The sequence below is a fragment of the Centroberyx affinis genome, unplaced genomic scaffold, assembly GCF_046629955.1.
Source record: "Centroberyx affinis isolate AG114_WGS23_722 - 3 ecotype Tasmania unplaced genomic scaffold, CSIRO-AGI_Caff_v1 ptg006424l_1, whole genome shotgun sequence".
In the NCBI taxonomy this organism is placed as follows: Eukaryota; Metazoa; Chordata; class Actinopteri; order Beryciformes; family Berycidae; genus Centroberyx; species Centroberyx affinis.
This window is the reverse complement of record NW_027283258.1, coordinates 5,852-77,940: the sequence shown is the minus strand read 5'-3', so window position 1 is coordinate 77,940 and position 72,089 is coordinate 5,852. Positions and strand designations below refer to the sequence as shown.

Here is a 72,089-nt window from a genome sequence, read left to right as displayed (position 1 = left end):
AGTACAAAGGGTTGTTTTACTATAAATCGATTTCTGAGAGTAGTTCTGACAAAGGTTTTAATTTACTACACCGGAGTGTAGCACATCAGGAGAGGTCTGATGTGTAAACTGTCAACAACAGAAAAGTACTTATTACTAAATACTAATTTGACTCTCAAAGAGTTACCTAGTATTGCCTAAAGTCTCTGGCACTTGGTTCATACATATCCTACCTAATATTTGAGAATGAATACTCTATCATTGACCAGTGAATAACACATTTTTAAATAACTGTTCAAACTGTACCGTCCCGACCCCGACCACCAGCAGCCCAACACTCCAACCTGTTGTTGGAGAGGCTCCATTATTATTATTGTTAGATCTAGTGTTTCTCCACATTAAGACTACATTTCCCATCAGCCCCGTTGCTTCCTGCCCCCCTCCCCCTCCCTGAAGAGGATCAACATGTTGAAAGTGATTTCTCCATCTTCCTTTCCCTCCTTCCACCATCTGCTGCCAGAAACTCTTTCAGCTTTAGCTCCGTTTGCTCTGGAAGAACAGAACCTCTTCCTGTTTTGTGCCGTAAAGCGATCCAGCAGATTTCCCTCCAGATCCACCAGGTGGAGAAACTATGGAGGATGCAGAGTAGAGGCTGAGAGAGGCTGACGGGCTTCTGTTTACTGTAATTATACCAATGTCTCAACATTAATGTGCTTGATACATGATACATGGAGCACACTTAATCTCATTGGTTTGAAAAGGAGAGATGAGACAGAAAGAGAAGAGTTATTGAGACAGATAGGTGGAGAAAAATACCAAAAAGAAAAAGCAGAGAAAGAGAGAGAGAGAGGTAATGAGTGACATCTGGTGAGAGAGAGATGAGGGAAACTGGAGAGGATAAACGAGAGAGAGAGAGAGAGAGAGAGAGAGAGTCACATTTATACTCAGTAATTAGTAAATGAGAAACCGAGAGAGGGAGGCAAGTGGAGGAGAGAGGGAAGAGAGGAGCAGATTAACAGACGGAGATTGTGAGTCAAATTGGGAGAGCGGGAGGAAGGGAGGGAGGGAGGGAGGGAGGGAGGGAGGGAGGGAGGGAGGGAGGGGAGTCCTGAGGCTCAACGTGGGGTCGGTGGTTTTTGGCAACGATGGAAGCAGTGTGAAAACAGAGAGAGAGAGGGGGGGGGGGGGGGGGGTATGTTGAATATCACCTCCAGGGCTGCGGCTGGCTCGTAAAGCCCCATTTCCTCCAGCCGGGAGGAGGAGGAGGAGGAGGAGGAGGAGGGTAAACAGAGAGCGAGGAGAGGAGATCCCCTTCTAATCAAACTCTCATTATCCCGCCGCCTCGAGCCTGAGGAGCCGCTTTGATCCCAGAGAGGCAGGAGGCTCACGCTGACGAGCTTCACCGAGCGCTAATTTGTCTTAGAGTCGGCTAATTCCCGTAGATTTTTCGGGGGAGTCTTTTGACGGAGGCGTCCCGTCGCTCGCCCCCTCATTCATTTGGTAACGAGAGAGGAAGTGCAGGGCCGTGGCGAGGCGAGGCGCGGGCCCCGAGGCGTCCCGACCAGGCGGAGAGGTCCTGTGAGGTTACGCTGCGCCGGAGCAGCTGGGAGATCTGGCAGCCCGACATCCAACCAGTATGAAAATAACTCTGCCTCTCGAATATGATTCCAGGTTTTTGTACGCCAGACAAAACAAACGCTTAGCAACGGGACAGTCAGTTGGAGTTTTCTTCCAAAATGTGGTGAGCGTTACCGACTGTTTTTTTTCTTCCACGCAGCTTAATCCTGTCTCTGGAAGCCAAGCTCAACCTCCTGCACAGCTACATGAATGTAACGTGGATTCGAATACCATCAGAAACAAGGGTGAGCACTTTTCCTATCGGGGTTTATAAGAATACAGCATCTTGTCAGGGAGAAAGGGGAGTGGGGAGAAAGGGAGGAGGGAGGGAGAGCGAAAGAGTAAAATAAAATGAACTGACATTAGCAAGACGATGCTCATCTCGTCTTAACCCTCCTTTCTTTTTTCCTCTTCTCCCTCCTCCATCTTCCTCCTTTCTTTACTCTCCTTCCTCACACTCTTCTCTTTCCCATCCTCTCTCCTTTCCTCTCCTCCCGAAGGCTCCCCTGGCCATGCCGGAGTCTCCCACGGCCTCGGCGGGAGAGGACGTCCAGTCTCTGGCCGACTCCATGGACTCCGACCGCGAATCCGTGTGCAGCAACTCCAACGTCAACAACGGCAAAGCTGCTGCGGCCTCCTCCTCCTCCTCCGCCACCGCTGCCGCCGCCTCCTCCTCCTCCTCCTCCTCCAAGGACAAGACCCAGGAGCCCAAGGAGAAGACGGACCGGCAGCAGCAGAGGAAGGACAAGGACAAAACCAGGACGGACTCGGTGGCCAACAAACTGGGCAGCTTCAGCAAGACTCTGGGCATCAAACTGAAGAAGAACATGGGCGGTCTGGGCGGGCTGGTGCACGGCAAGATCAACCGCTCCAACTCGGGCGGGAACGGGCGGAGCGCGGAGAACGGAGAGAGCAAGACGAAGACCAAGAAGGAGGGGAAGTCGAGGAAGGAGGCGGGAGCGGGAGGAGGGAAGGAGGAGTCGGGACAGTCGGCCGGCGCCTCCTCCTCCTCCTCCGAGAAGACCGCCAGCCCCTCGCCGACGGAGCGGCCGCCGGGGATGCCGTCCCCCCTGCTGGAGCGGGACAGGGGCAGCCTGCTGGCCCGGCTGGTGGGGGACAAGGCCCTGACGGAGCACTGGAGGTACAGCACCGACGTCAAGCTGAGCCTCAACATCCTGCGGGCCGCCATGCAGGGGGAGCGCAAGTTCATCTTCGCCGGGCTTCTCCTGACCAGCCACCGCCACCAGTTCCACGAGGAGATGATCAGCTTCTACCTGAGCAACGCCCAGGAGCGCTTCAGCCAGGAGCAGGAGCAGAAGAGGAAGGAGGCGGAGAAGAAGCCGATACAGACGGCGGCGGCGGCGGCGGTCACCGCCAACGGGCCGACGAACATGACGTCCAGCAAGAAACCCGACCAAGAGAGCACTACCAACAGGGAGAGGGAGCGAGACAGGGAGAGAGACAGAGAGAGAGACAGGGAGAGGGAGAGAGAGCGTTTGATGGACAGGACCTCCACCCCCACCCCTCCTCCCGCCCCCCCTCCCCTCACCTCCCTGCCACAGGAAGTCTGTTCTCCTGCCAAGCAGCTCCACCCGAGTCAAGCCGCGCTCCTCCCTCCCCACCTGGCCCTGAAGACGCCGGGCCGCCGCAGCCCGTCCCCCCACGGCTCGCCCTGCGGCAGGAGGCCCCCCCTCGGCCCCCAGCCCTCCGCCCCCGTGCCGGTGTCGGCCCACTACAGCCACACCCCCCCCGTCCAGCGCTCCAGCGTCATCCACCTGCGGGAGGTCAGCGTCGGCTCTCCCCCGGCCTCCTCCCGCGAGGAGCCGTACCGGCCGGCGGTCGGCACCCTGAAGACGTGCGCCACGTACCCGCAGCAGAACCGCTCGCTGTCCTCCCAGAGCTACTCCCCGGCCCGCATGTCCGGCGTCCGCACCGCCATGAGCGGCGGCGGCGGCGGCGGCGGCGGCGGCGGCGGGGCCGAGCCGTACAGCATGCCGGGAGAACACAAGTCCCACACCTACACCAACGGCTTCAACGCCAACGACGTCCGAGACTGCCTGGAGTTCGCCGACGCCGACTCGCCTCCCGCCTGGAGCAACGGCACGAGCGGCGCCAACAACGCGGACAAAACCAAAGGGAGGGGCGGCGTGTACTGCCTCCAGCAGAGGAGGTGCAGGAGGGAGAACTGCTCCTTCTACGGCCGGCCGGAGACCGAGAACTACTGCTCCTACTGCTACAAGGAGGAGCTGAAACGCAGGGAGAGGGAGGGCAAGGTGCACAGACCGGCGTAGCCCGGGTCTCCAGGCGGCACGACCCTCCTGACGGGAGAGAACCAGGACTATGACATGAAGAAACACTGTTGTGCACATGGGGGGGGGTGGGGGGGGGGCGGGGTTACAGGGCAGAATGGTTACCGGCCATAACTGATCCTACTTCAGATTCAAGTCTTGACTCTGTCACTCCTGTCTAAGCTACACAACTATCTGATCTGAAATGTCTCTCTTTGGTTTGCTAACAACTTTGGCCAGGACTGTCCTCCTGTTTTCCATCTGTGTGGCGTTTACAGTCAACCAGACACCTTTACTTGAACTAGTGTTATGAATATTAATATTGATAACCTATTAGATTAAAAAAATATCTCAATGATCATAAAAGTCGCGATCAGTTAGGGACTAGAATAGTTTTCTTTGAGCAATAATTGCCCCCCAATCCGAATTAAATCCCCCCCCCCCCCCCCAATGCTCACACACGTGCAGCTGGTTGGCAGTGTGTGAGCTGTATATGCATTTTAACTCAGTCCCATTGTAAATCCCAGCATAGAAATGCACTTTTTGATTTATTAGTAATAACAGCAAAAATGACTACAGGGTTAAATGAGACTAGTCTGGGTTTCACTTCATTTTTTTTTTATCATATGAATGTTTTAATCAGCAAAGTGATTGTGTAGTAATGTGGTTATATTACAGGCAAACCGGTTAACTCACTTTTGAGCGTTACAGTCGTACGAAACAAACGCACCCCTGGCCAAGGATGTTACCTGCAAAGACAGCGACCAAACACTCAAGCGTTGCAGTCTGTGACCCTTTTATGTGACTGGCTCATAGACTCGTACATCTAAGTGTAAAATATGATTTTGTATTCATTTTAGAGTTTTACACAACTTAAATTATTGATTTGCACATTAGATACCGATGTATATAGCAGAAACTGAGGAGAAAACGGTTAGTGTGTCGTTCAAATGAAAGAGTTTGTGTGTTTTTTTGTCTATGGACTAGAGAATGTGACGTCATTGGGAATTTACAAGCCAAGGCTAAAATATACGTGTAAAATATAGAAAACAATATTTTTATATGATTTTCACAAAATGCCATGAAGCAATATTTTGCGCTTATTTCTTATGGACACCATTTTCACTTTGGTAGGTTACTTGGTAAGTTACTTTAAGTGCACGGCCATGGAGGGATGGGGGGGTGGGGTGGGGGGGGGTTAAATCTCTGCAAAAAAACACGTCAAATTATTGGTTAATTAATGGTTGACTAACTGACATGTCAGCCATAGGATCAGACAATAACTCGTATCAGTCTACAGTAATATCAAGAGGCTTGTGGGTTTCAACAGGTTTTAGAGCTAATCGTGAGGAAGACTCCGTGCCGCTCCGCCCGGCCGAGCTTCACCGAGCGTTTTGGATCCGACCGGAGAGGAAATTTGCGTTAGCAGCGGTCACATCAACTGTCTCTGTTATCTAAAGCACATCGTCCCGTACGCTGATGTGCTTCCGCCGGTCTACTAATAATTTACCTTTCATGAAACGATCAGTCATGGGGGAAAAACCACGTAACGGCAAAAAGCTTTTTTAGCGATGAAGAGGAGAATACTTATTTCTTCACTGACCCCCGTGTGTTTTTGAGATTATATAGATTATATACTGGGGGGGTTAAACGGGTCGTGAAACTCACTCAACACATTAACAACCGTGGAAACGTTCAATACAAGGAAGAAAAAGGGAAAACACCAAAATTGCGGCTCGGCGGCTCCTCTGCGGCCTCCCGGTCCGGAGCGAAGGTGGAGCGACGGGTAGGAAGCTCTCAGCTGACTCACCTAACTGTTAGTGATCCTCAGCTCCTTCGACTTCAAGTGAAAAATTGTAAGCATTAAACATTATGCAGTACTGGTGCTGAAACCTGTGTATCCAGACGGCAAGAGGTGTGTGTGTGTGTGTGTGTGTGTGTTTTAGCCTTTTCTGAACATGCATGCAACCTTCTCCTTTACACATGTTCACATGTTCATGAGCGGCTCAGTCAAACCACACTGAGCAGCAGAGTGCGTTGCTCAGCGGCACGGCGGCAGGTGGCACGTCACTTCCCCCGGCCAGGTGTCACCTGTCTGCTCATTAAAGGACGACACTGACTTTGTGGAGTTTTGTACTTCAGTATGTTAAGTAATTGTAGGCGATTAGCATGATCCAAAGTATGAAGACGAACCTTTTAGTAATCCAAAGTTGGTGTTGGGTTTTATTCTCTGTCCTGTAGATTCATAACTTCTGAAAACAAAATGTTAGCGATGTCTTTAGCTGTGTGGCTAACTTCGCTCACTTACTGTTTCACTCAAAGTCTCACAGGAAGAGAGATCTTCAGCCATTGAAAGTGTTTTCTTTTTGTCTGACAAGACAAGCCTGGCAGGTTTAGATGTGTCATTAAAATGAAGTAACCATCAGCCTCAGAGCGGCTACAACTTCTCATTTTCTCACTTGTAGGAAAATGCTAGTCGCTTATGATCAGGCTGCTTAACACACTGTGTGCTGAAGTGTAAAGTGTTAGCTTTCACACCGGACACAGAGATGATTTTGGTGCCAATTTTCTCATCACATATAAAGTGACTAATGGAGTTCTTCAAGAGAAGTCGCCATTTTGCGTCATTTTGTCTGCAACAGATTAGCGTCGTCACCATTTGGTGCGTAGAAGAAATATGAATGGGCTTTTTAAACAATGCCAAAAATAAAGACTATGTTGATACCCAAAATATACTATGTTTTGTTCCAGGGGGTTAAAATACATCCACTAGCATCACCTATGTGAATTACTGATCGTTACTTTCAGTATTGATTTTTGCTAACGAAATGCTAATCTACAACACTGATGAGCGACTTCTTTTCCCTCTCGACTCATTACATTGAAATAAAGATTTTCATAGCGTTGCATTGACTAGTTATAGTAGTTGTTATTTTTTTAGTTATAGTTGCCTTGTTCTCGTTAGCTGTGTTTTCCAGTTGTTGCTAGCTACATGCTAACGACTGTTGTTGCTGCCCCTTGTCCAAATAATTAGCATTTTGCTAGCAACAAAAAAAGTACGAAGGATGTAAATTCACAAACTTCATGTATTTTATTTCATGTAACAAAACATAGTATAGCTAGCTAAGCTAAGCCTCTGTGTAGCACAGAGTTTAAATTTTTTGGTGTTTCTTGCAAAGTCCATTCATATTTTCCATAGGGATTTGAACTACACACCAAATGGCAAAAATGCTAACCACAAAATTTCATCAGAGTTTTCTTCTATTGACCAAAGTCCCAAAAAATCAGTGTAGTCCTTAAGTTACCATCACTCCCTGTGTGTGTGTGTGTGTGTGTGTGTGTGTGTGTTGATCTGAAATACCTCAGATAGTCCTGCAGGGTGAGGAAGGGTTTCACCCCTCAGTCGATTTGCCCGAGGTTCGGCATCAACCTTCAGGTCTTTGATTTGCAATAAACTGTCCTGTATGACGTCGGTAGCTCAACCACGCGTTCTCTTCTAATTAGCTGTGTTTCAGTACAGTGTCTATAGGGGTTACATGTGAAAAAAAAAAAAAAAAAAGCCAAATTCAACTTTAAAGTGTCCTAGTTTTTCCCTCCATTGCAATAATAAAGATAGAAACCTTTGAAAATTAGAATATCTAACCCTTTATTCAAAGAGAGCACTGTTGTGATAAATCAAAAGAACAAAGCTTTAGCGTCATATCAGTGAGTGTGTGAGGTGAACTGCTGACTTGTTTTGTTTCGGGTTTTTTTCGTCTTCTGTGGTGAGAGATAGTGTGTGGTTCATATAACCCATGAGCAGTGGGATTGTATGTGTTCATATCTGAAAATAAAAAAGTCATCATTTATACCCGTGTCACGCCTCTGTCCTTCTTATTGATACCTGACAGCATTAAACATCGTCACAAATAACAAATCAAATCAAATAACAGGCTTCAAGAGCATAGAGGAGACCATTATATTACATTATATTACAGATAAGATCAGACTAATTTATGGGGCCTATATTGTCCTTTTATTAACAATGGAATCTGGTCCAGTCTGATATGATGGATTTAATACAGTTTGATTGATTACATATTTATTGTAGAATTGATCAATACTACACTGGTTGTCTGTTGGAAGACCTGAACTGATTCTAATGAGACATTTTGATTCTACACAAGTACGCATGAATATTTTTCTAGTAATAATAGTAGCAGTAGTAGTAATAGTTGTATTGCCCTCAGTTTCAGTGAGTTTTTAAGTGTCACATGATAGTTTCAGAGGCTTTTCAGATTTAGATTATTTTCAGGTTCAGGTTCTCGTTCTTCTTCATTCTGGGGGAAACGCTGAATAGTCATTTAACATTATTTGGCATGAAAATGATCAAATTTAAAGTAAAGAGTATCACCAGGTATTAGCTAGTGGCAGCTTCAGTCCAAGTAATATCAGTATCGGCCTTGAAAACCCCATATCAGTCAAACTCTAATTACAGTGAGGAAAATGGGGGGTTGATCTACTAAAGCAGTGGTTCTCAACCTGGGGGTCGGGACCCCCCTGGGGATTGTAAGATAATTTTGGGGGGTTGCAAGATGATTTATGGGATAGGAAAAAAGCATATCTCTATTATACAAATGTATTATCATGACGTCTTTTTTTCTTGTGAAATACTGAATAGTTTTCAGCCTCTCTGCCTCCTCTGAAAATATGAATCAAATGAAACGACCAGAAAAGGGAAAATCATTCTTTAGTTGAACCCCACAGGCTTGTGACGGGGGTGGGGGGGTGATCGGACAACGCTTCGTCTTCAGGAGTCACGATTCAAAAAGGTTGAGACCCGCTGTGCTGCGGCAGCCGGTCTGTCCGGCTGGAGGACTGAAACAGAAAGGTCTGGTTCTTGATTTTTGGTTTTCATGTCGCTCCCTCTCGGCGGGTTTCTTCTTCTGCGGCTGGCTGTGTGGGAACTGAACTGTGTCTCTCGGCCCCCGGGGTCTGCTGACTCTAGCTCTGCTCTCCTGCAGAAAACACATCCAGTCCAGGAGTTTCTGCTTTCCTTTCAAAGCAGCGGAAGTGGGAATCTTCATCCTCGGCTCGGCCTGAGGCGGCGAAAACAAACGGCGCTAAGCCGGGATTTCACGCTTCGTCCGCTGTATGGGAACCGTGTTTTGTATCTGGGTAAAAATAAGACGCCGGCCTGCCAAGCTGCAGCCACCCACTCACTGTTCTGCTGGGAGTAAGGAGATATATTCCAGAACACTAGGTAATAAAATCATTACCTGAGATTTAGCGTATTAACAATTTACGCATCATTTTTTCCAAAGGTTGGAGATCTTAATCGTTTACTCTGTAGGATCAAATCTAACTTTCTTCACCAGAGAGACAGACCAGGAGAAGACCCGAATCAAATCCTTCCCTGTTAAAATACATAAAAAGCTTTACTTTCCGAATATTTATTAGGACCTAATGTATTATTATTAATCTTTAGCACAATTAATTTGCCACTTTCCACACTGTGGAATTAGGAATTTGGGTCTTGGTTCTATCGTCAGTGTGCATGTGAACACACTGCTCCAGGCTGGGATCGAACCTGTGACCTGCTGCTTCCTCTCTGACCTCAGAGCAGCAGAACAACTTCTTCTTCACAATGAGCTTCATTCTTCATGCACAAACTACCAGCATCATCATCATCATCATCATCATCATCACCACCAGCAGCAGCAGCTCGCTCCCTCCCACACACTGCTCACACAGTCTGCAGACTCAATATGAGTAACTGTAAGAAACAAAAAGAGAAGTTTGTGTGAGTGTGTGTGGGCGTGTGAGAGTGTGTCCCTGTGTGTGTGTGTGTGTGTGTGTGTGTGCGTGTGTGTGTGTTAGTGGGTGTCTCTGCGTCTAACTCTACAAGAGTGTGTGTACGTGCATGTCTGTGTTTCCATGCCTGTGCATATGCAGAAGGGTGTGCATGTGTGTGTATGTGTGTGTGTTTAGGCACATTTGCGTGTGTGTGTGTGTGTGTGTGTGTGTGTGTGTGTGTGTGTGTGTGTGTATACAGGAAGTTGAAGGGCGCAGGGGGGACTGACGTGGGTGAGTGTTGAGTGTTGCGAGCTGAACTTGTTGTTTTGACTCATCCGTCTCTCGCTGGCTGCTCTGCCATTTAAACAGTCAGAGCTTCTCACCCACAGACTGCACCGACTTCCAAATGTCACAATTCATGAAGGAAGCTCTGTCAGCCTGCTGCTGCACACACTGCCAGACCTCCTCCATACATGTGCTGTTATCACCACTTCACATCGATCACACCACACCTGTTTTAGCCTCTTTACATCGGCTCCCTGTTTGTTTTTGGATTGATTTTAAGATCTTATTGATTACCTTTAAGGCTCTTCGTGACCTGGCTCCAGGTTATATTTTAGACCTTTTAATCCCTTATGAACCTTTGCGTAGTCTGAGATCCTCGGGTGGAGGTCTTCTGTCCCTTCCAGTGTCCAGGCTGAAAACTAAAGAGGGCAGAGCCTTTGCCATCAGGGGCCCCGAGGCTCTGGAGCGACCTGCCCGAGGAAATCAGGCTGAGTCAGCGTCTTCTTTCAAGTCTCTTCTTAAAATGTACTTTTATCGGAAAGCATTTCCTGATTTTACCTGAGCTGCCTCCTTATTTTAATTGATTTTTATTTGTTTTTAATTTCATGTTTATTATTTAAATTTTTTTTATTTTGTGTTTTTACTCCCTTTGTGTTTAGTTGGTTTGTCCAGGTGAACAATGACCTTTGACCTCTGGTGGCACCAAATAACGGCAGCGAGAGTCTCAGTCCTCTAACAAGAGAACTGACTCTCCAACTACAGGAAACCGCCCCGAAACACAAGGGATTCTGGGTAGAAGGAGACGGAAAGCCTAGCAGAACAAAATGAAGTGTGGACTGATGCTCATATTCAGCTGTTTCTTCTTCATGTGTTCTTATTAACACCACAGAAGAAGAGACAGACAAGTCCATCATGTTAGATAAAGTGACAGGAGGTCTAGTCTCTAACCTGCAGGATGACCGGTGACCAAAGCCACCAGGAGACCAAGACTCTTTCATTCTTTCAGTTATTGTGTGACTTTATGCAGATGATCATGCTCTTCTTCTGTGGAAACACTGAACATCGGCTGTTTAATCGCAACTTCGTGGTTCTTGATTTTCTGCACATGGAAACTTCTACAGACAAACTTCTGCTTATGGAGTAAAGGACAAACATCTGGCACTGAAAGACCTCAGAACTCCAAGTGATTGAATGTTTAGATCGATAGAAGAGTTTATTATCCACACCTGGAGAACTGACCTGCAGGTCTAGTTAAAAAAAATATGCATGTTGAACTAATTTTTGCACATTTTGCACATTTTCTATGATGCAGAGGTGTTTATTTATGAATTGTATGTTTTGAATTGTATGTGTTTTATGCCTGTTATTAAGCGTTTTTATATGCCAGGTTTCTGTTGTCATTATGTAGAACCTGAACCAGTCTCCTGAAGCCAGAGAGCATGGAACTCTTTCAAAAACCTGGATATTACTTCAAAAATGGATGGTGGTCAGTCTAAAAATAAACCAGTGTTTCTAATTTGCTCTCTTAGTAATACATGAGCTGATCTGAATTTTCATGAAATGAGCACGAAAGGTGAGAGAATCCTGTTTCCCAGCAGAAAGGATCAAGAGGAGACAGGACAGGAAACAGGAAGTAGTTTAATGGTGGACAGTCAGGGTGTGGAGGTCAGAGGTCAGGGGGCGGATGGTTCAACTCCCAACTCATGACAACAAGTTTTCATTTATTGAACCGCGAGCAAAACCTGAAGCTAACCTGAAGCTAACTGTTTCAGCTGCTAAACTGAAGCGTTAGCTAACCTTCTCATGACCAACAGGTGGAAATGTCCACAACAATTCCTGCTGCTGGACCAGAATCCTTTACTGGAGGAGGAACCTGGTCTGAACTGGATTCTGTCACAAACATGGAGGCTGAGCTTCACAGTTCAGGCTCATTTAAGGAATTTTTATGAAACTGTGCTGAAAATGACTGGCTGTCAATCTGAAAATGAGGCTGTTTCTAAACTGCTTTGAAGTTCAACCTGACATTAGTGATATATTCATGTTCATTCTGTTCATGCAGCTGACAGACAGGAGGATGATGAAGTGCAGCTGCAGGTTTTGTCTGAGAGAGAGAAGCTCCTTTCATCGTGAGCGTCGTGTGAAAGCAGCCGGGGCTCGGCGCGACAAACCGCTGATGAAATCCTGCCGCTCCTGCAGTCGGTTCCTACCTGAGCGGACTGCGGCGCTTTCAGCAGAGCACACGCTGTAAAACACGCCAATTTGCCATGACAGCAGAAAGATTTCCGCCTCCCGGCACAGAGAGTTCTTTCAGTGACATTGGCAGGTTGCCTCGCCCCGTTCCCCGTTGAGATAATATATTCCGTCTCTCTGGCGGCGGCGAGGATCTGCCAGCGGCCGGCACCGCTGCAACAGAGGAGACAGTCAGCTGTGTGGCTGTGTGGCCGGTCCAAAGGTTAAACCGAGTGTTGATGTGACAGAGTTTCGCTGCAGCGGACCACACCTAAACACAGCTGAACACAGCTGAATGTGAACTGGGTTTATATTCAGGACAAAACGCTGCGTTACCTGATGTTTATTGTGAAATACCAGCTGGTTCTGTCTGTAATCTAAATTATTAACGTTTTGTAAGAAACAGTGCAGTGGGAGCAACAGTGTGGAGGTTTCTTTACCTCCACTGAAGATGGACTGAGGTTATGTTTACAGCTGTGTGTCTGTCTGTCTGCCTGTCTGTCTGTCTGTCTGTCTGTCTGTCTGCCTGCAAAATTTCTCAAAACATTCCGAACCGATTTGTCTGAAATCTAGTGACAGATTTCTCTCAGTCCAAGGATCAGCTGATTAGATTTTGGTGTCAATCTAGATCTGGGATTTTCACCATTACACAATTTTCATTTTTTAGCCATAGCTGTTATGCTGCATTCATGTTCTGGTGGGAAAGTCCGACATCTGGGACTTCCCAGTCAGCTGGTAAACAGCGTTGCTTTCATGTGTTATTTAGTGGGAAAATCAAACCTGGAAGACAAACGATAAACAAACAGAAACCGGAGGCTGCAGCTTTGAAGTTGCAAGTTGAGAAATGTTCAGCGAACATTCAGAGTGAAAAGCTTCATACCAACTAAGGAGATAAGTTTGTTTGCTAATGAGTTGCAGAGCCTGGAATGATATTTATTGCATGCTGCACACCATGTTGTAAAATGTTGTATATCAATAACCAAGGCCTTTATCAGGCCACTGATGGAATAATCGTTTGTTCTATTAAACTAGGGAGAGGGTTTCTACGTGGAAACCTGGCTTGGATTGAATTAGACTCATGACAACTCTGCAAAGAGACAAAAACAAATAAACAACAATTTTACTTACAAATTTATTTTCCAAATGTAAACTTCACTAATTCATGCATACAAGTTAAAACATCATTACAGTAATGTACAATCTGATTAATTTTTGTTTTTGCATAGGACATCCTCACAAAATATTGTCTAGAGTAAAAAATAATGTAAAAAGATACAGCAGAGCAACAAGAGACCAGCACATGAATTAATATCTTTATATTTCTGTATATATAGAATTTGTGGAACTGTACAGCTGTAACACCAAAGTGACGGAGGATCTGAAGACTTCATGGCAGCTGAGATGTGACTCATGAAAATACAACATGGCTGGATATTATTTCTGATGTTGATGCAATCTAAAGCACTGCAGGCATCTAATGGTGTTAAGGAAATAGAGACTTTTATTTTGAAGGCTTCTTGAAGGGGAACCTATACCAGGAGAACCAGGAGACAGTTCAGTCTCTCTGTATAACACAATCAAATGAAGATATCATACTGACGAATACACCTAAGAATAATATGAACACAGTGATCCAGACTGGCACCGTCACAGAAGGCAACTTTTTAGGCAACTCTGATGGGAAACGTGTCCAAGAAGCTGCCTCAGGATTGTTGCTTTAATCACATTGGAAAATCTTATTACATTGATGACTAGATTTTGAACCCTGCGTTCACACTGTGAGCGACACGATCACCAAGTCAGCACAAGTCCATCTCCTCCAGACCCGAGCGACCAGGAGACTCAGCTGACCTGCGGACGCTCTGCAGGCCTGTTGGACGAGAAAAGTCGTCCGTGGCTGAATTTGTTCGCGGTCATCGGCCGTCGACAGCCAATCAGATTTCTGTGCTTCCTTGTTTTCCTACTGATGTGATTTAGTTTGAAGAACAGTTCAAAATGGAGAAGTTGATTCCAGCCTTTCAAAGCTTTTATTTGAAAGACGACAGGAAGAAATGTCTCAGAAACAACAGCTGATCCATCTTTTGTTTCTGCACTGACTTTTTTCTGTTTAGTTTTGAGTAAAGCTACCTAATTAGCGCTTGCTAGCTGTCTGTGTTAACTCATCAAAGGAGTGTAACGTTATGAAAGGCAACGCCAAAGAAGTGATGTGACTGTTCTGCAGGCTGCTAGTCAGTCAGAGCTGAGCGACTCGTCGACCAAGTCGCTCTCAGTGTGAACTCAGGGTGCCGCTCGCCTGTTGCCCCAAGTCTCTCCTGGTGCCCCCCCCCCCCCCACCCGGCCCCCCTCCCAGCAGGCTGCGGGGCGTCGCTCTGACTGGAGGGACGGGACACGTTCCATTACTGCTGACTCCACTGAAAGCAGCACTGTATTTCTGCTGGCGCTCCTGACTGTTTGTACATCTGTGTGATTCGAAGGGCTTCAAGACAACCAAACTAACAAGGTATTAAACCACAAATTCCTCCATATTTTCCCGGCGGAGGGGCTTAAAGCGGCCTGTGACCTCACAGACTGTGGGGTCTTTATTAAAGACGATGAACTGAGTCCAGTGTGCGGCAGCCGGAGCGCCGGCTTCACCTTTATCACTCTGATGGAGGCAGAGGGACATTTTGATTTCACCGCACAGCGGCTGAACTTTGTGCTCAGCGGTGTTGAGGGTTCGGTGTTCAGCGGGAACCTCTTCACCGGTGTTGAGGGTTCGGTGTTCAGCGGGAACCTCTTCACCGGTGTTGAGGGTTCGGTGTTCAGCGGGAACCTCTTCACCGGTGTTGAGGGTTCGGTGTTCAGCGGGAACCTCTTCACCGGTGTTGAGGGTTCGGTGCTCAGCGGGAACCTCTTCACCGGTGTTGAGGGTTCGGTGTTCAGCGGGAACCTCTTCACCGGTGTTGAGGGTTCGGTGTTCAGCAGGAACCTCTTCACCGGTGTTGAGGGTTCGGTGTTCAGCAGGAACCTCTTCACCATGCTGGCTTCTGTTTCCTTTACTTTCAGAGGAAAGGAGATCTGCTGCAGGTTCCCAACGCCGCTGAGATGTTAATGTGCTTTCAGAGCTGAACACTGCAATTTAAAACATTTTAGCTTTTAGCGGATAAGTGCCACACTGTCAGTAGGAGCTCAGCAGCAGGTGAACAGCACACAAAGTGCCTCTTGAACACAGCTGTAAAATTTGATATCATTCTGTCCGCTCTCATCAGTTCCTCCTGAGAAAAAGTTTCCAGCCGCTCTTCAGTCACAAACACTGAACATTTTCAAACCAGCCTACTGAGAGGCAGACGGAGGCAGCTGAACATCCACCTGGTTCAGCTGCTGAACACCTGAACCTCTTCACACTGGGATCAGATCAGACAGTTCTGTTAGAGACGGCCTGTGTTCATGGTGTCATGAGGCTGTGGATGGATCCTGCATTGTCCGGACACAATCTGTCCAGTGATTTTATCTTGTTTCCATCATCTTCTTTCATGATATTTTCAGTCAAATTCTCTCACTGCACTGGCAGATAATCTGCTGGTTACCTCTGCCAAGGAGGTTATGTTTTCAGTGCCGTTTGTTTGTTTGTTTGTTTGTTTGTTTGTTTGTCAGCAGGATTACGGAAAAACTACTGGGCCGATTTTCATGAAACTTCGTGGAAGGGTGTAGCATGGGCCAAGGAAGAACCCATTAAATTTTGGAGCGGATCGGATCCGACTCACGAAATTTGCATATCATAGCAGACTGGACCATTGGCCTTGGTGGAGGTCTGCGCTCTCCGAGTGCCCTTCTAGTTTCAATAAATTTCACTTGATTCATGCCAATATGACTTCTGTCAATAAATCATCAAAAAACAATGAAGAAAATCTGGAAACAAGAAACTTTCTCCAAGACAATTTAACTTTTACCAAATAAATGTCCTGAAACAAGTTACATTCTCCTGGAAAGGAAAGTCTAATTTGGTGAAACCGGTAAAATTATAAGATTATAAGATTATAAAATGACTTCATTTGATAAATCTGGAGACAAGGTAAAATAATAAAACAAGTCAATTTTTGCAGTGAACTAATCTAGTATAATCTAACAGAGTGATTAAAGGAGGAGTTTGTATGGACAATCTGTAGCTGAAGACTTTGGTAATGATGACATCATGAAGGACGAGGAGAGACAGTGAAAACCTGTCAGCTGTGGTTCTGACTCTTCTCTTAGATGAGAAAACAAGACGATGTTTTCTCTGCTACTTTTTGTCAAAACATTTTGGCGGAGCGACTCGGGGAGCGAGCAGGAAACTCCGAGTCGCTCACGGACATTTCCTCAGCCGGGTGTCGACGGACACGCCGGCTGCTGCAGGGGATCTGACCTCTGACCTCTGACCTTTGGGTTACAGAGGTGTGTTTCTGACAGTGAGATCCATGTATGTGCAGCTCAGTGGAGGAAAGAGTAATAAAATCATATCAGAGTTCAAGAAATGAGAACAGAATGAGCGGTCTGTTGTAGCTCATAAATCATTTTCACATCGTTCGTTAATTCTGGTAAAAAATGAATACAGAAAATGTGAAGAAGTCCTGCTTTCGCTGATTTTTTTAATGGGCAAAATAACATGAAATGTATGTTTGAGAGATGTACACACCGCCTGGCCCCGCCTACATGCAGGGGGTTGTGGGTAATACCAGGGGGGAGTTTGGTCAGTTTGGTCATGGCAGAAGATGAAGCATTAAATATGACAAGGTGGTCCAAAACACTGGCTCCTATCCCTGGTGAGGTCATATTTGGGAAAAGATATAAATTGAATTCTAGATACATATATGTATGTCATCCCAGTATAGATAAATTAACAAAATATTCTGAATATTACCTTGAAAATGTAAGAACTTACACACACCCAGCAGTGAGCAGGAGGAGGTGTGTACATGCCTCAGTATCATGGCTAGTATCATATTTCTCATTTCTCATAAGTGGCATATGAACTTATCCTAGCAAATGGGATGTGAACTGTAAATGTCATGTGATGTTTACATGGACCGACACTTACAGTATCCTGACAAATATCAGAATGAATGAATGCGCATGAAAACACACTGATTTCTGTTGTTTTCATACGAGGATCGGGTCTTTTTAGGATGATAAATCTTAATGACAGAAGTAGTAAAAAGTATACATGAATAAAACAAAGCAAACTAAGGGCAGTTGATACATCTATTACTCAAGAAATCAAATAAATCACAGTGAAAAATATAACACAACGTTCCAAAAAATAAATATATTACATAATGAACGAAGGTCAGGTACATTGGTTTGATGCTGAGCAGTGAACACGCATCAGTGAAGTACAATGCGAAAAAAATTCCATCTTAACGAGTCATCTAGTCTCATATTGAGCCTTCAGATCTTATTGTTCTTAAACCAAGAGAAACATTCTGCAGTGAGGAGAGATCACTCCACTGGTCTCCACTGCAGCTTCACTTGTGTCAGTCTGTTGAAACCAGTCAGAATAAGACAGATCCTGCACTGCAGTCCAGAAAATGACTCTTGATTCTACTAAATTCTTCAAACAAGTTGATTTGCATTGGAAACAAGTGAAATTATCTAACACCACTGGCAGATTTGTTCACTTGTTTTAAGAAAATTCTAATTTTAGGACTCAATCGACTAAATGACTTGTTAAGATGGAGGTTTCTTGCAGTGTGTGTATGAAACCTTTGGGAGAGGCGTTCACTGTCACATCATGTTCTGCTACAAATGACGCTCTTCAGCTGCTACACAACACAGACAAGTCAAATGTCAAAATGGAGACAAAGTTGTGAAATAACAGGAGACACTGAACTGGAACTGTCCCTTTTCATTCATGTAAGAAAAAAAAAGTGAAATCAATTTAAACACAAGATGCTCCGCCTGTTTGTTTCAGCTGGGCTGACTGTAAAATACACTTTACCAAGAAGAATAAGAAACACTTGATGTTCATGCTTTACCATACAATTACTGCAGAATGCTGATAGTTTCTTTAAGGAATGATTTCTTTTTTTTTTTTTGCCTTTGGCACACATTATTCCATATGACATCATATCTATAATAACCTGATAATCGTAATCCAGTCTTGCATAATGACACTTCCTGCAAAAAAGCACTCAGTTTCCATAAAGGGGGAAGAGAGGATAAAAACCCTGTTTCTGTTTCTGTTGGTTTCCTCTCTCATTCATAACTTCCTGATTATAAATTCCCTGCTGTGTTACCTGTTTATCTTTGTGCAGACAATTAGACATTAATCTGACAAATAACAAAGTTATGATGCTCATAATGTTACATGAGAATCATTAAATAATATCACCAATTTAAAACATGATATGGACACACAGGTGATGACAAAATGTACAAAACATCATACATCAGTTACAAGGAGAACAGAAACACAAACAAGAGAGAAAATCTTTCAAACAAAATCTGTCTAGTTATCAATCTATATTAAAACAAAAAAACAAATCAAATCTGGCTTCTCGTTTCAAATTGTATGCAACCTGCAGTTTCTGAGGTTGAGTTTAAATACAGAAATTTAAAAAAGTTATTTTGCATTCAGCTTCATTCATTCAAAGGGGAAACCGACTCAAAAATAATCTGTACAACGTCACGACTTCCTCATGACTCAGATGCTCTAACGGCAGTCCTTAATATACACCGGCTGCATTTCATCTCTACAAAAGACTTCAAGAATAGAATAATATTACAAATTGTAAAATCTGTTTATCCGACCCTTTATAACAACACTTTGAACATCTGAACACAACCTAGATCTACATACTGGACCACATGGAACTGCAGTGTGGTTAGATGATGAGTTAGGAGCAGCAGCTTGACATGTTGCTCATATTGCAAGAGACAAACAAATAAAAGTGACTTTTCTCTGAGGCCAAACAATCTGCAGACATTTGCTTTGTAATACACACAGGCACGTGACTGGTGACAAGCTGCAGCCAGATTGGTGCAGTTTCCTTATTATGACCAGTGGAGGCCTAAAGTCGGCCTGAATTCATCACTAATGAGGATGATCATGAATCGGCCTAATCAATGATCTGTTATTTAGGCCTGTTATCAAACTAAAAAATTGATTTTGGTGTGGGAGTAACTTGCAGAATGCAAATATTCTGTGCTTGCTGAGTTCAAGAACTCAGCAGGAAAGTACCAAGTCCATCATGAAATGCCTCAGAAACTTCTATGTATTGTATCTCTGTTTCCTGTGGTTCTATATGTGCCCTGGGCAATTTTTGGGACCGGCAGACCGACCCCACCAAGCGACCGAAAAAACCTAAAAAAAAAACCTGTTTCTATGTTATCAAAACGGTGACAGAGCTCTCTTGACGCAGAGAAAAGAAACTCACCACAGAATTCTAATTTTCTGCCAATTTGCAACAAAAACTGAAAGAAATGTCTGCAGATTTGTTTCGGGCCTGATAGTTACTGTATGTGAAAGTGTTGAACAGAAACAGAGGTATATGGAATGTTCCGGCTGAACGGACGAACAGATGAACAGATGAACAGATGAACACCTGTCTCGACACACTGAGGTAAAAGGAAACGGTCGGTTTCTGGCTTTGTATAGTGAAGGCTGGAAATTACATGAAATATGTGAAATATATGAAATAATGTCCCTCACTCCGAAATCGACCCTGGGCATTTCTGTCAAGAAGACCGTGTCCTGTAAGAGGAGACGCTACACACACACACAAACACACACATTTTCAGAAAATATGTGTCTGTTCTGAGTGAGTTGTGTGTGTTTTGCTAAAGGGAACACGGCAGGGACGCCCCGCCCCCCCTCTCTGATTCACAGCTAGTCTGAGGTTATCGAGGACAGAGTCTGCGGCTGGTGATGCAGTGTGTTTTCTAAAGGGTGTTTTCTTCATGGGAGGCTGGGAGGAGCGGGGGGGGGGAGGCGTGTGTGTGTGTGTGTGTATGTGTGTGGGGGGTGGGGGGGTGGAGGTTTGGGTCTGATTATGGCTCTTTCTGGATGGAGGCTGGTGAAGCGGGCCGGGGGAGCGGAGCACGGGACAAGGCCGGCCATTCAGCGCCTGACACCTGCTTCCTTCCCCCTGCAGGAACATTCCTAACCCCTCCAGCTGGACAGTTCCTCTGCTCTTCCTGTGTGTGTGTGTGTGTGTGTGTGTGTGTGTGTGTGTGTGTGTGTCTGTGTGTGTGTGTGTGTGTGGACAGCATGCGTCAGTGCGTGCATGCCAGCCTTGCCAGAGTTTATTATTTTCTACTGAAAACCAACGCTGCAGCGCAAAAAACCAGAAAGAGTGGAGAAAGCAAACCCTCCAGCCTGCAGAGGGAGAGGAGAAGTCCTGCAGGAACTATTTTTATTTTTGGCCGCGGGGCGGAGACCCGGCTGTCATCTACAGTGTGTCTGTAATACTCTGTGCTGAAAGACGTGAGCGCCGCTGCGATGAAAGCCAGCTCCGACTTCTAATTCCTAGATGGCTTTTCCTGAAAGTTTCACTCAGTGGAGCCGGAGGGGAAACTGAGCCGACAAATCCACCGGACAACTGCAGGGCTTTCCCTCTTTAAAAATAACTTTAAGAAGAAACCGGTAATGTATTCAAGAGGTTTCTCAGCCTGTTAGCTTACAGAGAGCCTCAAGTCAAAAAAGACAAAACGCTGAGATGATACAGTGAAGGGAAATCAGTCAGAACAGCAGGCGGCGTCTGGAGGAACGTGGCGTCGGAAAAGTCTGGCCGGCCGGTTTTCAGACCGAAGCCGGGAAGCTGTGAGGAGACGCAGCGGACCGCCCGCATAACCACAGAGGAAAGAATTCACACGCAACAGGAGAGGAACCTGCACCACCTCACAGCCCTCGGAACCCGTCATTATCTTTAATTAGAGTTCTGCTCATCTCGTTTTCTCTCAGCTGCGGCGGCCGCGGCGTGCAGAGCGTTAGCGGTGAGGTGAGGTGAGGCCGGGGACACGCCTGCCTGCCTGCCTGTCTGCCTGCCTGTCTGCCTGTCTGCCTGTCTGCCTGCCTGCCTGCCTGCCTGCCTGTCTGTCTGTCTGCCTGCCTGCCTGCCTGCCTGTCTGTCTGCCTGTCTGTCTGTCTGTCTGTCTGCCTGTCTGCCTGTCTGTCTGTCTGCCTGCCTGCCTGCCTGTCTGTCTGTCTGTCTGTCTGTCTGCCTGCCTGTCTGTCTGCCTGCCTGCCTGTCTGCAGTACAACTGGTTCCAAGTCGGTCACAAACAGGTTTTAAAGCAGCACCTCATGCTTTAGCACATATACACTCACCAGCCACTTTATTAGGTGGATGCTCGTTAACAGCCTGCTCCTCCAAACAGCCAATCATGTGGCTGCAGCTCAATATATAAAGTATGCGGACATGGTGAAGTGGTTTCGTTTTTTTTAAGTTATGTTTCATTGTTCTCTGTTTTCTAACATTTTAACATGAAATAGCCACGAATAATAAAGGCTTTTTAACTTAACAGAAGAGAGGGGCTTGGATTTTTTCTTCTTCTTTCCTCTACATATGGTTTAGTTTTTTTGTTTCGACCAAACATCGGAACGGGCGAGATGCTTGATCTAAGAGACTCTGAGCGGTCTGACTGTTGGTTCAGCAGCTCAGAAGCAGCTGACCTCCAGGGATTTTCACACTACAGTCTGTAGAGTTTACAGAGAAAACAGCTTGTTAATGAGAGGTCAGAGGTCAGAGGTCAGAGGAGAACAGGCAGACTGGGTCAAGCTAACAGAAACGCTCCAATAACAGCTCAGCACAACAGCGGAGTGCAGAAGTGCACACTGTTGATCCCACACTCCAAAAGTGGCCGGTGAGTGTGGTGTGAGCTCATGAACAGTCAGCCTCCAGTCCTGCTGTCTGCTGGTTTCTGTAGTGATGATACAGATAGATATGTAGGTCTATTTATCCCAGAGGGGAAACCATCCGGCACAGCAGCAACACACTTTGGACACAATAATGCTGCGTTCCATTTATATCGGAAGTCGGAAGTCGGAGCTGGGAATGTTGACCGCGTTCCAGTACAACAAGTCGGAAAACCAATTCGTTTTTTTTATTCACAGGGTGGGGGAAGTGGGGTTTGCTCTAGCCAGGTTAGCCATTGTTAGCAATACCAGTTGATAACAACGCATTACCCGTTTTTTTGCGAATACAAACACCGTAGCAACATGTCCACAGATAGAAGTTGGACAGTTCTGTGTGTACGACTGATTTAATGAGACACAAATAAGACAGAAGTGCTAATAAACAGTATATTACTACAGCTTGAGGCGCGGAGCAGCCATCTTTCTGACTGGAAACTCAGACTTCCCAGTTCAAGTGGAACGCACCATCAGCAACATGAACCGCTAAGAAAAACTGATGAAGGAAGCTGCAGTCCAGTCAGCTGACCTGCTGACTCCAGACTCCACGCTTCACTTCAGATTTACCAACTACAGTGATACAGCCTAGATAGCGTTTGTTTTCTGTGCCAAAGTGTTCAATAATAAAAAAAAGGAAGGTCGGTGATTGGCTGTTCATGAGCTGACATGAGGAATGCGTATTAAAATGTATTCTACTGGTATTTCACTTTCATGTTTAATCTTCCCGCCTGCTTGGCTGAGCAGAGTGAAGTCATCAGTGTGTTAAAGCAGAACAACAGTAGAAACTGTAGCGCTCTCTAACCCCAATGTCCCCACAGCTCCACTTCCCAGCATGCACTGCTGCTACCAGCTCGGCTCCCTTCAAGTCTCCACCTGTTTTACGGTCTGACAGCCTGTAATTTGGCTCTTCCTCTGCTTCAGCACTGCAGACAGACACTGTAATAATAATATATAATGATGATAATAATAATAATCGTCTGTCTTTCTCTCTCACACTTACAGATGATCGCTGTATGCCACGTGCAAAAGTGCAGCAAGAGACACAATTCTTTGGAAAAATGAAGTGTTGCTTGCTTTGTAAGTTACAGCAGCAGACTAATAACAATCTGACAGACAGTTTTGTTTTTGTAATTTACTCTTTTGGTTCAACTGTGTAACGCTCAGGAAAGAACTGTCTGCAGCACCAACACAGGAGAGATGCAGCAGAAATACATGAAGGGAGACTTCTGCTGTGGCTGCACACACACACACACACACACACATGCATCTGTGTGTGTGTGTGTGTGTGAGAGAGAGTGAGAGAGAGAATGTGTGTGTGTGTGTGTGTGTAGTCATACTACACTGTGTGGGAGGGAGAAGGTGAGAAGTGATTCTAGCACATGCGGCTGTATGTTTCAGAATGTGTCTCATCTCCATCGATTCCCATTCATAACAGATTTAGGTTTTGGGGTTTAACTATAGAAAAAAACAAACACGTTCCTCTCCCAGATGCCACGCTCCTTTTAAACCAAACCAAGCCTTCATACAGTTGAAACCTCTTTTGCATAATCCACATGTGTCAGTTTTCTGAAGCCGCCTCCTCCTCCTCCTCCTCCTCCTCCTCCGGGCCGTCTCCTCCCTTCATCTGTTTAGATCTAATAGGTGAGACTGAGTTTTCACCTGGACCCTCCTGTCAGTCAGCGGGACAGCAGGAGCAGGTCGGTCCGGTTCAAACCTCACTGTGTGTCAGATGAGTCAGAGCCACAGACATGCTGATCTGTTCTGGCAGCAGAAACAGATGAAACCGGTAAATTTGTTTGAAGGAGGCAGACGTCCCAGTTAGGCAGATTTCCCCAAATTTAGAAAACGATCCTGAAATGGATTGTGGTTTGTTCTTCACACCGAGCGATCAGCTGTTTGGAGAAACCGGCACTAACCCAACCAACCGACATTCAAACTCAGCTGGACCAATTTTCCAAAATCGTTCGCTCACTTATCTGACGACCTGTGAGAATGACTCATCACTGACTGTTTTAAAGGAGTGCAATTTGTGTGTGTGTGTGTGTGTGTGTGTGAGTGTGTGTGTGTGTGTGATGATGTGACATCATTTTGTTCCATTCTTTCAAGCTGCTGCAGCTTCCCTGAGCCGGACAGGAACTCCAGCCTGGCTGAAGTTCTCGGTAAAGTGAAGTGAAGTGAAGGTTTTGTGCGGTGAAGTGAAGTGTGGCGGTTTCGTCCTGAGGCGTCATGTGACCTCCACCCAGCTCCGCTCACTAGCATTAACTTCCTTTTTTTTTTTTTTTTTTTCTTCATCTTTTTCATTCTTGTCACACGTTTCCTATTCTGAATTCAGGAAGAGAAATGTAACTACAGCAATAGCAGGATTACAAAAGGAAAAAAAAAAAAAAAAAATACATATAGTTTTGTATTCTACGGAAATATTCTCACTGATAAAAGGCAATGTTTCTGTCTCTGAAGAGCTGAGATTGCACGACGAGAAGCGAGAAAGTACAACACAGTACAGCAAGCGGAGAATTGGCGAAGCTTCATAAGTAACTGTGCAATACGGGGGGGGGGGGGGGGGGAGGAGGAAGAGGAGGAAGAGGAGGAGAAGGAGGAGCGCTTCAGTCCCACAGGAATCCAGAAGGTTGAAGATCTTCTCTGCACAGGAGGAGAGTCCAGTTCATGCTGTGTTGGTGTGTGTTGGGAGCGCTCTGCCTCCAGGTGGTGATGTCATCGTCCTGCCGGCGTTTCCTACCTGAACCAATCAGAGTTTAAGGCGAGTGGGCGGGGCTTAGCGTGGGGCTGGAGGGGCTGAGCGTGGGGCTGGAGGGGCTGAGCGTGGGGCTGGAGGGGCTGAGCGTGGGGCTGGAGGGGCTGAGCGTGGGGCTGGAGGGGCTGAGCGTGGGGCTGGAGGGGCTGAGCGTGGGGCTGGAGGGGCTGAGCGTGGGGCTGGAGGGGCTGAGCGTGGGGCTGGAGGCGTCCGAGCGGCTGGAGTCACTGAGCGAGCCGGAGCGCCCGCCGCCCGCCGCCCCCCCGCCCCCCCCGCCGCCGTACGGCCGCTTCAGCATGGCGGGCTGGAAGTCGGAGTGGCGGCGGGCGTGCTTCATCAGGTGGTCGCTGCGCATGAAGCGCTTGTCGCACAGCGGGCAGCCGAACTTCTTCTCCCCGGTGTGCGTCCGGTAGTGACGGGCCAGCTCGTCCGACCGGGCGAACTTCTTGTTGCAGTCGGGCCACGTGCACGGGAACGGGCGCTCTCCTGCAACACACACACACACACACACACACACACACACACACACACACACACACACACACAGGTTAGAACACTGGAGAGAAGGGAACAGGCTTGTTTACTGTACATAGACACTTCTTCTTCTGTAGAACTGCTAATGTGAACACAACACACTTTACAACATCCTGTATACTTAAATCTATATTCTCTGAGGCAGCAGTAGCCTGTACTCATATTTTATTTATTTTTAATTTTATTTATTTGCACACTGAAACAGAAAAGAAGAACATTTCAGTAAATGAAATGTTGTGCAGGTAAGAAAAAAAAAACCAAGGAGCTCATGGTGTTTCCCAGCTAAATAAAGAATATACAACATTAGTAACAAAACAAAGAAATTACTTAGTTGTTAATGTTGAAAATTGAATATTATCTGTCTTGATATTTTTAGACTTTTCATTTTTCTCATTCCCCATATCTTTTCATATGTTTCCTATATCTTGAGACGGTACGAACTGTATATTTCATTTATTTTCTTCTTTCTTTCTTCTGCTCTCATTCTGCACATGCTGTGACTCAGATAGTTTCATAGTCTTCATTCACATATATCTTCATAATATATTGTGGTGTTGTAACTGTCAGTTTAATTATGTTTTACATGTTTTCTCTGTTCTCATTTCCATCCTACAGTATGTTGTCTTTATTATTTGCCCAGTTTCCCTGGGGGAACTTTAAACTTTCATCTAATTTCATCAAATCAAACGCACATGAGAAGCTAGTGAGGGGGGATTTTTTTTATGTTGCCATGTTTATTATAAATAACAAATAAACAATGTGGTAAAAAGATTTTTGTAGCTTGCGTCTCGTAAAATTGTTTATTGTCCATGTGGTTTCAGGAAAGGAGAATTAAATTTTCTGTCAACCGGCCGGAGTTTCTTTCCCTCAGAGATCCTCCTATGCTTTGTTAAACTTAGTGAGAAATGTAATGGTGACACGATCATCAAAGATATTATATGAAAGCTTATTCTCTCAGTTTGCTCAACACAATTATCAAACACGATATGCAACAGAAAGAAGGTTCATGCCACTTAAAGAGAAAACAAGTGTGATCCAGAAAACTGTCCTGTACAGAGCCAGGGTCAGGTGGAAGTCATTGCCAGTGCATATCGTTCAAGAGAAAACTAAAGATCGGTTCAAAATTTTGTTAAAACAGAATCTCCAAATACTTCAGGAACCATAACTGAATTGTGTGTGAGTAAACTAGGAAAAAATGGTGTAGGAAATAAAATGTATACCTGGGTGAAAGTAGAAATCCCCTTGGCAGAGAATGAGAAATGGATGGATAAATATATAATTTAAGAAGGTCATTCAGACAAGGATTTACAAGTTTGCTATTAATTCTTGAGGAATTGTGATTGATTTATAATTTTTGTGTTTGGCTTATGAAAGGATGACAATATTGTTTCTCTTCCGTATGTACTTGATTGTTAATTCAATGAGATGAGCTGTTTCGTTTGTTGTGTTTATGTGCTTATAGTGTGTGTATAAGTGTATATGACTGTATGTGTGGTGGACCCCAGGAAGAAGAGCCGATGCTTATTATGCTGGTGCTAATGGGGATCCTAATAAAGAAATAAAGAAAGAAAGAGAGTCATGATGGAGACTCAGACGGTCTGTTATCAGAAGGTCGCAGGTTTGAGCCCCGCAGCAGACACACTGTCCATCAGCAGCTGTCAAGTCCTCACAGAGTCCTGAGCCAAGACTCTCAATGTGTAATAATGTGGAATAAAAGTAAAAATGCTAAATGTGTGGTGGGAGAGTCAGCAGCTGTTTCCATGCAGCGTTTTGTTCCAGTCAGCACTTCACCCAGTCCTTCCTGCCTGCTGCTGTGTGACTTTTTAACACATTCTCTTTTACACACACACACACACACACACACACATTTGGGTAACATATGTAACATACATACACACACACACACACACTTGTGACATATGTAACAATTTGCACATACACTGTCCAACATGCTGCTTCACACATGTAGGCTACATTTGCACATATGTGTTGTTCATACAGTTTATTCTTGCATTGGTATTTATTCTTTTTTTTATTTTCTCCTAATTATGCGCCTGATTGGTGCTTTGTTCAGTCTGTGTGGTCTGAAGTGTCTGCTGCTGTAACTATTTGAATCTATCTATCTATCTATCTATCTAACCATCCAACTATCTATCCTCTATCATCCATCTATCTATCTATCTATCTATCTATCTATCTATCTATCCATCCAACTATCTATCCTCTATCATCCATCTATCTATCTATCTATCTATCTATCTGACTAGAAGCCCAGTCACATAAAATGCCTCATGTAAACACCTCAGAATAACCCGTCCTGTTCCTGATGAAATGTCACTGTGTTTGGGACGGCTGGTTTAGGTTTGGGTTCATAATAATCCGTCTGATGGATCAAACATGATGTCATGTGAACGCTCACTCTGATCACTTTCTTTGGTTGGAATATCTCGCCTCTCTCTGCACACGCTCGCCTGTTTGAGGTGAGCGGCGTCAGCGGCGAGTTTGAATCGTTGCGGCTGCAAAACAAAACGTCTGTTTCTGACACTTCTGATAAAACTGTTGTTTCATCAGAAAGTCACAGACGCAGGTCCGTCAGCTCATGTCAGACAGCTGGATTCAGTGTTTTGCACGTCAGAAACTTTTCCTCTGATTCCACACTGTGGAGCGTGTAAACAAACATCTTATGGCATCGTTTTATTTAGCGCTCATGTAAACACTTGCAAGGGAATCTTCCTGAGTGATCCTCATTTATTGGTGACACTTTACAATAAGGTTCACTAAGTTAAGGGTTAGTTAATGCTTAATAAGCATTAACTAACCCTTAATTAACAGTTAACTAATGTGTAATTTACTAATGGTGTTCATGTTAACTAAGGTATTAATTTATACATTATTTAATACTTTATAAAGATGACTATTAAATAATGTATAAATTAATACCTTAGTTAACATGAACACCATTAGTAAATGATTACCAGACACATTAGTTAACTGTTAATTAAGGGTTAGTTAAGCATTAACTAACCCTTATTAAGGATTAACTAACTCTTAATCAATGTACCCTTATTGTAAAGTGTTACCCATTTATTTTTTTCCATCTTCCCATGACCCCCCACCTGCCACCACGGCCCGTCAGAGGGCCGAGACCCGCCGTTTGAAACCCGTTTGAAAAGCTGTGCTCCCGGCAGCTCGGCAGCAGCAGACTGAACGTTAACGGTTTGTGAAAGTTCAGAGTTCCTCATTCCTCAGTCGTGTCCTCTGAGGCCCTTTGAGGAGCACTGACCCCTGTCTGACCTCTGACCCCTGCCTGACCTCTGACCCCTGCCTGACCCCCGCACAGCGTCAGCAGGTGTAAATCTCTCGGCCGGCCCGGTGTGAGAACCGGCCTGGGAACACAGAGGAAGAACAACTGAACTGAAATATGATCCGCTTGTTTTCACATTTTTCCAGAAGTGGTAGAAGAACACAAAGTCCCGACTCGAGCAAAAGTACAAATACTCATCTAAAAATACACTGTGGTACAAGCTGGAGTAACATTTCAAATCCTTTACTCAAGTCAAAGTATAAAAGTACATGGTCTTACATTGACTTAAAGTATAAAAGTAAAAGTATTTGTCTAAAAAAGTCATTTCTAATGTTCTAAACTCTGAATCCAGATTATAGAGTCTGCAGCTGAATTCACGAACGTTAAGTCTCTCTCTCTTGTTGCTTCTCTCTCTCTCTCTCTCTCTCTCTCTCTCTCTCTCTCTCTCTCTCTCTCTCTCTCTCTCTCTCTTCTCTCTGAGTGGAAGGAGTGAGTGTGCTGAGCGGTCGTGTGAGAGCGATTGTGAGTGTTTTTTCTATCTTTATCTTTATCTGTAAATGTTGTAAATAGCGCGTATAGTTCCTACGGTGTTGGTGTGTACATAGAGGGTTTTTTTTAGGGGTTTAGGGGTTTGTGTGTGTTGTTTGCGGTCGGCCAGCGTTTCTGCTGGTCGGCGTGCTGAGCGCCGGTATGGAGTTTGCCAAACTCACCAGGAAACATGGCTTTAAAATCTCGCCTGGTTTCCCTTGCTCAGTGGAGGATTGCAGCCTGGCTGTCGGAGAGGTTGTGGGTCACAGCAGCATTAAATCTGCTGCTAGGATGAACGGCGCTGTGGTGATTTTTGTGGATGATGTTGACAAAGCAAACAAAGTGGTTGAAGCTGGCGTTGTTATCAATGACAGTTTCGTGTCGGTATCGCCGCTCACCACACCGTCAAAAAGAGTCACGATTTCAAACATTCCGCCGTTTATTAGTGATGATTTTTTGATGAGAGAGCTGTCGAGATATGGGAAAATAGTTTCGCCGATCAGGAAACTGACGTCTGGCTGCAAGTCGCCGCTGTTGAAACACGTAGTTTCACACAGACGGCAGGTCTATATGATCTTGAATAAAAAAGACGATGAACTGAACATGGTGTTTAAGCTGAAGGTTGATGATTTTGATTATGCGATTTTTGTAAACTCTGGGACTTTGAAGTGTTTTGGCTGTGGAGGGGAGGGTCACTTGGTTCGGGCTTGTCCTGAGAAACTCTCTTCTGCTGACAGAGCGCAGAGTGAAGAAGTGAGAGGAAACATTCAGAGTAAAAACAGGCAGAGCAGTGAAGAGATAACAGAAAAGGGACAGAGTCCAGACAACACTGACAAAACTGAAACACCCAAACAGAGTGAAGAGTCTGAAAAGAAAAATATAAATGATGGAGAGCAGGCAGAAGGAGAACAGGCTGTGGCACCAAACAGTACAGGTAAAGCTGCTGAAGGTGTAGTGCTGAGCAGCGAGGAGGATTTGATGGAGGAAGAAAATACCTGTAAGGTTCCTGTACTGAAGAGAAAGCAGACAGCAAATACCAGTGGCTCTCAAGCCAAAAAAGGGGCAAAAATCAGGGGGAGAGGAAGACAGCAGGAGGAGCAGCTGTCAGAAGCTGAGTCAAGTATGGAGGAGGAAGAGGAGGAGGAGGAGGAGGAGGAGGACTGTGGTGTAGATAGCCAGGCTCACACTAGCTCCCAGTTGTCTGCTACACAGCAAGAGAAGAATTATGATATTCGACAGATCAAGAAATTCTTGCAACGGACAAAAAATATGAAAAATGTAAAAATTGAGGATTTTTTTGCACATAAAGAGCTGTTGCTACATTCTGTTAAATCCCAGATGAGCAACAAAGAAAAGGGGGGCTACACTGACCAAGAGATCTACAGGTTAAAGAAAATAGTTCTGAAAATCAAACAGGAACTACAGCATGGAGAGTCAGAAACAGTATAAGACAAATTATCTCCCGTTCTGGTTGATGATGTTTTTTTCTTGTGTGTTTTTTCTCACATCAATCTCGATGAGTGACTTCAAAGTCTCTACACTTAATTTAAATGGAGCGAGAGATGTGAGAAAGAGAGCATGTCTTTTTGAACTTGTAAGGCTAAAGTTTATTAACGTCATGTTTGTCCAGGAAACACATAGCGACAGCATGAATGAGACTGACTGGAAGAAGGAGTGGGATGGTGAAGTTATTTTAAGTCATTTAAGTAAAACTAGTGGAGGAGTGGCACTCCTCTTTTCTAAAAGCTTTCTACCACAGTCTTATGTGGTGGAAGAAATAGTGAAAGGTAGACTGATGGTAGTTAGAGCCAAGTATGAGTCTTTTACTTTGGTGTTTGTGAACATATATGCTCCAAATGTAGGGCCTGACAGAGTTCAGTTTTTAGCTGACCTCAGTGTGGTTTTACATCAGTGTGGGCCTGAAGAGGTTTTATTTCTGGGAGGGGATTTTAACTGCACAGGAAATGATAATGTAGACAGGAATCATATTGAACCCCATGCTGCCTCCAGACGTGCAATCAAGCAGCTGACAGAAACTCATAGTTTAGTCGATGTATGGAGAGAGATGCATAAGGAGGATAGACAGTACACATGGGTTCATAGTAGAGAAAATTCTTTGACTATGGCACGATTAGATCGTTTCTATTCTTTTAAGCATCATTTTAGTATTTTTAAAGAATGCAGGATTATGCCTGTAGGCTTCTCAGATCACTCCATGGTAACTTGCAATGTTTTTATTGCAAAAGTCAAGCAAAAGTCTGCTTACTGGCACTTTAACACTGCTCTGTTATTGGATGCACATTTTAAAGAAACTTTTATTTTTTTCTGGAAAATTTTTAAAACTAGGAAAAGTGAGTTTACATCGTTGAAACAGTGGTGGGATTGTGGGAAGGTACAGATTAAGCAGCTTTGTCAACAGTACACTCTCAATGTCTCTCGTGACATCACCAAATCTATGAGAGATCTAGAGATTGAAATAGTGGAGCTGCAGAGTTCTGCAGAGTCCACAGGAAATCGAGGCCGCTTTGAAGACCTCAAATCCAAAAAAGCCTTGCTGGCTGACCTGCTGGGCGCTAAAGCACAGGGGGCGCTGGTCCGGTCTCGCTTTCAGAGCGCCGCTCTGATGGACTCACCCTCAAAGTTTTTCTTCAGCCTGGAAAAGAAGAACGGGCAGAGCAGGTTCATCCACGCTCTGAGATCCACTACAGGACAGCTGCTGACGGAGGCCGGTGAGATCCGGCAGAGAGCTGCGGACTTCTACTCTCTTCTGTACAGCAGTGAGTACAATGAGGACGAAGAGGCGTTTGATTCTTTCTGCAGTGGGCTGCCCAGAGTCTCAGAGGAGACCAGCGAGGAGTTGGGGGGTCCTCTGACCACAGAGGAGCTGACTACAGCGCTGCAGAGCATGCGGGGGGGGAAGGCCCCTGGGATCGACGGACTCCCGCCGGAGTTCTACAAGACATTCTGGACCGAACTGTGTGATGACGTCACTGAAGTCTTCACTGAATGTCTTAATGACTCGTCTTTGCCCCGGAGCTGCAGGAGAGCAGTTCTGACGTTGTTACCAAAAAAAGGAGACCTACAAGATATAAAGAACTGGCGTCCGGTCTCTCTGCTGTGTGCGGATTACAAGATGCTCTCCAGAGCGCTGTCCAACAGACTGAAGAAGGTGATGGACCAGGTCATCCACCGGACCCAGACCTACTGTGTGCCCGGCAGGTCCATCGTTGACAATGTGTCACTAATTCGGGATGTTTTGGAAGTCTCTGGTTCATTGGGCTTTGATGCTGGTCTGGTTTCTTTAGACCAGGAAAAGGCTTTTGACCGGGTTGAGCACCAATACCTTTGGAAAGTGTTAGAAAGGTTTGGCCTCAGCCCTGGACTTATTGCCAAGATTAAGGTTCTGTACGAAGATATTGAGAGTGTACTGAAAATTAATGGTGTTTTGTGTAAACCTTTCAAAGCATCTAGAGGTGTAAGACAAGGCTGCTCAATGTCTGGTATGCTCTATGCACTTTCAATTGAACCCATGTTGCACAATGTTCGCTCTTACCTTGATGGTCTGTTTTTACCTGATTTTAACACACAAGTTGTTTTATCGGCGTACGCAGACGATATTGTTGTCATTGTTAAAAATCAAGATGATGTTAATGTGGTTGGGAAGATTGTAAAAAGATTTGGGGAACTTTCAGCCGCTAAAGTAAATTGGGCAAAAAGTGAAGCTTTGGCGGTTGGAAAGTGGTCTGCAGGTCTCCCTCAGCTGCCAGGAGGGCTAATTTGGAAGAGGAGCGGGTTCAAGTACCTAGGAGTGTTTTTAGGAGATGACCAGACTGTTGAGAAAAACTGGGAGGGAGTGGTGGAAAAGGTGGAGGGGAGATTAACAAAGTGGAGATGGCTGCTGCCACAAATATCTTACAGAGGAAGAGTTTTAATTATTAATAATTTGGCGGCCTCCACCCTCTGGCACAAGCTAGCATGTATGGAACCCCCTGCTGGATTGCTGAAAAAAGTGCAGTCTATTCTGGTGAACTTTTTTTGGGATAAACTACACTGGGTACCACAGAGTGTACTATACCTGCCAAAAGAGGAGGGAGGGCAGGGTTTAGTGCATCTAGAGAGCAGAGTAGCAGCTTTTAGACTACAGTTCATACAGCGTTACCTCACAGGGACTGATGATGTGCTGTGGAGACCTCTCATGAGCACTGTTTTAAAGAAGGTACAGGGCTTGGGTTTAGACGCCTCTTTGTTCTTAACAGACTGTGTTTTTAAGAGTGTGCATGACCTGCCACCTTTTTATCAAGGACTGTTTAGAGCCTGGAATCTTTTTAAGTGGTGCAGACTGGAGCCTACAGCATCACTGTTTTGGCTCCTGGAGGAGCCTCTAATCCACGGGGCCAGGTTGGACATTCAGGATGACAGCAAACCCGGTCTCACCCGGAGGCTATGCTCAGCTGGAACGGTTAAGCTGAAGCACATAGTGGACTCTGCAGGTCCGAGGCTTCACGACACAGAAGCGGTGACTTCTCTGCTGGGCTCGAGGTCAAGCCGACATACCAGGGACATTCTGAACGCCTGGATGAAAAGACTCACTGCTGAGGAGCTGGACATGCTGCAGGACTACGCCATCGGGACTGAGACTCCTGATAATGGAGATCCTTTCCCTGAGTTGGGTCTCAAAATAGACCAGACCGGACTAACGGGACCTTTGCTGGTCTCAAATTCGGCTGCTAAAATGGACCTTTACATGTTGAATGGGAAAGTCTTGTACAAGTGTTGTGTTATAGCCTTGAACAAAAGAATGCTGATTGGGAGAAAGGACACTGTATGGAGAACAAAGTTAAAGGTGGCAGATGATTGCAGGCCAGTGTGGAGGGTGCTATACAAAGCCCCACTGAACAAAAGGTCAGGTGACCTGCAGTGGAGGATCCTGCAGGGAGCGCTGGCAGTCAACAATTTTATTTCAAAAATAAATCCAACTGTATCTGTTCAGTGTCCTTTCTGTCAGTCGCCAGAGACAATTTTTCATTGCTATATGGAATGTGAGAGACTTCAGGTGCTTTTTGAAGCTCTACAAACTGTTTTCTCACACTGTAATGAGAAATGGACTGAAAGTGGTTTTATCTTTGGCGCTGGGTACAAGAGGAAAGATGCGGAAAAGTGGCAACTTTTAAATTTTGTAGTGGGACAAGCTAAACTATCGATATATAAAAGCAGGAAAAGTCAAATTGAAACTGGCTCAGGGGCAGATTTACTGGCTCTGTTCATTGCACTGGTGAAAGCGAGAGTCAGAGTAGATTTCAGATTCTTTTCACTAATGAAGAACTTGGATGAGTTTATTTCACAGTGGAGTTTCACTGCAGCCATTTGTTCAGTGATTGAAGGAGAATTGGTCTTCAATTCTGTATTTGCAGGTTTTTAAAATCCTTTCAGAGTCTGTGATCTCTCCTTTGGTTTGTGTGTGATAAACATGTCCTGATGGATTTATTTTTTTATTTGTAAATAAAAGGTTTTTTAAAAATCAAAAAAATCTCTCTCTCTCTCTCTCTCTCTCTCTCTCTCTCTCTCTCTCTCTCTCTCTCTCTCTCTCTCTCTCTCTCTCTCTCTCTCTCTCTCTCTCTCTCTCTCTCTCTCTCTCTCTCTCTCTCTCTCTCTCCCTCCTCTTTGGTGTCGCTTTTCTGAACAAGCAAAAATCAGCTGATGATTTCCAGAGAGTAACGAGTCTGTTTTGAAAATGCAGTGAGTGGAAAGTACAGATTTTTCTTTTGAACCATAGAGAGTAAAAGAAAAAAGTCTTCAGTGAAAGAAAAATTTGAGGAAAGTACAGATACTTAAAATCTTACTGAAATACTGACTGACTGAGTGACTGACTGCTGCAGGAATCGAACCTGTGACCTCCTGGTTGCGGGACAGTCTCTCCACCCTGACACCACACTACAGTGTTTTAGCTGCTGGCACAAAACAACCACAGTAACGTCTATCTAGGAAGCCATCTTGACATTTTGTTTAAGTGTTGCAGTCTAAGAGAACAGGTTTCCTCAAGCTGCAGCCCTGAACATGTATAGTCCTGTATATGTGATATTTACATACATAGTGTAAACTGAAGGAAGGGTGGGAAAGTGGGTAGGGAAGGAGGGAGGAGGGAAGGGAAGGAGGGAAGGAAGGACAAATATTACAAAACTGAAGTAGGGCTGGGAGTCGATTCCAAAAAGAATCGATTCTTCGATTCCTTTGGCATTTGGGAATCAAGAAGCGACTCCAAAGCTGCGGAGTCGATTCCACACGGGACAGAGAGAGCAGCACGGACGAATCCCAGAGCCGGACTCTCGTCTCGCTCCCCTAATTCCACGTATTTCTGGTTGAAACAGGAAGTTGGTGCAGGACATAATGTGCTGACTTGAAAGTGACTCCGGTTCAAAATGACTGAAACAACGTGCTGGGGGTGAGAACAGAGGTTATCGAGGGGGACATGGATCGGCATTGTCTCAGGAAAGTCAGAACAGGCAGAAATAACCCACAAAATGACTGGGTGGAAAAAATTTAGAAGACGTGTAGATTGTTGCAGATTGTGGTGGGTCGGGGCGAGGCGGGTCGGGGCGAGGCGGGACGGGTCGGGGCGAGGCGGGACGGGTCGGGGCGAGGTGGGTGAGGCGGGTCGGGGCGAGGCGGTGGGACCCGGCCCGCCGTCTGCAGCGCTCCACACATTGAGGAGAAAGGAAATAGCTGAGCAGCAGCAGGCGGAGCTTCAGAGTGATAAGCATCTTGGGTAATGGCTCTGCTGGTTCTCCTGCTAGAGTGGAACTATCAGCAGCTTGCCCCAACCCCCCCCCGTCCCCCTTCCCCCTTCCCCCAAACCACTGCCAATAAAAACCCGGAGCTCCTCCACATGGGCCCAGATGGCAGACAGACAACAAAGCAGCAGCAGTCCGTCCAGCAGCTCTACAGCGAGGGAATAATCTCCTGATCAGGTGATAATATATCGGCTTCGCTCTATCAGAAAGAAAACAGCGGCCCGGACCCAGACAGAGCGCGCTCAGTGTTGACCTTGGGAAAACAGCCAGGGAACAAAGAGCTCCTTTCTGCTGGTCTCAGGTCTGCAGCAGGAGAACCTCGTATGTCCAGAGAGTGGAAGGAGAGGAGCGGCCTGGCTTCACACACTGAGCAGCGTGTGTTAAAAGTGTGTTTAACCTTTTCCTGTTGGTGTTGAACAGCTAGCTGCCATGTTGACATGTCACTAGGGCTGGGCGATATGGTTGAAATCAATATCATGATAATCATAAGGATTTTTCTCGATATCAATATATATCACGATATGGTTCACGTATGCAAAATCACGTTAAATAATCAAATTAATGTTCATCTCATTGAACTGAATGGTGATGTTAGGTGTGATGTCAAACAAAACAGAAATATTCAAATAATATTCCTACCATACCTCATTTTATGAGTTTTTAAGTAAAATTTGCTTGTCATCATCAATTCAGACAGTGTGTCACGATATCAAAATATCTTCATATCATCATGATATCATTCCACTGAAAGACGATAAGTGATAATATTGAATTATCGCCCAGCCTGACATGTTACACTGTCACTGCTGCTGTCTGGTTTATGTTCTCTGTAGAGATGGAACCATATGTTCAAATTCAACATAGATCAATACAGAATGTGTCAGTCTGTCTGTGGTGTCAGGAACATGAATGGTGATATCAGCTCCATGTTATTCTGCTGTCAGGAACATGAATGGTGATATCAGCTCCATGTTATTCTGCTGTCAGGAACATGAATGGTGATATCAGCTCCATGTTATTCTGCTGTCAGGAACATGAATGGTGATATCAGCTCCATGTTATTCTGCTGTAGTAATCACTAATGAGACTCTTGACCATCACAGTTTCACAAGCTCTCCATCCAAATTATATTATTGTCACTTTGTAACGACATTTTTAAATTGTTGTTTACATTCTAGCAGCCAATGGCATCGCTGGAAAGATTTCAGTCTCAGAAATAAACAGAATTCTGCACAGTCAGACTTTGTTGTCACTGAACTTTTATCACATTGTATCCTGGCTGTATTGATCCTGAACCTCAGATCACATATCCAATCGTATCATGAGAGAAGCAGATCATCCCTAGTTAAACGTTATCGTTGTTTAATGTCTGACTCAATCTGAAAGGCTAAATAAATGATCTGAACTCTGTCAGTCTGCTCCAAGTGAAAACATGTGACCCTGACAGTTGTGGGTTAGGAGGTTTTTTTCGGCGGTGAAAACGATCTGCCAGTGTGAACACGCCTGAGGCCGAGCCGCCGCCGGCCGAGGAGCACGCCGCAGCCCCGCCGCAGCCCCGCCCCCGTCCCGCCCCCGTCCCGCCCCCGTCGCTACGGCAACAGACACCAGGAAGCCAGGAAGCTAAACAGGGCCGGACCTGTGTGACGCCCCGGGTGATGGTCCCGTCAGAGTCTGCAGCTCACAGACACATTCAAGACTTTTAAAACCTTTTCAGTGCTGAATGGAGGTGAATTCAACACCAGTTTAATAACTTATATATATACTTATATATATTACAATAAAGAGACACAGACCGGCCTGTTTCTGCACAGCAGCACATTAACAGTTAAGGTAAAGCTAAGGTAAGTTATATTATATAGTTAAGGTAAAGCTAAGGTAAGTTATATTATATAGTTAAGGTAAAGCTAAGGTAAGTTATATTATATAGTTAAGGTAAAGCTAAGGTAAGTTATATTATATAGTTAAGGTAAAGCTAAGGTAAGTTATATTATATAGTTAAGGTAAAGCTAAGGTAAGTTATATTATATAGTTAAGGTAGAGCAGCACAGCAGAGAGGCTGCAGACTGACCTGCTGACCTGCTCTGATTCATCTGAGGAACAATAACAGCTCTAATGATCCGGATCGGAAGTCATTTTAATATTTTCTAAAAAGACTGCTCAAGGACCTGCAGACGCCCTGACGCACACACACACACACACACACACACACACACACACACACACACACACACACACACACATATATACATAAGGGCAAACACACATACTGATGACAAATATGAATGTATTACTGAATAAATTCAATTCAGTTTTACTATAGCCACAGCTAAATGATCAGAATGACACTGTAGACTGTGATGTTCTTAAAATTCATCAGAGGAATCACTCGACATAAGGTGGACGGCTGCATGGACACACACACACACACACACACACACACACACACACACATACCGCAGCAGAGTAACAGATCCGACGCTTCAATATTTAACAGACTGAGGAGAGACTGGACCTGTGGACCTGTGGACCTGTGGACCTGTGGACCTGGGCGGGGCAGCGAGCCGCATGTTTCACCACACTGTCAGTTGTCAGGTGGAGTCTGAGGCTTTTGACTCCTGATGGACTGAAGCGTAGTCTCACCCAGAGAGAGAGCCGGGCGATGTGGTTAAATATCTTTATCACCGTAATCATAAGAATCTTTTCTGATACCGATATCCAGTTTATCAACATCAACATCAGCGTCAGATCGGCTGTGGAGGCTTTACGCTGCCGGTGACCCGATGACATCATCAAGATGACTGACAGGTGGTGGGGAGGGGGGCGGGGCTAACACCGCACTTCCTGTCTCAAGGGGAAAAGTTGCAGATCGGAGCTTTAACGAACGTTTTGTTTCTTGCTATCTGTGAAGGTTTGCTGATGGAAACGCGCTGCTGACTGTGAGGAATTCTTCTTTCAGTTAAACGCTCCAAGAACCAGAAAATCCATTTCAGAAGTTTACAGTCTGTTCCCAAACTGACTGTAATTAAAGGCGAGGAAGCTGAGTTGATGGATCCAAACTGCTCCAAGACAAATACTGAACAGAAAACAGAAAACAAACTCCTAAGTTGTGGTAAAATAATGACCTTGTTTGTATCTGAGTTTTATTGAATCCATTTTAACATTTTGTACCGTATCCTGGTTTGGCAGCTTGACCTAGAAAAATAAAAGCTTGGTGAAAACAGCCGGTGGGTTCCTGGTGAGTCAGGCTCTGCCCACTGGATCCTGAGGAGGCAAAAGCCTTTCATCCTCAGTCTGCACTGCAGCATCTCACACACTGGATGAAACGCACCAAAACACGGAAGTGGACCGCTATCTCCAACGTGACGTCATAACTATTCCACTGTCCTGTTCAAAACATGACCGCGAAAGGATCTCTCTGGTCTACTGAAGAAATAAAATGCTGACTTGAAATTTGGGCAGACGAAAACATACAATCACAACTGGACATTACACACAAAAATGCAAAGATTTATGGATTAATTTGGGTTCAACAGAACAACAGAACAATGCTGTGACAAACTAAAGAAAATGAGGCTGCAGTATCACAAAGTGTGGGATACGGTGTGTAACTCTATGGTTCACCTGCCAAGGCTGGTAAACTCAAACAATCACCTGACACAGTTTATTTTTACTGGACAAAATTGTGAATTTCTCATCAAAATATGTCGCCCTACCATGTTTTCACTGCTATTTACTGCACAGAATCAGGATCCATGTGAGTCTAGATGTAGATCTTTCACTTGAAGACCACATGAAACAGCATCTTTACTTCCTTGATGACACAGGGAGGGATCATTCCAAAGAGTAAACCAATGGGATGCCGTTTAGGCAGAGAAAGGCAGTTTTATTGGATGGAGGTTTTATTCCCGCCTCCTGGTGCGGCGTGATGTCATCATTAAAGACACTTGCTGAATCTGAGACTGCAAGGCTGTATGAGACAGACCGGCCTTTACCGTCTGCTCATCTGTCCCTGCAGATGACAACATATAAATCCCATTTAAAGGCTTGTTTTGTGAGTGAACAAAATGATACTCACACATTTCTATACAACATATAGGCTGCACACATTCAAATACAGAATGTTTGTAAATAAGGACTATGGCTACATAAATTGGGTATTTCTTACATTGGAAGATGGAAGACCTTCTTTTGTGGTTTTTCGTTCATTATTCATAGCCTGGATATTTGGCATCACACTGCACAGCTTTTACAGGCTACCATCACTTAAAGACTACAATAACATTTTGATTTCCTCTATAGCCTATACTTGTACATATTTCTGTGTCATGATGTGGTTGAATATTATTTCTGGCCTACATGATTCAAGTAACGTTTTAATAAAGTAATTGTTTTACACATTCATAATAAGTTCTTTTTGTTTTTTTGTTCGGCAATTGGAAAAAATACAACGTCACGTCCGTATTGCAATGAATTGTGGGTAATTAAATCAGTGAAGTCTGGTGAAGTCTGCACCCCGAGCGGACTCTCTGGAAGTCTGCAGAAAGTCCGCTTGAGGCCCCTTGTGGACTGGATGGATTGTGGATTTGGAGGCTCAGCATTCGCAGACTTCCCGGGACCGCGCCGCAAAGTCCGCGAGTCTGCAAGAGAGGTGAAGTCCAGACATCTGGATTCAGCTTCTCTGTTTTCCAGGAAGGAGAATGACTGGGAGTTCGGTTCATGAGGACTTTAAAACTTGCTCACTCATCATCGTCACAGGAATGAACTCACATTGTCTCCCTCCTGGAAAACAGACAGAGTCTCCTTACTGCTGACCTCATGATGCACCAGGAGGCAGAAATATAAACGTCTAACCAATAAAACCATCAGATTTTTGAGCAGTCCCGCCCCTCTGCCTCTCCCATCAAATAAAACTGTCTTTCTCTCCCTGGCTCATATTCCATTGGTTTTTTTGAATGATGCCTCCCTGCGTTAAGCCCCGCCCCCAACATCCTGTTTCAACAGGAAAAGCATCAAATCAGGGAAGTGAAGATGCCGCTTCTTTAAACATCCAGAGAGATTAGATTAGATCTGATTGGCTCACGGTCAGAGAGAGTGTACGGTGGCCAGGAGGGACAAAGTTTCAGGAGAGGCAAAGACCAAAGACTGAATATAAGCCGAGGCGTTCAGATGTTTTAGTCTGTAAAGGTCAGCAGCGGTGTGGCGGAGACGCAGATAAACTGGACCGGTGTTTAGACTGCAGTTAGTTCTGGATCCTGATCTTCTGCATGTAACTTTGTATTTTGCACCGCTGTATCGCTGCCTCCTGCCTGTCTGGGCTCAGCAGCTGATGTCTGCTCCGTCCGGTCTGATCGGCTGCTTTGGTCTGGCTTTGTTTCGTCGTAAACTTCTTCCCGCACGCCAGAATCCCCTACTGGGAAAAACAAAAAATTGAACCGAATCAAAGCAAAGTGAAGAGGATGTGACCGCTCTCGTTAGCGGCTCCTGAATGCATGACAAGCTGGGGGGGGGGGGGGGGGGGGGCGGTAGTAAAAACTAACAGGCTGGAAACGGCTGAATCAAACAAGCTGCGTGTTTATGCTTTCCTGTTATAATTACACATTCCCAGCACCCTTACATAAGGAAATAAGAGGCCTGGGCGTGCTGGTTGTTCTCACACACACACACTCTCACTCACACACACTCTCACACACACTCACACACACTCACACTCACACAGAGGTTATTTTGCTGATGGTTTGGTTCTGAAGATGGAAACAATCCCCGGGCCTCGTGACACGACAGAAAACCAAACCAGTCAAGTGGTTTAATTGTTCCAGAGGAGACAAACAGGCAGCGGCCATGACACCGAGTCATCACCACATCAAAACAACACACTGACCCTCTGAGTGTGTGTGTGTGTGTGTGTGTGTGTGTGTGTGTGTGTGTGTGTGTATGAGTGTGTACATGCGTGTACTGTATGTACAGGTAAGTGAGGGTGTGTCACAGAGAAAGACAAAGAAAGAGTCTGAGTCCATAATGTATGTGTCTGTCTGTGTGAGTGAGTGTGTGAGTGAGTGTGTGTGTGTGTGTGTGTGTGTGTGTGTGTGTGTGTGTGTGTGTGTGTGTGGTTTCCCAGTAATGTCCCATCTTGCTAAGCACTCCTGGCCCGGTGCCAAACACTTCCTGTCTGAGACTCTCTCAGACAGGAAGTGGTAATCAGGGAAGTATCGCTATGGAGACGGTCTCCGAGTGAACCGTGACCCACTTCCACAGCAGAGTGAAGCCGTTACACTGAGTGTGTGTGTGTATGGGTGTGTGTGTGTGTGTGTGTGTGTGTGTGTGTGTGAGAGCGTGTGCATGCAAGAGTATGAGTGTGTGTGTATTTCTGCACGCATGACATTTGCACATGCATGAACAGCAACCACCTTAGTGCCTCTCTCTCTCACACACACACACACACACACACACACACACACACACACACACACACACACAGTATTCCCCCTGCAGCCCACTCCATTATGTTACAGTTGCTGACTTATGTAAACGGCCTCATTCTGTGTAACAGGCAGCGCAGGTCAGAACGACAGAAACACAGACCGCCTGCTGAAAACTCCCAGCAGCCACTGGGGTTCAGTCGGGGTCGTAAGGTAGTCCGGTCCAGGAGCCACTTTGGTGCAGACTGGAGTTTTAGTTCTAAAAACCGTTTCCATTACAACGTTCACTTTCCACACACCAGATGTCAATTAGCATCAATCACATGGAGCACTGACATCAATGGAAGTGGCTCAGTGTTGAGCGTCTGCGTTTGGGTCAGAAGAGCTGGTCCAGTCTCGGAGCTGGTCTGGTCTCGGAGCTGGTCCGGTCTCGGAGCTGGTCCTTGCCTGGGTCCAGACCTTTGACTCTGCCCACTCCACCAGTTGACTGATTCTGGTCTGGCATCGTGACATGAAACAGCGGTTTCTCGGTTGAAAAATTATCGGTCCGATGAGCGCCGGGGGGGACTAACGATTAGCCAATCAGAGCCAGGGGGCGGGACTAACGCCGTCGTCAAGCTGTGAGCCGGAACCAAGGAGGATTAATAACAACAATGGAGACGCTATAGACAAGATGGACGCTGCTATCCAGGCTGTTCTGAATCCATTAAAAGTACCAATTACTTTGAAATCCGAAATACTTTGTTTTTACTTGGCTCCGTGTCGTCAAAGATGCTCTATACTTTCTGAACCGTCTCTGGTGTCGTCATGGTTACGCATCAGCGTCGACTTAAAATGACGTTAGATTCAGGCGGATACGTCGGTCTCTAGTGATTGGTTAGGGAAAATTGAATCCCCCCCCCCACGGAAATCTGTTAGAGTGGAGGCAATGAAGACTGAAGATGGAGATGGAGTGGAACGAGTTGACAGTTCTGTCTGATATCAGGCAAAGCTGGTCCAGTCTCGGAGCTGGTCCAGTCTCGGAGCTGGTCCAGTCTTGGAAGCTTCAGTTGGAACTTCAGATCAGGAACAGCAGAGACTCCAAGACAAACTATGAGAGCAACTAGAAAAACTTCTGGAGACTGAGTCTGTGTTGATGTGTGACACAGAGCGGTCAGATACAACATCTCACAGAAAACAAGGCTGTTCATTCATGACCGCGGCATTAATGATGTTGGAAGCTCAGCAGGCTAGCTGACGAGCTAGCTAGCTTACCCACATAGTGACAGTCTAGTATGGCTAGTCTGAACTTGAAGGTCAGCTAGCTAACTATCTAACCTAAATAACTGAGTATGGATAGATTGTATTTTTTCAGTTAGCAGCAGAGTGCTAGGCTTCATAATATTAGCTTCCTCCTCTCTTATGCTCCATTATGAGGAAAGCCCAGCAGAGGATGTACTTTCTACGGCAACTGAAGAAATTCAACCTGCCGCAGAAAACGATGGTGCAGTTCTACACAGCCAGAGTCCATCCTCACATCCTCCATCACCATCTGGTTTGCTGCTTCTACTGCCAGGGACAGGGACAGGGACAGGGACAAGTTTTTTTACAGGGACAGCTTTGGCGAAAGAAAGCGAAGCAAACGGGAATGAATAATCGTGATCCGTCACAGTGAGCGATAAAAACAATAGAATGAAAAAAACAACAGAGCGGCTAGAGCGGCTAGCTAGCTAGCTGGACGACTTCCTTCCTCACTCTCTGACCGATCATCTGTTGTGTCCCGTGTTTCCCCGGAAGTTAGGGGGTAAAGGGGATATGACGCCATGACAGGAAGTTAGGGGGTAAAGGGGATATGACATCATGACAGGAAGTTAGGGGGTAAAGGGGATATGACATCATGACAGGAAGTTAGGGGGTAAAGGGGATATGACGCCGTAACAGGAGACCAAATGAAACGCACCGTTACCTTGAAGAAAATTATGGATTTCTCTGGGTTTGAACATTGTTGGAAACATTTGGGATAATGTAAGTACACAACTCAAAAAAATAAATAACATAGGTCTAGTCGTTTTTAGATATTTTAATGCGGAAATGTTACATATTATACCTTTAAAGGCCAGTTCTAGTTAGCTGGTAAAGCAGTGACAGCAGCTGTGAAACGTTGTGATCTACCAGCTACTGTGGCTGAAGGACCAGAGCATGAAGCTGTCAAACTGTCCAACTGTAAGCTGTTGATATGAACTCTGCAGAAATGCCACCAGGAAGAGTTCCTGCAGCTCTTTTGTTCCTGGTGAATAAAGCCGATCTGCCTCTGGTCACACCTCAGTCTCACATTGAAGTGTCTCCTTTATTTGGTGACTGATGGATTCAGAAGAAGCAGGACTGAAGGAGGAAAACAAGGAGAATGAATGCTCCGTATCCTCCCTTTCCTGACTCAGAGGGAACATCCAGGCTGCGGCGCAAACACGCTGGCAACAGTCGCCACAATAGAAAATTAACAATGGAGCATTTCAAAGGTTTGGACAATTCAAAGGGCCGGGCGGCGGTCAGCGGTCAGATGCGGCGACGCAGCGGCAGAGACAACAGCAGCCTCCCAGAGCCGGGCGGCCGCTCACACACACACACACACACACACACACACACACACACACACCATCAAGACGAGGAAGACGGGGGCCGGCCGGGGTCGACCGGTTCAGCGGCATCCATTTCATCCAACACCCGTCTGTCAGCGGGGGAGGAAAGCTCTGCTCGGCGCTAATTGAATTCACTCAAACTACAAGCTGATTTAAACAGAGCATGCCCTTTGTCCTCAGTAAATTCCTTTCAGTTCACACAGAATCTCAAAGTGTTGTTAGGTGTTTTTGAATTTCACCATATTGCAAATGCCACTAGACATTTAATCAGTCAGCTTTACATTGAGCTCACTGCATTTGACAGTTTGCAAAGGTTGTGCCACATTTGCTGTGGTACAGATTTATCGTGTAATGTAATTTCAACATTGGTGCTCAAGCCTGACAGAGAAAGCAAAAAATTTCAGGGTTTTTCATCTTCTGAAACCGGACCACAAACTGTACTCTGCACAGTGAACGCTGCACCAGACTGCACACTGTAATATAGTGGAATCATAGACGAGTATTGCTAAAATAGCATCACAGAGAGGAAAAATACACTAAGAGGGCTACTTAAACAAAGCCAGATGGCCCTTGTTTACTGCTCTTTTGCGCACATTTCTTTCATTGAAGACCACTAAAACTAAATACAACATGAACATCAGAAACAGCCTGTAAACAGTTGAAATTAACCCCTCGAACACAGAGGAGCTGAGCTGAGATCCTGCAGGCTGAACCGCTGGAAAGACTCAGCGAGACGAGAGAGAAATGATAGAAATGTTACTGACACAAGTCGTGTTGTAACGTTTTCATGAACTGCTGAAAAATCCTCTTTAAGAACGCCATGTTAGGAATCTTTCTGCTCTCCAGTCTGACTATCCAGGAGTCTGGTGTCCCTTTAACCTTTATTGATCCAGGGGACGTCGACAGAGACAGAGCCGCCAGTGTTAGGCGGCGGCCATTCTGATCCGTCTGTCTGTCTGTCTGTCTGTCTGTCTGTCTGTCTGTCTGTCTGTCTGTCTGTCTGTCTGTCTGTCCGTCTCTGTTCACTTCAGTTCATTTCCACTGACAGCTGTTTCCATCCATTTTGACGGACAGAAACTTCAACCCAGCTGAACTTTTTCTGGACGGACGGATTTGTCAGCGTCCGTTCAGCCAATCAGAGACGACGGTCCGACCGAAACAAAGAGAAACCAGTTCAGAGTTCACCTGGTGGAGCGTTGGGATGACTGGAGGTTTCCAGATCAGTTTCTGATTGAAGTTATTCTGCAGAGTCTGTTTCTTCTGTTTTCTATCAAGCAGCTTCGTGATGAGCAAAGCTTCCTGTTCTTCTGCCTCGCCGCCATGTTGACGCTCACAACAAACCAACACACACACACACACACACACACACACATCTATTTTCTGATGGATCCGTGTGGCCGCTGCCTTACTCATTCACTTACTATGAAGAAGCCACAGCGTCTTTAAAGAAGACTGACCAGAAGCAGCAGATTACTCCCACCATTAACAATAATACTTCCTTCATGTGGCCTGAGCTCAGAATGTTGATGCCGCAGGAGGAGGAGGAGGAGGAGGAGGAGGAGGAGGAGGAGGAGGAGGAGCCACACAGTGAAGCATCCAGCACACAGACGCCATGTCATCTCATCACTGCTGCAGCTGTGAGGTGACAAGTGGAAAATCTGTTCCTTCATGTTTCTGGACTGTCTGCAGCAGAGGAAGAGGAAGAGGAAGAGGAGGAGGAAGAGGAGGAGGAAGAGGAGGAGGCGTTCGCTGTACAGACAGTTAAACTTTGTGGCGCCCCCCTCAGGCCAGTCAGTGCGATTTTGAAGAACACAGAACACAGCGAGGAGACGCATCATTCCACTAAGTTTCATTAAAATCCAATCAACAACATCTGATATATTGGCTGTGACCCATAGCCCCACCCCCGATTTCATTATTGGGGACATCTGGTCGTTTACTGCAAGATTGTTTCATTATTTAATTCTGTGCAACAAGGTGCAAAAGTTATGGTCTAGGCGACGATCCTCCGTGAGACGGACCAAACAAAGAAGCTAAATATCTGAATAATGAATGAAATCCGAAATCCGCTCCAGTCTCCCTGCTGGTGTTCTGGGGCCGGATTCACAAAACCCTCTTAAGAAAAAAATCTTCTCAAGTGCCATTTTTTTCTTAACTTTAGTCTTAAGAAAAAAAGTAGGAAAAAATGCTATTCTCATAAACAGTTCTTATATATTTTCTTAACTTTCTTCTTATGTTTCTCCCTAAGAAAAAACTTAGGAATAAATGGTATTCTTGAAAATGAAAGTTGTCAAATTTGTTTGATTTTTTTCTTAACTTTAAGACGGCCCTTCACCTGTCTTAAAACTCCTACAGTGAAAAGGTAAGCCTCTAATATCATATATTTAAACACAGACAAGTAGGTTATAGTTCAAAGTCTTCATAGGTTCCCCTACACCTAACATTAAGATGAACATTTATTGTAAAGCTTTATTTGGTGTAGGGCCAGGTAGGCCTCTGTCTCATGTCTGTTGGAAATAAGCTGCAAATTTCACAGTTACCAACAGCAACCAATGTTTAAATCTTTGCTCTAGTTGCTCTAAATAGGTTTTTCCCCAATTGTTTTGTAGATGGAAGCACTTTGGGTTGCCTCCTAGCCTTGTCTCCTAGCCTCCTAGCCTTGTCTCCTAGCCTCCTAGCCTTGTCTCCTAGCCTCAATGGCAGTAAGCCTAAAGTTTATTAACCAGAATTAATTCAGGCCCTATTTTGAGAAGTTCTTAAGTTGGAAAATTAAAGAAATTTGTAAGAAATTAGACTGTTACTAAGAAAATATTGAGGAATTGCCTTAAGAGCCTTCTTAAGAACTTCCTAAAATTTCCTCTTAAGATCTGTCTTAAGAACACATTGGGGAATCCGGCCCCTGGTTTCTATTCTGCCGACTCGTTCACTTTCCCCATCAGCATTTCCCCTGCCGTTCCGGAGATTGGAACCGGCAACCCTCCGGTCACAAGCCTGCAGGACACACTGGTGTGTGTGTGTGTGTGTGTTTGTCTCTTTTGTGTTACGGGACGGTCTGCCTGCCTGCCCGAGTGAAGGCTGCTGTGCTGCTGCTCATCAGAGGGGATGATGGGAGTTAAGGAGGGGTGGGGTGGGGTGGGGTGGGGTGGGGGGGGTAGAGTTACAGTGAGAGGACAGAGGACAGGCTGGGTCAGAGGGGAACGGGTTCACCTCCCACCTGGAAACAAGAGACCCCCCCCTCCCCTCCCCTCCCTTCCCCCCAGGCTGAAGCCCCGCCCCCCTCCAGCTGCTCAATGTTCCTTTTCTTCAACACGGACATGAAACCAGAGTGTCTGATTCATTGCTATTGGCTTGGGGAAGCTGTGTGTGTGTGTGTGTGTGTGTGTGTGTGTGTGTGTGTGCATGTGCAGTGAGCGTGTATCTGTGTGTGTGTGTGTGTCCATGTCTGAGAGTGTCTATGTTCGTAGTGTGTGTTTATGTAACTATGCCTCTGTGTGTGTGTGTGTGTTTTGTGTAGTGTGCATGCATGCATATGTGTCTGGCTTGTGTGCGCAGTGTGCAAATGTGTGTGTGTGTGTCTGTGTGTGATTATGTACCTGTGTGAGTGTGCATGTGTGTATTATGCATGCATATGTGTATATGTAGTGTGTGTGTGTGTGTGTGTGTGTGTGTGTGTGTGCATACATTATTTGCCCATGTGTGTCTATGTCTGTGTGTTTATGTATGTGTGAAAAGTGTGCCTGCATGCATATGTGTGAATATGTAGAGTTCCTGTGTGTGTGTGTGTGTGTGTGTGTGTGTGTGTGTGTGTGTGTGTGTGTGTGTGTGTGGAACCTGTGGTACCATGGTACAAAGTAAATACCAAGGCGCAGCAGGAAGAAAGGCCTCTCTGTTTCAGCTACTGGTGTCACACAGCAGATATACATTACACTGCTGTTAGAAATGAGAATATATTGAAATTCCCCAGACGCCGGCGGGTCAGCCGGTCCAAACCCAGTCCACCGCCTCCGGGCCGGGCCGCACCGATACCCGAGGCCGATACTGGCTCTTATTAAAGGATCATACCACTGTTTTTTTAAGGTTAACCTCCTCTCTGTCTCTGCACACAGTCAGCAGAGTTCAGATCTCAGCGCTCGTTCTCCTCCTCTGAAAAACAAACTTCCACAGAGCGAGAGAATCCATCACAGGGAACATGAAGCCAAACTTTCTGTTTTCTCCTCGTTTCACTGAGCTGAGCCGAGTGTTTTCATCTCTCGGTTTGACACCGGAAAGTTTTAAACACAACGGATTTTAGAAACAATGAAAACTGTAAATGCGAAAAATCTAATTACATACATACATAGAGCTGTTAACCTGAAAAGAACTTCATTAGTCTGGTTTCAGTGGAGAGTTTTAGTGTCCCATGATGGTTTAAATGTTTCAGAGGCTTTTCTGGGGTAAAAACTGAACATGTGAAAGTTTTTGGCAAGAAAAGCTACTGAATATCCTCAATACAGGACTTCGGGCCAAAAATATCGGTTATCGGCCTATATATAGCCCATATCGGTCGAACAATACTCTGATCCTTAAACACACAGAGAGGCCAAATTTATTTGTATGACTCAGGAATTCAGACGAACTTCTTGTTTGTCCAAAGGAAGAAAACAAGAAAAAAAAAACGATCCAAATCCTGTGTGATGATCCAGAGGAAACTTCTCCAGCTGCTGCAGCACAAACAGGAAAAACACAAAAACAAAACTAAACTAACAAGCAGAGAAATGTGAGATAAACACTGAAAATGAGAAGATTTGGTTTGTGTTAGATTACCTAATATGAAGTCCAGATGAGTCTGACCTGCATCAGCTGCAACGACTGGATGATGGCCAACTGTAAGGCACAATGCCTGGTGTGTGTGTGTGTGTGTGTGTGTGTGTGTGTGTGTGTGTGTGTGTGTGTGTGTGTAAGCATGTATGTTGTGTGTGTGTGTGTGTGTGCCTGCATGCATACGTGCAGCTCGGCTCGTCTACATGTGCTTACATGTTCGCCCCCAAAGCATCTGTTCATGTGACATTTTACACTCAGACAGTTCTTTACATCTGCAAGCATGCAACACACCAGAGAGAGAGAGAGGGAGAGAGAGAGAGAGAGAGAGGGGGGGAGAGAGAGAGGGAGAGAGAGGGAGAGAGAGTGAGACAGAGGGAGAGACAGAGACAGAGAGAGACAAAGAGAGAGAGAGAGGGAGAGAGACAGAGAGAGAGAGAGAGAGAGAGATAGACAGAGAGGGAGAGAGAGTGAGACAGAGGGAGAGACAGAGAGACAGAGAGAGAGAGAGAGAGAGAGAGAGAGAGAGAGAGAGAGAGAGAGAGAGAGAGAGACAGAGAGGGAGGGAGAGAGAGAGAGAGAGACAGAGAGGGAGAGAGAGAGAGAGAAAGGGAGAGACAGAGAGAGAGAGAATCAGAGAGACAGACATACGATGTAAACACAACCATCTACACTTATTATTTCAGTTTGTAGACCCCCCCTCTCCTCCACACACACACACACACACACACTGAGAAAGAGAGAGAGAGAGAGAGAGAGAGAGAGCGACATCCAGAGAACTCAGAGCCTGTGTGCTTCCTGCCTAGTAACCACCATCACTCTCACTGCTCCAATCGCAGTTCGAACGCTCGGTGAAGCCGAGTGGAGCTGCAGCAGCCGATCTGCAGCCGCACACGCGTGAGGCCGCACACGCATGAGGCCGCACACGCAAGAGGCCGCACACGCGTGAGGACGCACACGCATGACGCCGCACACGCAAGAGGCCGCACACGCATGACGCCGCACACGCAAGAGGCCGCACACGCATGAGGCCGCACACGCATGACGCCGCACACGCAAGAGGCCGCACACGCATGACGCCGCACACGCATGACACTGCACATACACGAGGCTTCACATGTACGAGGCTTCACATACATGACCAAAGTGGCGACTCGGCCTTCTGTGTCTGTTCAGTTTGTCTGGCGGGGGTCAAAGTGTGAAAAGTCTCCAGTTTTTCTAAAGTTTTTACATTTCAGGCTGATGCTGTTCTTCCACATGGCCAAACTGAAAACTTCATCTAATCGACTATTGAGTCTGAAAATCATATTTTAGTAAATTGATTAAGATTTTTTTTTGGGTCAAGCCACATTATCTCAGTGTTAGTGGAGGGATCGACCTTATTACTATTAAGATATTAGTGCCAATATCTTAGATATTATAGATTTTCACACTGGAAAATTATGAAAAACAGGTGAAACTGCATTGGAAACAAGTGAAATTACCCATTGGCCAAGAAAAATAAGCTATTAAGTAAATGATTTGTTAGGCTGGACATTTGTGCAGTGTCATGAGTACAGCAGGAGAACAGACTTAAACTGCAGAAGAGCAGCAGAGTGGAGTGCAGCAGTCACAGCGAGGAAATATTCCTATAAATCCTTTTTAGATGAAATGAGCAACAATCAAAGAGACGACAGACTGACGCTGAGCAGCTCAGGCTGTTTCCACGCAACCAGCACAATACAGAAACAATAAGAAAAGGAGCTGTGATTCATTTATTGCTTTATGAATCCAACAATCAGCTTCTTTAGCAGCAGGTGGGATTGTAGCATGTTTCTTTACAACAACCTGAGAACTTTATACCGTTTATATTACAGCTGAGTCATCTATCTGACTCTCTAATGAGGTCAGCGGTGGAATCAGCTCCAGCTCCTGGATCGCCAACATTACAAGCAACCGACAGGAAGGAGGTCAAAGGTCAAAAGGGTCACAACAGCTTCCTAACTGTACTCCCATGTCGCCAGGATGATCATGTAAGAGAAGATCTAGGAAGAGAAATTAGATGAAACTTTAACGATCCGTGCGAGGAAACTGGGTCGCTGCTGTAGCAGAGAATATACAGTCGACTATATATAGACAGACACTATATAGAACACATACGTACCACAAAAGAACATATTGGGGATAATACAACAAATAAATAAAGGTACAGGGTGTTTGTTGATGCTACAGGTTAGTGGAATGATAAGTGCAACGCTAGCTGTTCACATTATCAAGTGTAATAAAGGAAATATGGATCTGTATGCATCCACTTCTGACAGATTTACAAAATGTAAAAATTAAGATTTTGCCGTCCAATTCAGAAAATGAATGAGACTGAATGGGAAAGCCAATGAGAAGCCAGTGGGGAACCTACTGGATCTCCATTACAAGCTCATGTTTCATGGGTGCCAATTCACAATGGGAATCCATAGTGAATTTACCATGGACATTTTTCCATTAGAGAAAGCTAAGGAGGGGGGTAGAAGGGATTTTCTTTATTATTTGTCTGTCTCTGCTGTCAGACTGTAAAACAGTAAAAAGGTGATAACTGCTGCTAACAGGCAACTGAGGCTGGTAGCATCAACATTTTGTATGTGTTGCACTGTATGTAATGTTGTACCAGTATGTAATGTGAGCCAGTATCTACTGTTCAATTTACATTTGTACAGGAATTCTATGTTTATTGTACTTGGCAGATAAAGTGATTCTAATTCAGATTTTACCGCAGTAACCTGTGCTTGCCTCTCCACTGCAGAACACAGAGCTTGCAGACGTGGAGCAGCAGTTGGCGGACGATTCAAGAAAATATGAGATTTGACCAAATTTAGAGCAATTTATGCTCCCACACACGTCGTCCTGACGACTGTGATGGAAATCCAATGTCCTAGTTTCTGTCTGAGTCTGCAGCGTGGCTGTTACACTGAAACAGGAAATTTGGTGTTTAATACGTTTGAAAGATCTCAGAGCGTAAACCCAGCCGGGGGGAAGAGGAGTGAAACAGATCCGTCCAACACAGTCAGCCTGACGCTCAGCCAAATATCACAGTGAGCATCAATCTGGATACACTGGCAGGGCTGGGGGGCGAGAGAGGCAGAGAAACACAGAGTCAGAGAGAGCGAGAGGGACAGAGAGAGGAGGAGTGATGGATGAAGAGAGAGAAAGAGAGAAATACATTTTAAGACCTTTAAATGCTACCTGGAAATTAATTTAAGGCCAATTTAACCACCAAAATACAGAAACCAAGTCAAAATCCAGCCTGTTTCTGACTGAACTAATGAAAGTTGTGAAACTGTAAATGGGAAATATAAGAAAAAGGACAACAGGAAATTAACCGTGAAGAGACATGAAGTCCAACTGTGTTCAGTGAAGCAGACAGGATGCAGATTGAACTACTCACCCTGATCTGGATTCATCTAAGAAACCTGATATTACATGGTGAAACAATAAAACCTCTAATTACTGGATTTGAGACTTTATTTTTTAGACTTTTTCAGACTTTCTAAGCACCTGTGGATATCCTGCACTTGCACACGGTTCCTCCTTCAGAAAAACATGTCAACATGACAACAGCGGGGTCAAGGCCTTCAGGATGACCTCTGACCTCTTCAGCTTTGTACCCTGGCACTGCCGGTCCCTTCTGGCTCAGAGTGTGGAGGCTAACAGGAGGGACTCTGCCCATCCTGCGCTCAGCAAGAGACAAATATAGTTGATCCACAGCATGAGAATATCATGCTGATCCATACTGCCACAGTACGATATGGGATTTTATTTGGGTTTGGGTCAGTTCAGATAAGCTAGTCGGCAAATACGTTTGGTACCTGTGCACTTTTAACAGGTGCTGGATGTCATTAAATGCACAGGAACTGGTTCCAGTGTTTCCAGAACCGACCAGATCAAAGCATGTTTGCCTTAACAATTTCTGTTATCAATTCCCTCTTCTTTTTTTTCCTTTTACAAAAATAACAGTTTTTTTATTCACTATTGGATCGTCTCACTCTCCAAAACATCATGAATTATCAATGGAAACCAATTTCCAACTCTACACACAAGTGCTCAGTATTGCTATGGAGAGCCAGTGGGTGCTGATACTGTTCATAACAGGTCCAGTATGGTTACAACACAGTACTGACACTGTACCATCACCAGAACAGGACCAAGACACTGGACCGAACCCACAGCAGGACCAAAATGGGAGCAGTGCGGTACTTGTGCAATGGAAAACCTCTAAGAGAGAGAGAGAGAGAGAGAGAGAGAGACAGATGGAGGATGATGGACGACATGCAATATCCCTTGCGAGGGGAAGCATGGATCTGGCAGATAGTTTGGCTCAGCGTTCTGTTCGTCTGCCATATTGTCAACGAGAGGATGCTGAGCGACCCTCTTCTGAGGGCCCGGTACTTTTCCATCACTAAAGCTCTTAAATAAAGCTCCCGAGGCTTAAATGTATGTGGCACATGGATCCCCCTGAAGGGGTGGGTCAGTGGACTGTGTCTTAGACGGGTGGGAGGCCCGGGGTGGGGGGTTTGAGGGGTTCGAGGGGGGGGGGAGGGGGACGATCATTCGACGACAAAGGGAAAAGGACAAAGACCTCAAATCCAGACAAAAAAGCAAACAGACTGTGAAATATGTTATTACATCCTTTGTCTAGCAGGACTACTGTAGCCGGTTCTGTAGGTTGACTGGAAACAGCGAGGTCAGAACGTAAAGCCGCTCCTTTGTCTTGAAGTGGGAGACTGTCAGTGCCGCTGTTAGACCCTGATGTTGCGTCACGGCGTGTCATGGCGGTTGCTGCTGTCGGCGGTCTGGAGTAATCACACACATCTTCAGCCGTTCTCTGGTAATCCAGTCTGAACAAAGACCGTCCCTGGGAACATTGAGTAATGGCAGGTTCGCCCAGCGCCGCGTGGCGAGACTCGCAACATCAAGTAAGTGAGAACGTCTGCACTCGTTTTGTCAAGTCCAAAAAAAAAAAGAGAAAAAGAACAAATGTCTCAGGTGCGTAAATTAAAAAACCCAGAACAAGAATTCGCACACTATACAAGGTAAAAAACCAAAAGAGGCCGGCTGATGCAAAAAATGACAAAATCTATTTACATGGTGACAAGATGAATAAAAGGTCCAAAAATAAAAGTCCACAAATAGAAAACGTTTCACAAAAGACCACCATAAGTTCTTAAGACAAAGAACAACCACACAGTATATCAGTTTAGGTAATCAATGGAACAAGACACCACAGGCCAACCAGACACTAGTTCAATCTTCCAATAAGGAGTGAGGAGACCACAACACTTCCTCATATGGTGTGAACTTTGCAACATCGCCAATACGACCGCAGTGACAACAGGCCGGTCACCAGTGAGTAACACACACCATGAAGAGGTACATGTCTTTGAAAAGGGTTTCAAATGTCAGCGTTTGCTTGATTTAACTTCGCTTCCGCTTGAACAAAACAATCCGTGTGTTTTCTGATATCTGAAGCATCATCATAAGAGGGTTGGCCTTGCGGTTAGAGAGGCCGTCATGTACCCAGAACATCAGAGGTTCGACCCCCGAAACAGATAATGTGTGTCCCGATGTCCTGAAGCATGCAGACATGGTGCTACACAGACAGCAATCTGTTGAACCCATCGTCTATCGGTCTGAAGACGATTAGACTCTGGAGTCGGAGTTGAGAAACGACGTCTACGACCGGATTGTTTCACAAGTTTTTTAGGTCCAGACGACATTTCGGCTAATCTCTATAAACAGATATCTGCATATGAGATAGGGCTGGGCGATATATCAATATTATATCGATATCGTGATATGAGACTAGATATCGTCTTAGATTTTGGATATCGTAATATCGTGATATGGCATAAGTGTCTTTTCCTGGTTTTAAAGGCTGCATTACAATAAAGTGATGTCATTTTCTGAACTTACCAGACTGTTCTAAAACAGGGAAGGAAACCCTGTCTTTGCATTTTTATTTTGATCACAGTCTTGTTTTAATGAAAGTGCTTGTGACATCTCACATGTGGCTTTGACTTACAACTGAACATTTAGCCCACTTCGTAGAAAATACCGAGATATATATCGTGTATCGCCATTCAGCCTAAAAATACCGAGATATGATTTTTGGTCCATATCACCCAGCCCTAATATGAGATGTCGTCTCTCAACTCCAACTCGCATCTCAAGTTGCTAATCGGACTGTAAATAATGACCGGCGCACGGCAGAGGAAGTCTTGGCCCGGATGTCCGCTGGCTACACCGGAAACCCCCAAATATTGGCCGTCGCCCCCAGAGTCTAATCGTCACCAGACCGATAGACGATGGGTTCAGAGATTGGACAGACAGAAGACAAGACACTACAGTTTGACCACATTCAGACCATATTAGGTGCCTCTGTGTTATCTTGAAGATCATAAAGTCCAATGTTCCTGTTTTTGTCAGAATCCTTCCCAGAGAGCTACAGTTTAGCTCTTTGATTGAGGAAATGTAGTGTTCAATGCATTAGAAGGTCTCTTGTTAGTGTAAACTTGGCTTAGGAGAAGGAAACTGAGACAAAACAGTTTCAGCCATAAAATATCAAATATCACAGTGAGCATCAATCTGGACAAAGCGGGCTGACGGGAGAGAACGAGTATTTCCCAGCTTTCACAGCTACAGACAGACTGACTCACTCTGACTGAAACAGTACATTTCGTCTCCAATATCTGCGAGACATCTCACAACGTAAACCACATTTGCACATTTGTTTTTTAGGGGGGATGGGGGGGGGCATTTCCTGAGTCGGCCATACGTCCAAAACTCTTCAGATGGGAAGCAGCTCAATCCTCAGCAGACGTCCTGGTTGAAAAATGAAGGGAGCAGTCGATGTTTTCTGAGTTATGTTCTCCAGCAGCAGAGGAGACGCAGCTGGAAAGCCTCCTGCTGGAAGGAACCGGCTCATGTGACCCAGCTGTTCTTCCCTGTTGGCCCCTCGCACCGTGAGTTAAACCCCTTAAATTGCCTCTTGAGTAGCTTCAGAGACAGAAAAAAACATCTTTCCCATACTGTATATGACGTCACATCCATATTCTGTATCTGCTCATTCCAAACTTTTCATTCACTCTTCATTGAAGCTCTAGCTGCTTATACTGAGAGAAATATTCCAACCCAAGACGCCAAGACGTTTTTTTTTATGGCTGCACTATTACATCAAATGGAAAAAATCTAGATATTTGTGCACCATTTTATACACATTCCCCTGTAATTCAGCAGGACATGTTTGGTATCTTTGGAAACCTTGAGATCTTGACTAGAATTTACAGTAAAATAAACTGTGGGTTTTAACAAAGCTTGGCAGCGAAACGTGTTTGTAATGATGGTCCCACATGAGACAGTGATGAAGTGATGATTTTCCGTAGACAGTGTGTTTAGGAGGAATGTTGTATATGAATATGAACAACAATGAGCCAACGTGTTCATATGGTCTGAGCACACAGTCACGCACTTCCAAAATTTTTTAACCGCATACAGCAGAGACTGCATTGTGATGATTGGTGTGACATGCTCGTCGCTATGGTGACAGAACGTGCACTCTCTTCTTTAAGCCGCTTTGATCTCAAAAAAACATAACTCTAAGAGCCAGACGCCTAGAATGAAAACACTGACGATGTTCAACCGGTGTCAGATGGAAATGCTGTGATACGTCTCTGCAGCGGAGACAGTGAGACAAATTGCTGTATATTCATCGTACTTTGTGAAAAACATGATCCTTACAGATTCACTGAGTTGAGCCTCTTATTCATAAGCAGACACTCACTGCTCCTGGATCAGCTCTGTTGACTCTGAGTCATTTGATCAACATCAAGCCTTTAGCAAGATAGCAGGTGCCAGCATGATGCTGCATGCAGAGGAAACACTGCTCAGGCACAAGTCAAATAAACTCAACAGAGAACTGATGAGAAAGTTCTATTCAGGCTGAAGGGCAAACCGGCAGTCTGGAGACTCACTGACTTCTTACTACATTACAGTTTAGTAAAATGAAGCGTTAACTGTTCTCCCTTTGTCTCTGTGGAGGGAAGCTGATGAACCTACTGCTAATCTGACAGGCTGATGTTTCCTTCACCAACAGACAGATACTTCCTGGAACACGACTTTTTCTGAATCATTACAGTCCACTTTTCTTTTCAGCATACATGCAATCCACAAAGCAGCACTGACCCATGGCAGCCATTTTGAACTTGCGTTACACTCAGGATTGCAAACTCATATAAGCACACAGAATGGCATAAAACTAGTGTTACGACACACCAGTGAGGACTTCAGATAGATCTAACAGTTATCAAATTAGCTGGCAATCTTGGGAACAACTTTTGCTTGACAGGGAAGTTAGCTAGCTTACTAGCTAGTTAGCTACTAGCTAGCTACATGCTAGACTCTCGTAGCTACTGGACCTTAAAAGTTACCTTAAAATGTAAACATACGTATATCCCTCCAGATTCTTGAGATCCATTTATTTCTAATGCATTTTTCAGAGGGGTATCTGTGAAATGAAAAATTGATGTCAGATTCCTGACGTTTGTATGATGCACATCTTGGTACACAACAGCTGTCATTGCTTTTGTCTTTTTTTTTTTTTTGAGTTCACCTGAAGTTCAAAATGTCTGTTTTCAATAACATTTTTAAACTGATTTGCACTGCCCCACCTGTACTTTTTTATAAGGTGACAAATGACTAACTTATTTTAATACATGCTGCTTGGCCAAAATGGGGAGTGAACCAGCAATCCGGAAAAAGCCTGAAGTCACATTCTACGAGGTTCATATGTTTTGCCAGTGGTCAAAGAAACATTGAAGTACCAAATTTCAGTTATTTCATAGCAAGACAGAAAAAAGGCACCTGCAGGCTGCGGTTTGTCGGTCCTCGTTGGCATCTAATGAAAGCGAGCTGAAGTCTGAGACAATCCCAAAGCTTCTTTCAACGTGGTTTTTAAAAGGCAACAGCATGTTCCACACATTTCATCTCTGTACAGAGAGTCTGAAATCTAACTGCTGTTTGATCCTGGAGAGCGAGGTGGTGTCATCAACTCCCAGCCGACACCGAACCACACCAAACCCTTATCTAAAGGCAATTACGGTCAGAGTCTGGGGGATATTAAATGTTCGACAGCAGGAGGAATTTCAAAATCCACGCTGGTGTTCATAGATCTCATGAATCTTAAATGTTAATGGAGGCTGGAGCCCAGTGAGAAGCTTGAGGAGGTTCAGAAATGAGTTTGGTTAATCTGCACAAAAGCAGAACTTTGTATTTTGCCTTGAAGAGAGAATTTTTAAACCACTGTATGGAGCTGTTGACTCCCTGCCCGGCCCTGATCAGCTGATGTTTGTCTGTGTATGATGTGGTGATTATTAGGTGATATTAGGCTTACACCAATATATTGATCTGCCAATATATGTTGCCAATATCTGTCTTTTATTAAAAGTGAATCTGGTCCAGTCTGAAAATAAATACATTTCCTGTAGAGTTGATCAATACTGTTGTCTATGGGGAAACCCATATCCTGAATTGATTCTAATGCATGTTGATCAGATTCCCCACAACTCTGCATTAATTTGTTTTATTATTATTAATATTCTGGGTTTCAATGGAGAGTTTTAGTGTCCCATGATCTGGTCTAAATGCTGTTTCAAATGTTTTGACAAGAAGAAAATTCAGGGGAAACACTGAATCCATGTAATTTTTTGGCATGAAAATGTATAGATATTGATTATCACTACAAAATAGCGGCTATCAGCAGCCTCAATCCAAAAATATCGGTATCAGTATCGGCCTTCAAAAACCAATATCAGTCGAACCCTAGCTGTGATTTTACACCCCGTCTGCAAACCAGGTTTCCCTTCTGGGTCAATGAAGGTTTGAGGCAAACTGAACTAAACTGAAGTGACCTGAACAAATTGAGACAACTAAAAGGAAACAGGGTTTTATTTTCTGTGCTTTAATCGGTTTGAGCTGAGAGGGAACTCCCTGTTCCCTCTGCTCTGCTGCTGAGGGCTGGCAAGAAAACTGCTGAGTGGAGAGAGAGAGAGAGAGAGGGAGAGAGAGAGAGAGAGAGAGAGAGAGAGAGAGAGAGAGAGAGAGAGAGAGAGAGAGAGAGAGAAAGAGAGAGAGAAAGAGAGAGAGAGAGAGTGAGAGTCCAAGGCAGATCCAAGTTGGCCGAGTCACGACTGAACTCAGATGACCCACATTCTATTACTAGCCAAGGAGAGCGAGAGACAACGGAAAACATTATCTGACTGGAGAGAGAGAGAGAGAGAGAGAGAGAGAGAGAGAGAGAGAGAGAGAGAGAGAGAGTCAGAGAGAGTCAGAGAGAGGAGAAAAGAGAGAGGGTAGAGAGAGAAAGTGAAAGGAGAGAGCGACAGGTGTGAACAGGGGAGGAGAGCAAGGAGAAAGAGAAAGAAAGAGTGAGAGTGAGAGAGAGAGAGAGAGAGAGAGAGAGAGAGAGAGAGAGAGAGAGAGAGGTAAAGAGCTGTAACCACTGAGTGGAAACGGTTTGCTTCCTCTTCCATGTGGCTCAGTCTCAGTCTTGTCCCTCCACAGCTGTACGAACTCAGAGCCAAAATGTGAGATGATGATTAAACCTCCTACCTGCAGTGAAGGAAGTCAAGAGTTCACTTCCAAATCACTCTGCAGTATTTCTGCTTTCAGAAAACAAAACAAAATCATTACCTTTAGTTCAAATATGTCTAAAGTCCAGAGGATCCAGTCAGTAAAAACGTCTCATTCAGTCAACCAAGGACTCTGGCTGCCTGCTTTTCTTTAAAAAACATTTCTAAAGAGTAGTGCTGAAACGATGAGTCTATTAATCGTTTATTTGATCGACAGAAAGTTAATGTTAACGATTTGCCATTTTTCTCTGTTTCATCTCATTATTAAATTAGTACTTTGGTTTTTTGGCTGCTGGTCAGACTCTGGGAACTGTGATGGACAACTGTCATTATTTTTGACATAGATAGATAGATTAATCAATAATTAAATTAACAATCGTTAGTTGCAGCCCAAGGCGTCTCCCTAATTGAATAGCAGTTATCTCATTTTGCAACCGACCTCCTCTACTGAAGCGAACTGAGAAGCAGACTGTTTGGACTGAAACCTGGTCTAACTGAATCCTGTCTGTCACAGGGAGACGGAGGTCATGAGCGGGTCGATGTGGAAAGTCAAACCGGTCCGGTCCAGTCTGCTGCTCTCCAAGCCAAACATCGGTCCTGATGTGATTTTAACGAGCGGCGGCGGCTCGACAACGGCAGGAAACACCTCACAGAGCGCTGCTGTTCCCCGGCCCGTATGAGCTGCTCCTATCCTGGTTTAACCCCCGAGCACACACACACACACACACACACACACACACACACACACACACACGTATATATATCTCCACGTCGCCTCCACACCCAGCCACACTGCAGCAGATAGCAATAAATCACTCCGGATGCGTTGGTTTCTCTCTTGGCAGAGGAATCCCATGGTGGAGCGCGGCCAGGCGAAGCCCCGCCCGGCCGGGACGCCCCCGCCTCTCTGTGACACACCAGAGGATGATGCAGAGTTTTAGAAAACGGCCAGTGGAGAGAGGACACTCTGGAGGAATTAGCTGACCAGAAGACAATTTCTCCTCCACCAGCCCCAAACCAGGAGAGACTAAATGTCTCCGATTCCCCATCTGTGGTCTGGTGTCAGTGTCACAGGGAGCCGGGGCGAGTCCACACCAGGAGTGGAAACTCGACTCGCCTGCTGTCCTGCGGATTATAATCCGCCCTCAGTAGCCCATGGCTACTATACACTTATCCTCAGTAGCCTCAGTTGGAGTGTGGGCCAAATGCAAATGATCCACAGATGGAAACTGTCAGCCAGACTAAAACCCCAAAAAGTTGAAACTGTTTAGAGGTGAAATGTATTAATGAGCTCTGAGTTTTGTTCCTCCACTGCAGAAATGTATATTTTTCTTCATTCTGTTTTTATATGACAGCATTGTATTTCTTCACTTTCTTTCAGTTTTATCACAGAAAAAACAAAGGTGAATACTTTCAATATTATCCATTTAACTGCTTTAGCACAACTGACTTTTATTCCAAAACACTACACATATATCCATTTTGTTTTAAAAAGATCATTGCCTAAGTCTAATCCAGTCTGTAACTGTAAATTTGTAAGCCAATGACTTGAGCTCCATGTTTTAAAAAGAACCATTTTGTGTTAATGTTGTGCCGTCAGTCATTTTGAGTGGGTGTCCCTTTTTCTAAACGGTGGATTTTATTTCGAAACAAAACTCTCCCCTCGCTCCACATAAAGCAGCAGACCTGATTACCGTTAACCTTTGAAAAGTCGGAAACCTCCGGAGCGGCGGATTCTTTGTTGTTTTATTAAATGAGGTTTGATAAAGTGCGTCTCCTGCTGTGAGCGCCCCCTGTGGGTGCGATTCTCCCGACAGGACCGCGTGCGTCTGATTTCTTTGATCATCAAAGGCAGAGCGGCGTTCAGTCTCACTGGGGCTTTCAGCATGAAACACACATCAGCTGTTTCCAGCTCTGAAGCAGCAGAAATCACAGAGAAGCAGCTCAGTGTTTCTCCACAGAACCTGAACGGACAGAACGGTTTGCCTCCTGGTCTGTGACCGGAATAGATCACTGTCTGTGTTTCAGGGCACTAATACGTACGTCAGACATTTTTTGTTAGTGTCCGAATCACAAAATGATATTGTGGAATGATTTTGAGGGCGCTACATATTTCCCACAATGCACTGTAATATGTAGTGAAAGCCCGGTCACTAAAACGGTGAAAGTACCAAAATGCATTGCGAGTCTGTCGTCACCTGGCCGTTACCAAGCAACCGAGCTGTAACCCTTCTGTGGTTTTATAATGATGCATCCTCTTCTTCACCAAACCTCGTTTACTAATGCAAGTAAAATAAAACTTTTTTTGGTACCAAACAGATGTCAAGCTATTCTAAAGATGTTTTCTTTTAACTGCCAATTCATAACGAATTATAAATGCATGTTTTGTTATGCTAATTTGAGCTCGTTAATGCTAACATTAACATTGCGGTCTGTTGTTCAGGAAGGTATTTATCTCTAGCTGCAGGTTATATGGTACAGAGCTTATTGTAAGGTGTTTTTTGTTAATGTCAGCTAGTGAAAAGTCCAAAACGTGAATTAAGTTTCCGAATTCACTCATTAATCATGTGTGATTTACCGCTAATTAGTGCAGCATTATATAGGGAAATACAAATGAGGGAATAGAGATCCTTTCCGGCCACAGCCATAGTAATTTAGCTAGTTCAGCATAAAATGGTGAATGTGATTTTAAGAGTTAGCTGCTATGGTGACAACACCGTCTGGACATTAAGGCTGTAAAGTCTGTCTCACTGTGAGAACTGAGCAGATGAGTCTGTTAGCAAACTGTCAGAACTCAACTGGAAGCTAACGTTAGCGACGAGGCTAACGTAGCTTTATCACAGATCGGACTTCTCTCTCTAGCTCTTCTAGTCAGCATTAGCATGTTAGCATTAGCATGTTAGCAATCCATGGCAGCAAGGAGACAGAGAAGCTGCTTTGGTTCTTGCTGTCAAACCTCTCAGCTCAGTGACTTGCTGCGAGTCGCTTTATACAGAAGCTAGTCCAACGGGTCACAGCAAGATGGCCGCCGCTCAGACCGTCTTGGGATGTTGATTTGAACGGGAATGACCGATCTATCTGTTCTAGTTCTGTGGATTTCACCAACACTGGACAGCAGCATTGTCAGTGTCCGTCTGTATTGTGTGTGTGCATAATGCATGGTGCAGCTTAGTGTGGGGTCAGGGGTCGCGGGGGAGTGTGTATGTGTGTGTGTGTGTGTGTGTGTGTGGGGGGGGGGGGGGGGGGGGTTAAGGGGGGAGGTCACTGCTGGTCTCTATGAGGGGCTGACATGGCCTCAGCAATTATGGAGAAATGCTTATGAATGATCTCCTCCACATTACTTTACATTATCTAAAGAAACATTACACCAGTGGTGGTCAATGTGTGGCCCAGGGACCCACTGGAGCTCCTTGAGGAGGTTCCAGGCGGTCCCCAGCAAAATGAGGAATAGTTTAATTTCACTATAATTGGATTCTATAGAAATGATCCCAATTAGAGAATTTATAAGACTGACAGTTGTAGTGCTAGGTTTCACTCTCACTGCTGTCATCTTATACACAGTTCTGCTAATCAATATTGAATCAATAACAACTAAAATCTTCCCATGAGTCCCTGGGATTAAATCTGATCAAACTGGAGTGTGAGGTCATCATGAGTGAGTCTGTTTGGGGTTTTGTGCCATGAAAACTCTCATGAACCATTCTGTTCCATTCCATTATGGTTCATTGAGCTGAGGCTCTCACCCCAAAAGCCTTACAGTGAGCGCCACAGTACAATAAACTATATGGAAACTATGTATAAACACCTCCTCTTCCTCTCTTCTCTCTCTCTCTCTCTCCCTCTCTCTCTCTCTGAGCTCAGCTAGCAGAGTCTGTTGCTGGCCAGATCAGCCGGCAGCCTGGCTGTCGGGGGTGTGGTACATCACAACAAAGAGCTTAGAGAGTCACAACTTACCAGCCACCCCCCATCCAACACACACACACAGCCACACACACACCACCCTCTCTCTCTCTCTCTCTCTCTCCATCCTCTCCTGGAGGAGAATACAAGTTCTGCACAGAAAATGGCTCTCGGAAGACTGAATGAGAAACCTGAGTGTGTGTGTGTGTGTGTGTGTGTGTGTGTGTGTGTGTGTGTGTGTGTGTTTCTGTGCCTGCTCTCTCACATCTTGAACATTCCTGTAGTTTCACAGCAGACTCGGTCTGTTTCAGTTCCTCTTCATCACTGCCTGCTGCTGCTTCATGAACATTTCCCACCTCAGAAACTCTCTGAGCGCCTCAGCCTCCATCTGACTTCACTACTCACTTCAGTTTATCACATCACACCCAGGCTGGGGATCAGAGGGGGGGGGGGGTAGTTTTATTTCTGTTTAAATGCTTTATAAACCAGCAGGGAGGGGTTGCTTGGTGCAGACACTTGATACTTGGCTCCCTCCCATTTGACCCAAACTGGGCGCAACTCACAGCTGTTTAATTGGCCAATAACTAGGTGATGAAATGCGGGCTGATGTGAAAACACTGAAACTATAACAATCAAACTCAACCCCACTTTACGGCTTTATTTCTCATCCCCAACTCCGGTGCGTAAAGTGCGATCATGAATTTCTCGGCGTGTCGGGACTGACCTGTGTGCGTCCTGAGGTGCGCCTTCAGATGGGACGACTTGCCGTAAACCTTCTCACAGCCTGAATAATGGCATCTGTGCTTTTTCTGGGGGGACTCCGGCTCCGGCCGCCCTCTGACCCGCTTCCCCCGCTGCGTCCTGCCGGGCTGCGGCTCGGGGAAAGGTGTGTCGTTGCGTCCGTCCTCGGCGCGCTCCTCTCTCGTCGCCACCGGCTCGGCGCCGCCGGTGGGCGGCTGCTGGTTAAAATCCGCTAAAATCCTGGCCACCACAAACAGAGAGGAGTTGTCCTTGACCACCGGCTCCCTGTCCTCCCCGGCCCGCGGAGAGCGAGCCGGCTCCGCTTTCGGGTGAACTATAGCCCGGCTGGACATGGACACAAGGCACTCGGCTGCAAAATGATCCATAATCCCTTGATACGCGGCACCGACGCGTCCCGGTGACATTCAATAAAAACAAATTTGGCAATGCAGTTTCCACCGACACCCCCCTGTCTGCGATGCTGGAGGTAGCTGTGTATCAACTGGAAACTCCCGTCAGACGGTTACCGGCTCCTCGGTGGAGACGCCATGCCGCTGCCGCTCGGACCGTCTGTCTGTTCCGTGATGCTGCTGAACTTTTCTCTGCCCGGCTCTCCGCAGTCCATCACCTCCTCCGCTCCTCCATCCCTCTGCGCGGTGACAGAGCCGAGCCGTGCCATGCCGGGGGGGCGGGGCGGGGGCGCGCAGCAGCCTGACGTCATCTGCAGCCGCTGCGTCCATTGGCTGCTGATGCGCTCCGGAGCGCAGCGACCCCGTTCAACAGAAATGATTATTAAATAAATATATATATGTTATAACAACAGCAAGAATAATAACAATAATAACGAACTTTATTGATTTAGCATAACACTTCAAACACTTTGCAGCGGGCAACACAAAAGCAAATGTTCTTTTGGGAAAATATTTTCATATGAGAATTCAATTCAATTCATAGTGAGAAATGTTTCTTTCTACATTTCATCTGCCATTATATGACTCTGACCATCACAGGTGAAAAGCCATTTTCACATGGGAAATTCCCCAAGTTCACACTGCCTCTGAACACCTGCACATGTCCAAGAAGCACATGGTCTTTGATTTCACATGTGGGTTTTCTCATGTGACTTTTTGTCAGGGAAAACAGATAAAACCGAGAGCAAAATCAACTGAAGCAAGGAAACAAGAGTAAGTCATAACTGGGAGTTTTGAAACAAGTAATAAAGACCATTACTTAAAGCAAATCTATAAAAGTGAGTAGTAAGGATTGATTTAAAAGATTATCCAGATTTTGCAGTCTGAGCTCCTCAGGCAGATCGATCAAAAGTCTGGGACCCAATCACTTGTTTTTAATCTAGACTGTGGAACAGCCAATAAGAAGCCAGGTGATGCAGCTCCTGAGGTTAAAGGAAAACTTTAGCCTTGGATCCTCATCCACTGTCAGGTCTCATCAATCTGTGATGTTCAGTATATTTAGTGATGAAATGATGCAGTTTTGTCATTTACTGTTTTGGTGAATCCACTTTCCCTCAACCTGCCTCGTCTACTTCTACTGCAGTTTGGGATTTACTGCGTTTCCCAGAATGCCTTTCAACAACCTCCACAGAAGGGGCGGGAACTTGCTGCTTTCGATCAAAGGGGGGCATATGTATCTGCCCGTTTGTGAGTTTGTGAACATTGGGTCGTGTTTATGATTGCGGCCACGCCCCTTACTTAAACCCAACATGTCCTGTTGCTGCATTGCAGCTGTTCTCTCTCCTGCTCCTGTGGTGGAGAAACTGGTCTCTCTCCTCTCCTCCGATGGATCTCTCCCTGTGTGATTGTTGAACGTCTCTCGGTGCAAAATGGCGGCTCTAGAAAGAAGCCCTCGCTCTTTGATTCTGAGGGACTGACACCAAAACCTGACGTTTACCGCTGAGGTTTTACATCCTGAAACATTTTCTCATATCAAACTCCACTGGAGCTGCTGGAGACATCTGGAGGTGACGTCACCTCGTCTCTGATTGGCCGGTTATCCACCAAGAAGAAAAACACAACAAACCGCTAAATGGACCCATAATGCCTCATGAGCGACTGTCCCTGACCAGCGCAGTGCTCAGTTCTCTTGTCGGGGCTGGAGGTGTGGAGTGTGTTTGTCCGGTCAGGCTGGAACTGTACACTCAGTCTTCAGGGCAAAGTTCACTCTTCCTTATCGCACAGTGTGGAGTTATAAATCAGTAAAGAGGCTTCCAGTCTCTGCTCCGGTCTGGAGCTTCACTCTGTGGAGGAGAATCAGGTTTTGTGTGTCTGGAGGCTGGCAGCAGGTGGAAAACTCATTCCTCTGTGCACAGTGACTGTTCAACCCAAAACCCACCTGAACACTTTCACCATTTTACCAGCCGACTAGAAGATTAAAACAGAATTTGACTCCAAGCGACGCCTGCTGTAGTTTCCTTCCAAAGTGACTGGTAGAAAAGAATAAATCTGGCTTGTGGCTGGTTGTAATTTCCCTCCACGAATTCAGTTCTCCCACATGGAAAATCCAAACTTCACCAGTTAGTCAAAAGGAAACGGGCCAGTCGGATATTTCTTCCTAGATTCAGACAAAAACAAAATACTCGATGATCACATTTTTACGAGTGCAAAACCAATATCATGTGTGTGATTTTCCATCCATTTAATTTTGCAATCATCTTATGCAAACAGGAAAGTGCTTCTTTCTAACAGAATATCAGCGTTGTGAAATGAGAACATGGTGTAACTCCTGGTCTGAGTAAATGTGTTTCACAAGTCTCTGCTTTCGGTTTCAGAGCCGTTTCCCAGAGAGAAACGGAACGGACAAATCACTAAACCAGAAATAAATGTGAGGAGAGTCGGCTGTGTGAAGCGTGGGCGAGCTGAGACTCTGAGACTCTGAGACTCTGAGATTCTGCCACCGTTGGTTTTAATCAAGCGGTGCTGAGGGGGTTTTTCAATATTTTATCTATTCAGGGAAGCGTGACTGAGACCGAGCGGCTTCACGTTCACACACTTCCACATATTTACACCTGACAGCTGCTCAGTGCAACAGGCTGCTGCTGCTGGACCCTGAGCCGGGGGTCAGTGCCTTGCTCCTGGGCTCCTCAGAAGCACTTTACTCGTTATTCGTTTTTTCAACCCACATTTTCTCAGCCGGTCCGGGGATTTGAACTGATGAGATTTCTTTGTTGTTTGTTTGTTTGCTTGTTTCTTTCTTTCTGGATAAATTTAAAAACACATATTGCTTGCATATGAAGGAAGCTTGTCAATGCTAGCTCCAACAAGTCCTGGACCTGTTCCCATCCCGGTCCTTGCTGCCTTGTAGCTAACAGCTGATTCATACTTTATTTTAGGGTTCGCAGTGTTCACAGCATACACAGAGCGTGCATGCTGTGAACACTGTGAACCCCGAAACCCTGAAACCCCCGAAACTGTGAACATCAGGCAGTCTGTGCAGTTAAAGTGTCTCAAAGAACTGAGTGCACAAACAATTACGCACTTCTGCTCCTGGTCCTGAAGAGTTCAGGTTGTAGTGAGTCCAGGGTGTCGCAGTGGGGTTTGATGAGGCACAGGACACCATTTCTTATTCACTTTCTCCATCTAGATTTTCCCAGCTGGTCCAGGATTCAAACCAGCAACCCTCTGAATACAAGCATGCTGCTCTAACCTGTAGGATAGTTAGGCTTTATAATGAAGGATTGACCAGAATGACCAGATGGGAGGGGCATATTTCCTATATTAGGCTATCTGAGGCAAATACAAGCCTGAAAAGTGTGAGAAACCTGTCTCCCAGCAGGAAGGATCAGCTGGAGGAGACAGGACAGGAAACAGGAAGTAGTTTGACGGTGAACAGTCAGGGTGTGGAGGTCAGAGGTCAGAGGTCGGGGGGGCGGATGGTTCAACTCCCAACTCATGACAACAAGTTTTCATTTATTGAACCGTGAGCAAAACCTGAAGCTAACCTGAAGCTAACTGTTTCAGCTGCTAAACTGAAGCGTTAGCTAACCTTCTCATGACCAAGAGGTGGAAATGTCCAGAACAATTCCTGCTGCTGGACCAGAATCCTTTACTGGAGGAGGAACCTGGTCTGAACCGGATTCTGTCACAAACATGGAGGCTGAGCTTCACAGTTTGGATAAACTTGCCTTTGACTCTGGAATCCAGACTCGTGCAAAGAAGTTTTCAGCAGTGGATAAAGTTTTAGTTTTAACGCTGCAAAAAGTGACAAGCTGCAAAAAGTTTCCAGACCCTATCAAGATTATTTCATGATAATTTTAGTCAAATTATCTCACTGCCCTGGAGATAATCTGCTGCTTTCAATACATTTCACTTGATTCATGCCAATATGACTTTTTTTCAAGAAATCATCAAGAACAATGAAGAAAATACAGGAAACTTTCTCCAAGACAATTTCACTTTTACCAAGTAAATGTCCTGAAACAAGTGACATTCTCCTGAAAAAAAGTCAAATTTGTTGAAAGCGGTAAAATTATCTGCCAGTGCAGTGAGATGATTTCACTAAAATAAAAATTCTTCTTAAAATAAGCTTGATAAGTCTGGAGACAGAGAAAATAACTGGACAAGCTGGCCAGTCAATCATTTCTTATTTAAATCATGACCCAAACTGTTTTAGTTTCCTGATCTCAACCCAAAGCTTCACCAACCTAACATCAGAGGCATGTTCACTGTCTGACCTGTCAATCAAACAGTTTGATTTGACAGATAAAGCAGCTGGCCATGTGTAGGCTGTAGCACAAATCAAGGTGCCTCACTTGTCATAAGCCATGCCCCAGATCTGTTGGTGTGAACTCTTGCTGACTCCCTGTGCCTCCCCGTCCCGTCGGTGATAAGCCCCGCCCCCTCGGTGATAAGCCCCGCCCCCTCGGTGATAAGCCCCGCCCCCCCCCTGCCGCCGCTCTGGAAGTCACCTGTCGTTTCTCAGAAGTGGGGGTGAGATTTTTTTTCCTCCTGAGCTGAACAGAGGTTTCGTTTCTGCAGCAGGATGTGAGGTCTGGTCTCTCTCTCTCTCTCTCTCTCTCTGTCTATCTCTCTCTCCCTCTCTGTCTCTCTATTTGTCTCTCTCTCTCTCTCTCTCTCTCTGACCCTCTGACTCTTTCCCGCCCTCCTTGTCTTTCTTACTTGTCTCTCTTTCTTTCTCACCCTCCCTCCATCTCTTTATTTCTCTTGTCTCTCTCCCACTCTGTCTCCATGTCCCTCACCCTCCCTCTCTGTCTCTACTATCTCTCTCTCACTATCTCTCGCCCTCCCTCCTCTTTCTTTCTTGTCTCTCTCTCTGTCTGTCTTTTTCCCCTGGCCTCCCTCCCTCTCTCTCTCCGTGTCTTTCTTTCTTGTCTCTCTCTCACCCTCCCTCCCTCCCTCCCTTCTCTCTCTTTCTTGATGCCCCCCCTCTCTCATAGTATCTCTCTCTCTCTCGCCATCTGTTTTTCTGACTCTCGCCCTCCTTCCCTCTCTCAAAGTCTGTCTCTCTCTCTATTTCAGTGTCCCTCGCCCTCCCTCCTTGTCTTTCTTTCTTTTCTCTCTCTCTCCCTATGTCACTCGCCCTCACTCTCATAGTCTCTCTCTCTCTCTGTTCTTTTGACTCTCGTCCTTCCTCCTTCCCTCTTTCTTGTCTTTCTCTCTCTCACCCTCCCCCCTCTCTCTGCCTGTCTCTCTCTCTCTCTGCCTGTCTTAGTCTATCTCTCTCTGTTCTTTAGACTCTCGCCCTTCCTCTTTCTTTTCTTTCTCTCTCTCTCTCTCTCTCTCTGGTCAGTTCAGTAGATATTTTACTGGCATAACGAGGAGGTTTCACACGCTGCCAAACAGAAAGTGACAAAATGAAGTGTGACCTTCAGACTCAGATCAACAGTTTAACTCTGCAGTGATATTCTGCCCGCTTCCCTTCATGTGACGATAATAAAACCTGTTCTCACCTCACCACATGAACAGGGAACTTTCTGAAGGCCGAGGAGTCTGTTGGCTCTGACTGATTTATCAGCTCCATATCGGCCTTTTAGCAAATATCAGATATCAGCGGTATGGAGGTTCCAGTGGAGAGTTTGTGTCCCATGATGGTTTAAATGTTTCAGAGGCTTGTTCAATGTGGAGGAAACACTGAATGCTGGGAGGGTTTTTTTTTTGCATGAAAACGGTCAAATTTAAAGATATTGAATATCGGCACAAAATATTGATTGGTGACTTCAGTTTAAAAATCAGTATCAAAGACCCATATGGTTCGATCTTATCCCAACATATTTTGTCACAGTAAGTCGCTCTTGTGTCTTCATGTCTCTCATATTGTAGTATAACATGAGATTTTGCCTCTCTGGGTTGCCAGGTCTGACCGTGTCGCCCTGCTTTTATGGCCGGGTCGTGTCCACTGACTTTTACAGTCAGTGAGTCAGTTTTCTTTCTCTGTCAATGCGAGTGTAATAAAATAATAACTGTTGAAGGTCAGTTTCCGTACGATCAGCACTTAACAACTCTTTACAGCACAACTATTGACTCAACTCTCACTTTCCTGTATGGTGAAACATGTTCTGCAGCAGATCTATATGCATACGATTAATCATCAACGCGGTGTGTGTGTGTGTGTGTGTGTGCTGCTGCTGATAAGAGGCGGCCGGGACGGCGAGGGCGGCGAGGGCGTTCAGCGCCGCAGACGCTGTGAGGAGGGGAACGAGTTCACACACACACACACACACACACACACACACACACACAGGAGCGTCCACACTGCAGATCAGCTGACAGCATGATGGGGCTGCAGCTGGGTTTTCAAATACAGCAAAGTCTGCTGGTGACGGCCTGAGGGACGGGGAGGAATGAGCTGCTGTAAAATTAAAATTAAAATCATTCTGACTATATTTTGTGTGTAAGGTGTTTGACTTCACCAAGCGGTTCTGTGGCCACCGTTGTTTCTGCTTCAGCTGATATATTTAGGATACAAGTTTACATCAAAACTGTAACTGGATAAAATGGAAGTTGCTACTTTCCTTAAATAAATAAGATCAGACTAAACGTCCCAT

The 72,089-nt window shown here is 45.3% G+C and overlaps 2 protein-coding genes across 2 annotated transcripts in view; one reads left to right on the top strand and one right to left on the bottom strand.

Moving 5' to 3' along the window:
• LOC139638505 (OTU domain-containing protein 7A-like) overlaps positions 1–3,927 on the top strand; it is a gene marked incomplete at its 5' end in the record, with an annotated part of 6,451 nt that extends 2,524 nt beyond the window's left edge. Inside the window, 4 exons of the mRNA XM_071512652.1 lie at positions 1,757–1,841; positions 2,097–2,222; positions 2,304–3,036; positions 3,139–3,927. Of these exons, the coding sequence (XP_071368753.1) occupies positions 1,757–1,841; positions 2,097–2,222; positions 2,304–3,036; positions 3,139–3,887 (1,693 nt within the window). The remainder of the gene's footprint in view (positions 1–1,756; positions 1,842–2,096; positions 2,223–2,303; positions 3,037–3,138) is intronic.
• Positions 3,928–24,794: 20,867 nt separating this feature from the next.
• Positions 24,795–65,707, bottom strand: LOC139638506 (Krueppel-like factor 13). The gene is made up of 2 exons (XM_071512653.1): positions 65,055–65,707; positions 24,795–25,279 (listed from the first exon to the last, which is right to left on the bottom strand). Exons 1-2 carry the CDS (start codon positions 65,494–65,496, stop codon positions 24,795–24,797), a joined length of 927 nt encoding a protein of 308 aa, XP_071368754.1. The 5' UTR covers positions 65,497–65,707.
• Between the last annotated feature and the right edge of the window lie 6,382 nt (positions 65,708–72,089).

What these genes read in the sequence shown, in the direction of transcription:
- LOC139638506 (XM_071512653.1), bottom strand. Translation starts at nt 65,496, where the DNA reads ATGTCACCGGGACGCGTCGGTGCCGCGTATCAAGGGATTATGGATCAT. An exon ending in GCACCTCAGGACGCACACAG is followed by an intron (nt 25,280 to 65,054) that starts GTCAGTCCCGAC and finishes TGTGTGTTGCAG; the next exon opens with GAGAGCGCCCGTTCCCGTGC.